This window comes from Equus przewalskii, chromosome 5 (assembly GCF_037783145.1).
Source record: "Equus przewalskii isolate Varuska chromosome 5, EquPr2, whole genome shotgun sequence".
Taxonomy (NCBI): domain Eukaryota; kingdom Metazoa; phylum Chordata; class Mammalia; order Perissodactyla; family Equidae; genus Equus; species Equus przewalskii.
The window spans coordinates 34,949,440-35,004,433 of NC_091835.1; the positions used below are offsets into that span (position 1 = coordinate 34,949,440).

The 54,994-nt window shown below is 52.3% G+C and overlaps 2 protein-coding genes and 1 long non-coding RNA gene across 8 annotated transcripts; 1 reads left to right on the plus strand and 2 right to left on the minus strand.

The window, feature by feature from the left end:
- Window positions 1-9,356: 9,356 nt before the first annotated feature.
- LOC139083319 (uncharacterized) lies at window positions 9,357-10,701 on the minus strand. The gene is made up of 2 exons (XR_011539948.1): window positions 10,575-10,701; window positions 9,357-9,643 (listed from the first exon to the last, which is right to left on the minus strand). It is a non-coding gene; the product is annotated as an uncharacterized lncRNA (long non-coding RNA).
- A 10,832-nt stretch (window positions 10,702-21,533) lies between these two features.
- Window positions 21,534-39,695, plus strand: PLEKHG6 (pleckstrin homology and RhoGEF domain containing G6). Of its 5 annotated transcripts, none has more exons than XM_070618951.1 (16): window positions 21,534-22,572; window positions 24,550-24,779; window positions 26,051-26,206; window positions 26,773-26,937; window positions 27,264-27,359; window positions 27,616-27,666; window positions 27,946-28,095; window positions 29,001-29,111; window positions 29,264-29,413; window positions 29,632-29,769; window positions 30,054-30,173; window positions 30,562-30,694; window positions 30,808-30,923; window positions 37,719-37,864; window positions 38,564-39,262; window positions 39,467-39,695. In XM_070618951.1, exons 2-16 carry the CDS (start codon window positions 24,642-24,644, stop codon window positions 39,474-39,476), a joined length of 2,379 nt encoding a protein of 792 aa, XP_070475052.1. In that variant the 5' UTR covers window positions 21,534-22,572; window positions 24,550-24,641; the 3' UTR covers window positions 39,477-39,695. The 5 variants fall into 5 exon arrangements, with proteins under 5 accessions (XP_070475052.1, XP_070475054.1, XP_070475051.1 ...); XM_070618953.1 differs by having other exon boundaries at window positions 21,893-22,572; window positions 24,574-24,779; XM_070618950.1 differs by lacking the exon at window positions 21,534-22,572 and adding an exon at window positions 22,960-23,097.
- A 205-nt stretch (window positions 39,696-39,900) lies between these two features.
- On the minus strand, window positions 39,901-52,288 carry TNFRSF1A (TNF receptor superfamily member 1A). 2 transcript variants are annotated; one of them, XM_070618969.1, is made up of 10 exons: window positions 51,829-52,288; window positions 44,675-44,828; window positions 44,296-44,424; window positions 43,930-44,088; window positions 43,618-43,696; window positions 41,985-42,058; window positions 41,752-41,865; window positions 41,435-41,463; window positions 40,966-41,242; window positions 39,901-40,831 (listed from the first exon to the last, which is right to left on the minus strand). In XM_070618969.1, the coding sequence occupies exons 1-10, from the start codon at window positions 51,865-51,867 to the stop codon at window positions 40,524-40,526; spliced, it is 1,362 nt and encodes a 453-aa protein (XP_070475070.1). In that variant the 5' UTR covers window positions 51,868-52,288; the 3' UTR covers window positions 39,901-40,523. The 2 variants fall into 2 exon arrangements, with proteins under 2 accessions (XP_070475070.1, XP_070475071.1); XM_070618970.1 differs by having other exon boundaries at window positions 44,656-44,828; window positions 51,829-52,152.
- Window positions 52,289-54,994: the final 2,706 nt, after the last annotated feature.

Below are 54,994 nucleotides of genomic sequence, written 5' to 3' on the forward strand. Positions count from 1 at the left end.
CAGCCTCCCGCCGCAGTGACTCACGGGGCCGCGGCCCCACGGAGCGGCCTCTGTCCGCCCGCCGCCCGCCGCCCCCTCGCGGCCAGCCCGGGCGCAGCCTGGGTGCCCGCGCGCCCGGCCCGCCCCTGCGCCCAGCCTCGGACCGCCGTCTCTCACCCGCTCCCGGCGTCCCAGCTCGGGCGAGATGCTGACAGGGAGTCTACGTGAAGACTCTACGGGGTTCGTTGTAGGATTTTTCCATTTCCTTGTAGATATGAGCATTTTCAAAATAAAATGTTGGAGGGAAAGATTTCTGTCTCTCTGTCTCTGTCTCTGTCTCTCTCTCGTCTCTCTCTCTCGCCCCACAATACACTTGTGCTTTTAAAAGATCAGTTTCTGGGCAGTCTCCTGGGACCCCCAAGCTGAGGCCAAATTGGAGCTGGAAGCTGGGACGGCCTACCCACCCACCCCAGGCCCCAAGGGGAAAGACCAGAAATACCCCTTAGCTTCCAGAGGGTGATCAACAAACTAACCCACCACCTACCGCTCCTATCCACCTCTGTCCCCACCTGGGATGCGGGCCCTGAGAACAGTGACCGCCTCTGTCCGGTTCTCCACCCTGTATTTTCACATAACAAGCCCTCAGTAAAAATGTACTAAAAAGGGTCCACCCCGTGGCCGAGGGGTTGGGTTCCTGCGCTCCACTTCGATGGCCCAGGGCTTCGCTGGTTCGAATCCTGGGCGCAGACATGGCACGGCTCATCAAGCCATGCTGAGGCAGCATCCTACATAGCAGACCTAGAAGGAGCTACAACTAGAATTTTCAACTATGAACTGGGGGGCTTTGGGAGAAGAAGGAAAAAAAAGATTGGCAGCAGATGTTAGCTCAGGGCCAATCTAAAAAAAAAAGTACTAAAAGAATGAATGGATGAGGGACTTTGGGGCGCAACCGGGAGGGAAGCAGGCAAAAAGAATGCAGGGTCCTCATCCACTCCGCCTCCAGCTACACTTACCCAGAAGCCTCACCAGGCTTCCTCAGCAGTGGGCTTCTTGCTCCTTCTTCACCCCATGGAACTAGGACACCAAAAGCGAGTGCCCCGCCTGCGTACCTGCTCACCATGTGAGGCCCAGGCCCCTGGCTCCCAGCCCTCAGTCTGCCACAATTACTCCTTTCCCCTTCCTGGTGGAGCTGGGTCTTGAGACAGCAAAGAATTCACTGGAGATAAACAGGAGACTAATGATGGCGACCGACATGTACCCTGTGCCAGACACTCTGCTAAGCCTTTTATGCATGTTATTTTAATACTCACAACCACTCGGGGGAGGTGGTGCTATTATGTGTCTATACTCAGAAAAGGAAATGAAGGCTTAAGTAACAGCATAATGACAAACTGTAGAATACTTAATTATTTAGGCAACACTTTCATTTAATTCCACAACAATTCCGGGAATGAGGGATTACTCCCCCACTTTACGGATCAGCTAACAGGCAAGTTTCAAGAAAAGTAAATGATTTATTCAAGGTCACACAGCTCCAGGCCTTAGACACCAAGTCCTGGTCCTCTTTCCATTTCCCTCCAGTGTCACACCCCCAGGCACCAAAAGTGACACACTCTTGTAATTCACTCCACATCTGGATCCCAGCACCCGTGAGTAACTTAACCTGCTGGTGGCTTTCACATCAAGAACAAACCTAAGGTGGTTCAGTCGTGTCCAGCAGTTGGTTCAGGCTTGTCCGGCAGGTGGTTCAGTCTAAACACATCTCCTGCTAGGAAGCCAGCTCCACGGGGCAAGGATTTCTTTGTGTCTGTTTTGTTCGCTACTGTCTCTCCACTGCCTGGAAGAGAGAATGTCGACATGTCTTGAGACTCAATCAATTTGTGTTGACTGAATGAAACCTCTACACCAAATGAAGCCAGACAGCCCCTAACAGACCTCAGAAAGATTGGGAGATAGAGAAGTGAAGGATTGGGGGTGGGGCAGGCTCAGCTCCTAAACTTCTCTGGGAAGAAAAGACTCCTCCTACCCCGTCAAGGTCAGAAATTCTTTCTCACATCTAGCCTTGAACTTATTCTCACATTCCCCACATCCTTCAGGGGCAGGAAGTGAGGTTGGTGTCCTCCTGGCTCTTCATGGATGCTTCCAGAAGTTACCTCTCACCACTACCGTCCCTGCCCACCTAGAAACATTCTTTAAGAATTCAGGCATCTTTAACACCTGTCTCCTCCTTGCTGTCATCTGCTGGTCTCCTGGCCACTCCCCATCCTTGCCTGAAGACTCAGCTCCTGGCTCACCATCTTGCTCTCCATCGCATGCCTCTCATTCTTCCAGGCAGCCTCAACATCCCGATGGGTGACTCACCCATCACCATGGCCTCTCCGTTCCTGGTCCTCTTCCCGATGAGCACTTCTTCCACTGTAGCCGCCCACTCCTGGGCCACACCTGGATCTGACCGTTTACCTGACACTGCCCTTGCTCCCCAGGCACATGTTCCATCTTCCCACACTCAGGCCCCCTGCCCAGGGACTGCCTTTGAACCAGTTCCTTTGTGTCCCTCCCATCATACTCTCCTAACAAAACCTCGGCCCTCAATGAGCTGCTCCAGGCTGTACCAACAGAGCCAAGCATCACTGGAGAAAACACCAATCAGGCGGAGGGGGCGCTGCGATTTCTTGCTCACCACCCTCCAGGGCTCTATAGCATCCAGCCATCCTAAGATGTTTTTGAAGTAAGCTCCCTCTCCGCTCTCCTTGTCCTCAAAAAAAACTGCTCCTGGCCCGCTGGCCCCTCCCAAATTTCACCTGACTGCTTTCTTCTCACTTCACCAGAATGTAGAGCCAGCAGACAAGAGCTTTCTCAACTTCTTGTGACCAAATTCACCCACCTACACCAGACCCCATCACCCTTCTCTCTCCTGATACCACAGAGGAAGGGTCCCTCCTCCCAAAGACCAGCAGCCCACGGGAGCCCTGGACCGCGTGCTCTCACCTTCTCAGTTACCCCCACTCTGCCAGCTGCGTTGTCACTCTCTCCCCACCAGATCATTCCCTTCAGCATCAAAACATGGTCTTGTGCCAAATGCATTTTTAAAAGCTAAATAACCACCAAAACTCCCCTGTCTTTCCCTCTCGCTCAGGGCTGCCCCACATTTCCACCATCCTTTAGAGCTGCCTGCTTTTCTTGTCTGCACTCCCTCACCTCTGTTCTCCTTTCTGTCGGCCTCTGCCCCTACCTCTCGGCTGGAACTGCTTTTGTCCAAGTCACCAACAGCTCCACGCTGCCCAGCCCCGTGGGCACTGGTCCTCTTCCCGTCGGTGGGCACAGCGAGGCGCTTCACAGTGCACCACTCCCTCCTCCCTCGGCTCCTGGGCACATGCTTCCTGCTGCTCCTCCCCCTCCTCTGTCTCCTCTTCTGCTTCCACCTCCTCCTCCCAACTCCCAACAGCAGGGTCTGGTTCTCGGCCTCCCCGTCTTCTCCATTACACTCGGTCTCGGCCATCTTAGTCATCCCTGCGACCATAGATAGTTAAACCCTACCATGACTTCCTATATCTCTGAGAATAAAATCTGAATTCCTTACCTAACACGGAAAGCGCTGATGACTTCTGTTTCACTGTCACTCTTGCCTTTGCTCCTGGTTCCCTGCTCAGCCACCGGCTGCCTCTCAGATGCATCCCCAGGCAGCTCGCCCTTTCCTGGAAGGCTCTGTCTCCACCTCTGCCCACGGCAGGCTCCTTCATCCTTTAGTCTGAGCTCACATGCCATTTCCTCAGACAGGCCTTCCCTGGCCAACCTGTCTGTAGATTTCCCCACTTTTCTATGTCGCTGTCCTCTGTTTATTTCCTTCAGAGTACTTTTCTCAATTTGCAATTACATGTTTATTTGTTTACTGTCTGTTTCCCACTAACATGACCCCCTCCGCCGCCCCCACCTCCAGGCGCTAAGCCCTGAAGGCAGGAAGCAAGGCTGCTTCGCTCCCCGCTTGGTCCCTGGCACCCAGCACGTGGGCGGCTGGACCACACTCAGTACGTCCTACATCTTTGCTAGTCAACAAATGAGTCTCTCACTTTTTTTTCATTGTGGCAACAGCGCAGTGAGAGTCAGCCCTTCCTAGAATGACATCACAGCCTTGTCACTTGGTAGCTGTGTGACCCGGGCAAAGTCCTTTCGCCTTCTTGAACTTCTGTTCTTTGTGGGGATATGTTGCAAGGTAGTTTCGAGGATTATGTTAAATAACATATATGAAGTGCTTGAAGACGTAGACAACAATGACATAAGTACTTCATATCACTGTCTTCTACACCTTCAAAGAAATGCTACTGCTTTTGGGGCTGGGGAGGTCACAAGTCCCTTTGAGAGTTTGATCAAAACTATGAAAGCTCCCTCTAGATAGAAAAATGCAGCTAATCACAGGCATGCATATTTTACATGTAAATTCTAGATGTTCACTGAGCATCAGAAGCCTGACCAAAGTCACCAGGTTAGGAACTCTGAACATAAGAGAGAAAAACAAAATTAATATGATGAAAGAACAGAGTGTTGGGTAGCTGCTGGAAATCGCCTGGAGGAGAATACTACTAATAGATCCGCCGGGTCGGAGGCTGGCATCCCTGGTTCTACAGTGCCCTCTTGTGGTGGGCTGTAGCCATCGCATAGGACTCCGCGGCCAGAGGAGGAAATGGACTCCGTGGGAACGTGCTCCTGAGTCCCCTCTCCGAGTCTCCCCTCCACACTTCAGATAGCCTCTGTCCACCTAGCTGTCCTTGGTCATCTTCCCCACGGCCCGTCTCTGAGGAATTTAAAATCTCTTGAAGCAGTGAACTGTTTCCAAGGGCAGTTGCATCAATGGGTCCTCAGGAGACCAGTAGTTTCAGGGGGGAAAGTGATGAACGATTTTGTTCCCTAAGTTTTGCAAATTTGAAATACGGCATTGATGACGATATCACGGAAGTCTCACTGTGTTAATAGTTATTACGTCCTTAATCATGATTGCACTCAAAGTTTTCAGGACTGCTTTAATTAATAGGGGCAGTTTACCTTGGCTAATCTTGTTTTCCTGTCATATGCATGTTTTTGTTTATGCTTTAAAATGTGCTTTATGTATTCACACCGTTGAGCTATGTTACATCCCCAAATTACAAAAAGTCATTAATGGTTCAAAAGTGCTTCGTTGACTCATAAAAGTAGCCATGAAAATAGTAAGAGAGACGACAACTTAGAACAGTGATCCATAAACAGGGAACCAGATTTCAGGGTGGATAGAATATGTCCACAGGGGCTGGGAGGGAGGAAAAGGGAAGCGTGATTATTTTGCACAATAAGCAAAAGAAACTGCGGATAGAAACCACCGCAAGGATTATCTGGAAATTGAGCTTTATTGCGTAGCCACCTCTTGGCCCCAAGGCAGCATCGGCTGTGAAATGTCAAATCCTGGCTCAAAGTCATCAAAGCTTTTGTGTGGGTCACAGTCAGAGCCTACTGATTTTTTCCAGAAGAAGCACGAAATAGCATTTCCCAGAAGAAAAGTTTAATTTTGTGCCAAAGAGAGAGAAAGCCACCAAGAATATAACACATGACTCACATTTGCCCTCACGCCTCAGAGCAAATACAGGTGCGAGTCACGCCACGACAAACAAGACGGACAAACCAGTTGTGAAGTTAGTGACATAAAGACTAGGAGAGAAAGAGTTTTATCAAATGCCATTGTTGGATGTCACATAACAATGGCAAGCAGTCGCCATCACGTATGTATGTTGGCATTCAGTTCTCTACGGTTGGCTAAAATCCTCTTATACAGACTGTGAAGTAGCTTTTAAAAGGAGGAAAACATGAGGGCAAAGTAGTCAGTGAATTTTTTTCTGTTTATCTCTAAAACTCCCTACTACTAGAGAAAAGTATCTTGTGCTGTTAGAGTTTATTTTGTGAGTGAAAAATACATGTTGGAATCAACACAAATGAGAACACTGGCTTTGGGAGCAAGAAGGCAGAGAGGTGAAATTCTAATAAAAGAGCTTGTCCCTCTCTCTGCTTCGGTTTTTTCCCCTGAAAATTAGGAATGATGATAATAATAGTAATAATAATTACTGGTAAAGATTAGTGAAGAAATCCATATAAAGGACTTAGGGCATTGTCTGGCATGTAGGAAATACTCAGTAAAGTTTAATTATTATTATCATCACATGAATGCCGGTTTGAACACTGTTTAATTCACAGAGAACCACTGAGAGTGCTCAGTAAACCTCCTGAACCCAATTTGGTGTGGAAGGAAATAAAAAATGTTTTCACCATGATTCAAACTGCAGTCACCAGACATACATTCTTTTCAACGTGTTCACGTACATTTAGGCAGCAATTACAAGAAACTGCTTCCTCCCTCAGCCCCTGCAAAGTACTGTCTTCAGAGGGCAAAGGTGCTCACATAAATTTCATTGTTTTGTTTTACCATTTTGACTAAGGTATAATTCACATAACATAAAATTCACGATTTTAAGATGTACACTTCTGTGGTTTTTAGTATATTCACTATGGTGTGTAACCATCACCAGTATCTAATTCTAGAACATTTCTATCACCCCAAAAAGAAACCCCAACCCTATTAGCTGTTAGTCCAAATTCCCTTCCTCCTTCATGCCCCCTGGCAACGTGCCAATCCACTTTCTGGATCCTCCACTCTATGGACTTGCCTGTTCTGGACATTTTATATCAATGAAATCATATAACACCTTTTGTGACTGGCGTCTTTCGCTTAGCATAATATTGTCAAGGTTCATCCATGTTGTAGTACCTATCAGCAGGTCACTTTGGCTCTTTATGGCTAAATAATATTCAATTGTATGGACATACATTTTGTTAGTCTGTTCATCAGCTGGCGGACATTGGTTGGTGCTACGTTTTGGCAATTATGAATAATGCCACTATTAACATTCATGTACGAGTCTTTGTGTGAGCACATGTTTCAATTCTCTCAGGTATATACCTAGGAATGAAATTGCTAGGTCATGTGGTAATTCTATATTTAATCTTTCTAGGAACTGCCAAACTGATTTTCACAGCAGTTGAACCACTTTACATTCCCAGCAGCAATGTATGAGGGTTCCAATTTCTCTACATTCTCATCAACACTTGTTGTTTTCTCTTTTTTTTTATTATAACTATGCTAGTGGGCGTGAAGTGATATCCCATTCTGGTTTTGATTTGCATTTCCTTAGTTACTAATGACGCGAAGCATCTTTTCATGTGTTTTTTGGCTGTTTGTATGTCTTCTTTGGAGAAATATCTATTGAAATCCTTTGCCCATTTTTCAATTGGGTTATCTTTTTATTGTTGAGTTGTAAGAGTTCTTTATATAATCTGAACACCAGACCCCTGTCAGATATATGATTTGCAAATATTTTCTCCCATTCTGTGGGTTGTCTTTCCACTTTCTTGTAAGTGTCCTTTGACCCATGAAAGTTCTTAATTCTGGTGAAGTTCAGTGTATCTATTTTTTTCTTTGATTGCTTGTGCTTTTGGTGTCGTGTCTAATCCAAGGTCATGCAGACTTTCACGTATGTTTCCTTCTAGAAGTTTTATAGTTTTAGCTTTTACATTTAGGTCTTTGGTGTATTTTGAGTTTAGATTTGTATATGGCATGAAGTAAGGGTCCAAATTCATTATTTCGCATGTGGATATCCAGTTGTCCCAGCATCATTTGCTGAAAAAGCTGTTCTTTCTCTATTGAATGTTTTTAGCTGCCTTGTCAAAAATCAATTGGCCATAAACGTATGGGTCTATTTCTGGACTCTCAGTTCTCTTCCGCTGACCTATGTCTGTCCTTGTGCCGGTACCACGCTGCCTTGATCATTGTAGCTTTGAAGTAAGTTCTGAAATTGGGAAGTATGAGTCCTCCGACCTTGTTCTTTTTTTTTTTCTAGATTGTTTTGGTTATTCTTGATCCCTTGTAATTCTACACAAAATTTAGGATTGGCTTGTCCATTTCTGAAAAAGGATAAACAAAGAAAGCAGATTTGATAGGAATTTCATTGAATCTGCAGATCAGTTTGGTGAGTTGCCGTCTTAACAATATTGTTTTCCAAGCAATGAGCAGGGGAGGCCCACGGATTTATTTAGACTTTCTTGAATTTCTCTCAACAGTGGTTCATAGTGTACAAGTCTTGCTCTTCTTTGGTTAAATTTATTCCTAAGCATTTTATTCTTTTTGATGCCGTTATAAATGGAACTGTTTTCTTAATTTTACTTTCAGGTTGTTCGTTGGTAATGTACAGAAATGCAACTGAATTTTGTATATTGATCTGATATCTTTCAACTTTGGTGAACTTATTTATTAGCCTTAATCTTTTTTTTTTTTTTTGGTAAATTCTTTAGGATTTTCTATATGTAAGATCATGTCATCTGCAAATAAAGATAGTTTTACTTTTTCCTTCCCATTACATGAGTTTTTGAAATATGAGGTGATACTTCATGACGTTGATAATGCTAGTAGAGAGCATTTCTCCAATTGCAAATGGTTTGTTCAAGTACTGTACCTTGGTGATATATCAGAACCTATCACTCAGGACCAAAATGTCACAATTTTAATGTTGAGAATAAAATATCAGAATCTCTTAAAGCTAGAACTCTGGCACAATCAAAGTTTTACTACTTCCCAACATTTAATTTTTTTTTTTTTTTTTGAGGAAGTTTAGCCCTGAGCTAACATCCACCTCCAATCCTCTTTTTGCTGAGGAAGACTGGCCCTGAGCTCACATCCGTGCCCATCTTATACGTGGGACGCCTACCACAGCATAGCTTGCCAAGCAGTGCCACGTCTGCACCAGGGACCGAACCAGCGAACCCCGGGCCACAGAAGCGGAACATGTGCACTTAACCACTGGGCCACCGGCCAGCCCCTAAATATTTTTTGAAAGAATTAAAATCATATTATTGGATATATTTTAAAACTACTTTGATAAAATGGTAAACTTTTTGTTCTGCATATTTTACCCAATTAAAAAAAAAAAACCACTAGAAATTCTACATTAGAACAAGAAGTACTTTCCAAAACCGAATGAAGCAAAGGATTGTCTAAAGAATCCATTCGCCCCCGCCTGCAGGTGGGGACAGTCACTCTGGCAACTGCCGAGCCTGGTCGTTGGGCAAACCACCTTCACTGAGAATGCTCCCCGTGGTTCTGAGCCCACATTCCGTCTGCTTATCCAAGACTGTCTGATGAAGCACTCGATGCTATTCCTTAGTTTTCCTAACTTAGTAGAAATAGAAAAAAACTGAGTGGATATGGGACTTGAGCTATGGCTCAAATTATCTGACATCAAGCTGAATGTAAATACTTTAGTGAAGATTACAAATAGTATCTTTCTCATTGATTTAAAACAAAGCCATTGTTGTTACTTTTTCAATGTTTTATTACATTATTTTAAAATTTGTAACAATTTAAAATTCATTAAGACTTCTGGCACTTTGTGTGTACCAGACATCCATTAAAACGGTCCATGGATGCCAAAGTTTGAGAAACATCGATTTAGCAGAAAAAGTACTGGACTATGAGCCTCAAGGTCTAGACTTTGCCCCAGTTTTGACCTGGGTTATGTTAGTCAACTTCCATAAGCCTTAGTCTCCCCGTGTTCGAATAGATTGGCATTTCCTGCTCTGGCTTCCTCACAGGCTTCTGTGAAAAACAAAGAGGAAAATGGATGCCCGAGTCCTTCGTAACCTGTAAGACTTTGTGCAAATGATAAGATGAGATAGCCAGCCCTGGTGGTCTAGTGGTTAAGACTTGGCGCTCTCACTACTGGGGCCCGGGTTCATTTTCAGGTCAGGGAACCACATCACCCATCTGTCAGTTGTCATCTGTGGTGGCTGCGTGTTGCTGTGATGCTGAAAGCTATGCCACTGCTATTTCAAATACGAGCAGGGTCACCCATGGTGGACAGCTGTCAGCAGAGCTTCCAGGGTAAAACAAGGGAGGAAGAAGGACCTGGCCACGCTATGAAACAGCTGGCCGTGAAAACCCGGTGACTAGCAGCAGAGCGTTGCCTGTTACAGCACCGGAAGGTGAAAGGATGGTCAAAAAGACCAGGCAGAGTTCTGGGTCACTAGGTGCTGGAATTAACTCAACAGCAACAAAAATAAGATGAGATAATCTTTTAAAAGGCCACCTGTCCCTCTGGCTTCCCTTTCTTTTGGTTCTTTTGTGTACCTCCCCGCCAGTTGTCAGACAGCCCGGTCCCTCTAGCTCTGCATTTGTAAATCTGGCTTATCCGTCTCCCCACACGCCATATTAGGGAACAAACTCTGCTCGTCCCTGGTGAAGACAGTGGCCAGGTCCCCCGAATCTTGCTGTAACTCTTCCGTGCCCCAGGGTTTTCTGTCTCTCTCTCCATTTCCTGGAGTCCTTCCATAATTATTTGGAGAGAGCAGTTCTGATCAGTTTGGAGCCTCATGGTTCTCTCTTGCACACTGCACATAACCCCAGGCCTGTCTGCAGAGACCTGTCCCTCAACCCCACTCGGCCCCTTGCCCCAGCCTCTCTCTCGCCCCCTCCCAGGGAAAAGCACACCTGAGATTCTGTAGACAAAGACACTCTCTCCCCCACTCACCTCTGCTATAGGCCAGGAAGCTCTGCTGGGTTCTGAGCCAGAAAAGGAGAGGACAGCCCCACCCACCTGGGAATGGATTTATGCTTCGTTGTTGGTGGCAACCATAGAAACCACTGACGATTGTGAGTCAGATGGTAGTAAAAAGGATTCTTTACTAACAGAAGTTGCCCGGGGCAGCCCTGGGAGGGCGGGGCCCTGGATTTCTTGGTTTGGCCTCTGAGAACCTGCTAGAGCTCCCATACTATGATATTAGTTTATGCTAACAAGCACAGATAAATCCTCTGCCCTTCTTCTGGAGTTCCTTCTCCAGACCCCCAAGATTCCTTTGAGTGCTGAGTTCCCCCATCCTGAGGTCTTTCCTTTCTTCAAACTCACCATGCTGTCTTTTGGCTTTTGACTTTCCTTCCTGAGCTTTCCACTCCCTGAAATTGTCTTCCCTCTTCTTTTTTACTCAGAAAACACATTCATCCTTTAGACCTCAGGCTCTTTAAATGTCAGAGCCTTCTCTGACCCATGGAAGCGTCAAGAACCCCCTAAAAGATGGAATCTTCTTCCTCTCTCACATCAATAAAGTCTGGAGATACAGAGCACTCTCCATGGACTCCTCAGGGTCCCAGGCTCCTTCCTGGTCGGCCAGTCATAGGGTGAGTCCCTCAGCTTCATGGTCCAGGATGGCAGCATCTGCATTCCGGACAGAAGGATGGAGACAGGAACAAGTGAAGAGGGGCCAAAGGTTGTGCTGGCTGCTATGTAAAACAGACGTCCTTCAGTCAGCCCAGGAGGACTCAGCACAATTGGAAGGCAATCAATTTCCGCTAACTCATATTCCCTATGGCCTCCTTCCTAAGATATCCCTGCCTGTGGTCAAAGCATCTGCCAGTCCTCTTGTCCCACCTATCTGTTGACATGAGCCATCATTGTACCACTTTATAAAAGAAAGTTAGAGGGCCTGTCCAGTGGCGCAGCGTTAAGTTCGCATGTTCCACTTCTCGGCAGCCCAGGGTTCGCCGGTTCGGATTCTGGGCGCGGACACGGCACCGCTTAGCAAACCATGCTGTGGTAGGCGTCCCAAGTAGAAAGTAGAGGAAGACGGGCACGGATGTTAGCTCAGGGCCAGTCTTCCTCAGCAAAAAGAGGAGGATTGGCAGTAGTTAGCACAGGGCTAATCTTCCTCAAAAAAAAAAAATAATAATAATAATAAAAGAAAGTTAGACCTCTTATCAACAATGTGCAAGAACAGGAGGGTGGGGACTGTGTTCCCCTGTGGTCAAGGACAGGCAATAGGGTGCATTGTCTGTAGAAAATTTTAAAACAGTAATCAACCAGAAGCCGGCTGCCCTTTATTATCACCGTGGCCAACAACTGTAAACAATATCAGCTATAAAACATTCCTCCTTGAAAAAATATTTTATTGGTCTAAGTTCTACAGCTGAACAAATGCTGTGGTTACCATTGGCTTTCAATAAAAGATACGTAAACTTCAAATCGATATATTTTTATAACTCATTCTTTAAAAAACATTACATTCCATGCAGAATTTCATCCAGGAAACTCCAGTTTTACAGTGGGCCCCTCACACCTGCCCACTGGGCCACATGTGCCCGTTTCCAGAATGAGGTTGTGAGGTCTCCCTCCTTCAGAAGCATCCAAGTTCCTTTCATTCTAGGTGGGCACCTCCATCGCCGTGGAATTAGGCGTCTCTGCATTGAAACAGTGGATTCAAAGGAAACAGCGTCAACACTACGATCATAAAAACAAAAGAAGTAAATTGAGTGATTGGTACTTCTGTGTACTTGGACTTTTTATTTGCGTTTAAAATTTGAAACAGTGAAGTGGAGGGCAAATTACAAGTTGTACTATTTTTGTTTAGTAAGGGCACACGTTAAATGTAACCATTTCATTTCATGATTATTGCTGAAAATAATTTTGTCAAATACAAGAGGGAGGTGTTCAGAAATAACCCAGGCCATTGTCAGACACTTAAGTCACACCTCAGCCTCTCGTCCTTCCCGAGTGTTATTAAGATATAATGTTTGGAGTTTAAAAGCTTTGTGGCCCCAACAGAAAGACACCACAATGTCGGTTTTGATTAATCCTCTTTGAATCAAATCACCACAAACCTGTGGAAGGTCTTCATGTCTTCTCTGTCATGTATGTATTTTTGTTATGAGCACAATGTGAAATTAAGAAGAAGATATTTGGGCCTGTGTTGGGATGTTCTGGGTTCAGACATATCACAGAATGGGGCAGCAGGGGTGATGACAACAGTATTAATGCCCCAAATTGTCCAAGAAAGCCTGATTCCTGAGGAAGAATGCCTCGAGCTCAAAGCAATGCAACACTGAAGGTGATGATGCCCCATGTGATACAGATGATAAGCTCATGGCAGGGCTCCACGCCTTATCTATTTATCTTAAAAAATTCATGATTCTTAAAAAGCACCCGGGCATTGCCAATCTGCTGTGGGGCACACTCCGCACCCTCACTCGGTTCTCAGCGGGAAGACAGAGCCTGGCCCGCGCTCCCGCCGCCTGCCTGGGTCTGTTCTCCTTTGCACATTTGCATGACTTCAAAGAGGAGGAAGTGAAAAGTTTCACATTTACTTTCAACAGATGAACATGACATCTTTAAAGAAGAGGAACATGTATCAGAGGTACTCTAGTGTTTTATATTTTTGTAAACATTTATTGACGTGTAGAAAAAAGTTTCAGTAACCTTTGCCTCCAAATTATTGGATAACGGAAAGTCACGTTCTTTTTTTAAACTTTGGGTCCATGTCTCCTGCTTGCCGTCAGTCACCCATCACTTTTCGCCTCATTTGCTTATTTTTACCATTCCAAGAACATTCCTACTCTGTTCTTATTAGATTAATTTAACAACAATGCGGTGTGATTCTCCTGCAAGTGATGCATTTAACAACAATCATTAATACGTTTGTGAGTCTCCAACTTACTAGCAATACAACCTCTTCTTGTTAATTTGCTCTGAACCCTAATTATTCTAACAGTAAATAATTATTTGTCCATTGATGCATTCTACTTATATCATAAACATAAATAGTGCCTATAATATATCAGGTAAAATTCTAAGCAGTTTATAATCTTAACTTATTTGGTCCTCACCACAATCCTATGAGATAGGTGCTATTATCATGAAGATTTTGAGGCACAGAAAGATTGAATAACTTGCCCAAGGCCACACAGCTAATAAGTGGCAGAACCAGGATTCAAATCCAGGCTGCCTGACCCAACACTTGAGCTGAACAACTGCCCTCTGCTTCCTCTCTGAAAAGATTTAGGGAAGTCAGAGGCAAGCTGTCCTTCTCATCAGGGAAGTACAATCCCACTAAAATGTTTCTTTTTAAGTTTAATATTAATTTAAAATATATTTGTTTTTATCAATTTTACACTAATAATAATTCTAATGATATGTAGAGAGAGTGTGGGAGAGAGAAAATGGGCCAAAGTGTTAATAATTGATGACAGGAAAAGGGTATACAAACATCACTATATTATTTTGAAAAATTTTTATAAATTTTAGTTTTTAAATAAAAGTTTAAATAAAAGTGAATCGTTTTATTTTTAAATGTTAATATTGATAAGATGTTAAAAGTTACATTTAAAAGTATAAAGAAAATTTTAGATCTAAAAAAATATGCAAGGATGGGGCTGGCCCCGTGGCCGAGTGGTTAAGTTCGCGCGCTCCGCTGCAGGCGGCCCAGTGTTTCGTTGGTTCGAATCCTGGGCGCGGACATGGCACTGCTCATCAAACCACGCTGAGGCAGCGTCCCATATGCCACAACTAGAAGGACCCACAACGAAGAATATACAACTATGTACTGGGGGGCTTTGGGGAGAAAAAGCAAAAAATAAAATCTTTAAAAATATATATATATGCAAGGACATCTCTAGGTTTCCAAGGTTCTTTTCGTAATGGCAACAGGTACAAAGTTTGAAGACGATGCTCTTAAGGAATATTTCAGGAACCTGCCATGTGACTCTTTTGCTTTCACCCCATTGGCCAGAGCTTGCCATGTGGTCACCTGCATCCCCACTCACAGGTGAGCTCCACGAAGTCAGACTTTAATCTGGAGATATGAATGGAAGAGGTTTATTGGAAACATTCTTGGATTCAATCCCTATGAGGGAGAAACGAAGCAGGACTGGGCAGAGGGAAAAGGGGGAGGAAGATGTCATCACGACAAAGGCCTTAGCCAATCCCACAGGAAGCTCTGGAGGCAGGATGGCCCAGCAGAGTTATCCCAAACTGGAACAAGGGGGCCAGACCTTTATCCTTCCACATCAGCAGCTCGCTGGATGCAGGCCGGCCCTGGGAAGGGGCCAGAACCTTGGAGAAGCAGCTGTGCAGCTGACGCAATCGCTGGAAGGGGAGACTCAGCTACAAGCTGTCAGCAATGTCCTCCACATCCCCCTTTCACAAAGAATTGGAGGTATAGAGAGATGAAATAGCTTGCCCAATGTCACAGAGCTGGTAAATGGTTGTATCAGTTGTCTGTTGCCACATTAATGCTGCCTAACAAACATCCACAAAACCTTTAATAACAGGCTGATACTAATCATTTACTTTTGTGCCTCAGTCTGTAGGTCAGCTGGAAGGTTCTGACGATTCCAGCCAGGCTAGGCTGACTTCACCTGGGCTCATTCACGCATTGGTGGCCAGGAGGCAGCTTTCCTCTGCCTGGCCTAGGAAGGCATCAGCTGGGATGACGTGGCCCTCCTCCACATGGCCTCCTGTCTTCCAGAAGGCTATCTGGGCCTGTTCTCATGATGGTGGGAAGGTTCCAAGAGAGAATGAAAGGGCACAAAGTCTTTTGAGGCCTAAGATTGGAGCTAGTATGTCATCACTTCTTCCACTATATTGGCCGAAATAAATCATCAGGCCAAGCCCAGAGTCAGTGTGCTGGTCCCAGATGGTCAGAGGATGGTCTCGGGTGGCACAGATCCACAGAGGCACGAGAACCCGGGGGCGATCTACCACAGTGATGGAGCCAGGATGTGCATTCCAGAGACCTCGCTCTTAACCATCATTCCACCGCCACCTCCCTGCCAAATCTTCTATTAGTAGCTATTCAAGTTCCATCAATTTGCGTGCCCAGAGCCTTGATGGCACAGTGGAGGGACAAGTCCTACTTTTAAGGTGCTTACAGACTGGTTAAGGAGATGAGACATCCACCACAGAAAGTTTGGTAACAATAAAAGCAAGACAAATGGGAGGCGAGGGTGCTGTGGACTGGAGAGGTCGGGAGTGGGCGGGAGTGATCTGTGTCTTGCAGAATGTGCAGAATTGAGTCAGATGGCGAGTACGGAGGGACAGATAACTCTACTTTTTCTCCCTCCCCCAGGTACTGATGCAGGGGAAGGAGAAGAGAGAGAGAAAGGGGACCCATGAGGAAAGTGGCTCTGTAAATCCCCTCTCGGTTGTGTCTTCAGCCTCTAAGGGTTTCCTTCTGTCTGCCCTGGATGTGTACTGAGTGCCCAGCATGCAAGGAACAGCATATTCAGTTCTTATGGGAGTTTACTACCCCCTGTTGAGCATGGTGGGTTCCCAGAAAAACTTTCAGTTTTACTGGGCAGAAGGGTAGACAGAGCTGCCAAAGGGACGACGAGCACAGATGGCTTTATAAAGGAAGAGAACGGAGCCACGGGAGGGAGAGGTCAGGAAGAGGGGCTGGAAGGAGACGGAAGGGGAGAGGTTTGAACAGATGCTCTGAAGAGTGATATTTTGGGGACCGAGAGTGATGTGTGAAGAGGCATTTTTAAGGAAATGTTGCTGTGTGGTGGGCCACAGGACCCTGTGCTCCAGGACAACAGCGCCTAGCACAGACCGATATGGCTTCTCAAGGCTGCAGGAGTTAGAGTTCTGTTTCTTTAATGCTGAGATGACCTTTAGGATCAAAACAAGGCAGTCAGTTTTCTTTGGCTTTCTTGCCATATGGCAGGCTGATACACAGCAACCCATTCATTTTCCTATAGGACTGTGGTAAAGGGGTAGGCTTTGGAGTAAGACAAATCTGAGTGCACATCCGGGCTTTTCTTCTTGCTAACTTCCCCATCCTGCACGTGTTATGTAACCTCTCTGAGCCTGTTTCCTCATCTGCTGTAGGAGGATAATATCTAACTCCTAGTGGGGTTTTTGTGAGGATTAAATGAAATAAATTGTCAGGTGCTTAATTGTGCCTTGCACGTAGACATTGCTTTATTAAAAAGTTAGTGTTATTATTATAACGATTCTAAAATGTGACGTTATTATCCTCATTTTACATACGAGGATGGAGACTTAGAGAAGTCAAGTCTGCCTGTTCCAAAGGCCTCTGTGAAGGGCTTGCCTTTGAACAGAGACATCGACATGGAACAGAGAGTAGTAAAGAATGCATAAGGCCATGACTGAAGGTCATTTAGGCAGGCGGAAAGGATTAATGCAAAATGAGGGTGGAGACCAGCATAAATGGGAGCGAGCTCAGAGGAAGACTTCCCCTAAATGCTCATGGGGTCTCCCATTTGGAGGCTGGCGGTTGGACCAAACGCCTGCTCTAAAGCCTTGGTAGAGGTGGGGATTGGATCCCAGCTGTTCCATGTGCTGGCTTTGTGACCTTTGCCAAATTACTTTTCCTCTGGGACTCAGTCTTGCCTCTATCAAATGGGATAATACCAGTAGGACCTGCTCCATCGGGTTGTAGTAAGGAGAATGTTGATTAGTCTACACTGAGCATCCAGCACAGTGCCTGGCACACAGGCTGGTTCCTGAGATCTAGGTGCCTGCCCACATGAACCCAAACTGAGAACTTGAGTCTCTGAAGGATGGGGAAAGGATCCAGGGCTTCTAGATCCCGCTAGAATGACCCAAATTGTGGTTCAATTATCCAAAGGGGGGTTCATGATACAGATAGGGGTATTCCCCAGAGCATGAGGAAATTACTTTAAGCTTGAGCTGGAGGTATTTGGGTCAGAGATGAGAAAGAACTTCCTGAAAGTCAGGGTTGTCAAACTAAATTAGAAATAATGATTTAGGACTGTTGCACTAGCGTCTACTCTCAGAGTAAAACGTCTGCCCATCTTCCTGGGCTGGGTGCCATGTGTCATAATGAGGGGGCCCAGACAGTCAGTCACCCTGGGCAAATGAGCCTCAAAATACATGTGCCACCTGCAAGGGCTGGCTGTGACCCTGGACTAAGTGACAAAGGCCACAGAGGGAGTAGAAGTTGACCACAGTGGGTGGGCATGGCTGTTCTAGTTTTGAAAACATTTACAAGGACTAACCTGGAGCCTTAAATTTCTTAACTACGTGTGCTCAGGCTGAGACCCAGGCTGAGGTGGAGGCCCAGTGTCAACACAGGTCTGAGGAAGGACGTCAAATGACTACTTGGAGCAAGAGGGCTTGAAGGGAGTGACCATTATCTCACTGATCAGAGCCACTTGAACGAAGGCACAGACTCTGGGAACAGCATTGCTGGAGGTTATCAGGCAATAGAAGGGACATCTGCCAAGGACATTAGCAGCATTCCTGGGTGGGGAGGAGTGTTCGGTTGCAAGACCACATGGCTCCCGTTGAACTGGGACAAGCCAGGGCCTGGGGGTCTGTCCACACCCGGCCCCCACAACTGAGTCAAATCCAATTGCATTTCCAAGGGATGTCACTAAGGGAGACCATGGTCCCCAGGGGCCATGGGGCAAAGTTAGAGAGACATGAAATAAAACACCTCCAGAGATTATTCACGTTTGATTCGGTCTTGCCATTCTTGAAGGCCTGAGCTGCCTAGGAGGAGAGAGAAGTCACCTTAGCTTCCCGTGCTAAGGAAGCTGCCAGGGATCCTGAGCCGTGAAGCCCCATGGTCTGGCTAAGATTCCACAGTCCCTCTGGTGACTGATCATGTCAGGAGCAGGAGGGGGCATGGTCAGAGCACAGACCTGGACATTCAAACATCCAAGGTCCGCCCTAGGAAATCCCAAGAAGGGCGACCTACCTTTGGAGCCCTCGGCTACTCTTCTCCTCACCTTCCCTGAGCGTCCGCCAGAGGCAAAAGCCCACACTCTCAGTCTTGGCTTAATGTAGGAAAAGCATTCAACAAACTACCTCTTCACATTAAGGCAGAGGAGCCCTTCCTCCCGCAAGGCAGACATTGCTAAGCCATCTTAATGCTCTTTCTTCTGAGCAGCCCCCTGTCGTCTACAGAATCCTTCTCATCATGATATTCTAGGAGAACCACTACCAATCCATCAGAAGTGGCGCAAACTGAAGTGGCGTGTTTGTCCCGAGGGGTCAGGAGCCTTTAGAAGGAGCACCAAGGAAATGCCAAAACGACAGTGATGAACCAGGAAGGCCAAACTGACGTTCCGGAAGAATTTCGGGTATCTAAAACCAAAGGCTGCTCCTTTGGGCAGGGGTGGAGAGATGACCGAGGAGGCGAGTCTGCCTACAGGTCGATTCTATCTGGGTCCACGAGCAAGTCGATGCGGTTCACTTCCACAATCACTGGATGCCGGTCTTGTTACAGCCCCTACGCTAGGGGCTGGTCCCTGCCCTCAAGGATCCTGAGTCTGGTGAGGGACAGGGGCATCTACGCAGACAGCAGCAGTAGTGGGAAGAATAAGAGTGGCGGCTTTTAGGGGCCGGCCCGGTGGCGCAGTGGTTAAGTTCGCACGTTCCTCTTCTTGACGGCCCAGGGTTCGCCGGTTTAGATCCCGGGTGTGGACATGGCACCGCTTGGCAAGCCATACTGTGGTAGGCGTCCCACATATAAAGTAGAGGAAGATGGGCACGATGTTAGCTCAGGGCCAGACTTCCTCAGCAAAAAACAGGAGGACTGGCAGTAGTTAGCTCAGGGCTAATCTTCCTCAAAAAGAAAAAAACGAGTGGCGCCTTTTGAAGAAACACAGTGACCCAGGCAGTGGAAAGCAGAAAGTGACCACTCTGGTTGGGGATCATCAGAAGTCTCCTGAAGGCGGCAGTCCTCATGAAGGACCGTGAGGGAGGTGGAAGTGGCGATGGGAGGACAAGGGTCAGACACGCTCTGCCAGCTGAGGGGAGGGGCCTAAGCAAAGGCATGGAATCAGGGCAGCCGAGGCAGGTTCAGAGAGTGGCCGTGGCCAGGGGTGGAGGAGGAGAGAAGCAGCTGAAGGTAGGAAGTACATTTGGGGTCATACTGGGAAGCCCTTAAATGCCAGGAAGACAGTTTGTCATCCTAGGCCCCTACCCGGGGACTGGCTGCTGGGAGGGTGGGATGTCCTCAGGAAGCCCTCGGGGCAGACTCTCAGGAGGTCTTTGGGAAAGGCTGCCTTTTCCTCCTTTCTTTTTAAATACATCTTTTTGTCTTTGCTCATGCTGTTCCCTCCTCCAGAAATTCCCTTCCCTCCTTCTCTGCCCAACAAACCCCTACCCATCCTTAAAGTCCCAACACAGAGTTCACCTCCTCTATGAAGCCGTCCCTGGTTTCCTTATATTGTTATTAGTCCCCCCAAAGTGTTCCCACAGCTCCTGGTTCATCCCTTCCATGTACAACATATATCAGTGTTCTGCTCACCTTTAGTCTGTCTGTCTCCCCGTTCGTCTGTAATCTCCCAGAAGTCACACACAATCCGTTACAGTAGGATTAGGACTATTCCTCATACTAGGAATACATATTCTGTATACTCCTAGTACGTTGCACAGATGAACACTGCCAATAAGCAGGGAAGGAAGGGAGGGAGGGAGGAGGAAAGAAGAAAAGGGAGGAAGGGCACCAGTTCTGGTCTAAGGCACTGGCAGCTGTGCCCAGTGGCCTGGCCTCCTGGTTTTCTCTGCCTCACATGACCTGGTGCCTCCCAGATCCAGCCCGCAACTTTCCCACATCTCCGACTCCGGGGGCAAGGAGGACACACCCCCATCAGCTGCCTCCTGTTGCTAGAACCTGCTAGCACCTCATTAACCCAGATGGCCTCCTGCCCTGAGAGGTGTGGGCTGGGCAGAGCTCAGGGCTTGAGTTAGGCTCCCTGACCTTCTTGCCTGTGAGGGAGGGGAGAAGGGACTTGGGGCTCCCTGTGTCAGCCCCAGAAGGTTACTCTCATGCTGTATCGGACAGAGGCTTTTGATCCACAGAGCTCCTACCTTGGACAGACAAGCTGGGGGCCTGATGAGGGGTGCCTGCACCAGGGGAGAAACTGAGGCATGGGGGAGGGAGAGGACTCAAGCTAGAGATGTGAGGAAAGTCCAGGGCCAGCCAGGAAGAAAGACAAGTATCCAGGTGTCCCTCTCTGGGCCACAGGCCAGGTGCTCCGAGGTGCCTCTCAGCAGAGGCCAGCCCCCTGGCCTCCCAACTCGTCAGGCTTCATTCAGCTCCTGGAGCTGTGTCCCCTCTCAGCCTGGGGAAAGTGTCTCCTCTCCACAGCATGGAAGGGGCTAGGGAAAACGGAGGCTATGAGAGTAACACTCTGACAACGAGACCAGAACAGAACAAGGAGAGCACAGAAGCAATGCCCTCCCTGGTCCCCGCACACCAGGCCACACCTCCAGCTTATAGACTCCAGCTTTCAGACTCCAGCTTTCCCTGGGAACCTCTCCTCCCAGGGAGGCTGAAGACAGGTCCTCGGGCACTGGCGGCTGGAGATTGTATCTCAGCCTTGAGGGGAATGAAAGGGTTAACTCTCCTCGTGGCCACTGGGCCAGTCTAGTCAGTTCACCCCAGAGGCTCTAAGTCCAGGCTTGTCGCTGGTATTCTCTCAATTTCAATTTCCTTCTTACTCCTCCTTTCACCTCTTTCTGGGAGACACTGGGAGGAGAAGCTAGGGGCCCTTGGCACCAGCTCTCTCTGGGGTGTCATTTAACACAGGCAGTAATCACAATGTCCTGGTTTATTAGCCCACTCTCCCTCATGCCTGCTGTTGTCATCCCTGGAGCTCTGCTCTCTCTCATACACTCACCCACACAGACACACACCCTGTCAGTGGGAGGAGGAAAGTGCCTCTCACCACAACAGTTCCTGCCTCCCTCAACTTCTCTCCCTAACACTGATCCCAGTCAACGGGGAGGCAGGAAGCAGGAGGTAGGATGCAGGGAGCTAGAGGTACAAAGAACTCTTCTGAAGCAACAGAGCAATCACATAATGCCAGCTCAGAAAAAGAGAACACTGGAGGGCAGACACAAGGAGGGCAGACAAAATCAGAAACCATCAAATGATAACCATTCCTCTCCCAACGAAACAGAGTCCCTGGAGCCGGAGCAAGGACTACAATACTTCAGATCATTTATGAGGTTAATACGCCAGACAGGAGAGAATGGAGATCCTCTCCCGCGGAGAGCAATGAGATTATGCTTTGCAAGTGTTTGTAAATTTCAGAAGCTCTACCAATGTCAGGAGTTGTATCAAGCTCGGCGTAGTTGATATGCCCTGGGCAGACCACAGGAGGGGAGGGCGCTCAGACCTGCCCCACCCCCACTACAGGGTCTTTGGCTTCTTCACGATAAGATTTTAAGGACCGCACACCCACGGACACTTCTTATTCCCAATGTCTAGCGTTTCTGTTGGATGACGTGTCATGATTTGGGGATGTGAAAATGCGGTCCCTTCATGGAACGCCCAGCAAGTGCCTTCCTTGAACAGTGTCTATTTTAGCAGCCCCCGTCGGTGCTGGGAGTGCCCTTGTGAAGCCCGGAGTATGCCCGTTTGCCAGTGAAGGGTGAGGGTGCCCCCATCTGATACCCCTGTCCTCCCACCGCCCGTCCTAGGTAATGGGAGAAGTGTTGGATCAGGCCTCAGCCTGGCACCGGGAGCCATCCATGGAGCAAAGGCAAAGTCCAGCCTTCCACTAGATGGCCAGGGCAAGCAAGGGAGAGATAAGGGTCACACTTTGGACTCCGCGGCCAGAGAGTAGTGTGAGCGCCTCGAGGGGTCCCTGGGCCCCCGTGCCCCTTCTGCTGGCAGTCCCGCTCCCCTGCCTGGTCGAAGGAGGAAGATAGGCAAGGGGAGGAGGGAATAGCCGGCCACTCACTGCACACAGAAAGCGAGGTGAGCATCTGCCCCAATCTCTCGGTCCTTACCGCCGCCGCTTCTTGCGGCGGCGCCCAGCCCCGCATTTGCGCCTTATTGCTCTGGTGCCTCGCGGGGGTCTGGCCAGGAGGGGAGGGCGCCAGGCGGTCCCAGCCCTTCCGCCCGGACCGGCTGGGTGGTGAGTTCGGGGTCGAAAGAAATACGGGGAGGGGGTCCCGAGAAGTGCGCTCTCCTTGCTCGGGGAGGATGGTGGCCGCGTCCCCGGCAGGGGCCCCTGGGTCCCCAGGGCCGCAAAGACGTCCGCGCGGAGCGGCCGGTCGGGTGCCGGCGGTGAGAGGGCGGCGCCAGCCCGCGTCCCCGCCCCTCTCCCGCCACCTTCCCTCCCCGCCCGGTCCTGCGCTGCCTGGGTCGTGCGGGCCGCTCGATCCCAGACCCAGGCCGGCAGCCGGGCTGGCATCGCTGCGGGAGCCGGCGGCCGCCGGGAGCCCCGCGGGCCGGGGCGGGCAGCGCGGGCCGCGGGCGCCGGGACACCTGCGCGCCCAGGTGAGCGGCAGGAGGGCCGGGCGGACGGGACGGGACGGGGCGGGGCGGGTAGGGGGCGGGGGGCGCGGGGCGAGAGAGGAAGGGAGTCAAAGCTCAAAAAGGACCGTGGGTAGGAAGAGGGAAAGGAAGACAGAGCCCTTGGAGAGAAGATTTTGGGGAGGGGGCCTGGGAGGCCGTGAACGTCTTCCTCTGCTGCTCACAAATCAGAGAAACCCTAAGAGGAGGGCTGGGCAGGGGCCTCGGGCCCACCGGGAGGGGCCCAGCGTCTGTTTAGGAGGCCTCTCCTCTCCAGGCCCTGCCCACTCAGGGGGTGGTTCCTCTATCCAGGGTTAGGGGAAGGATGGAGCCCCACACCTGGCTGCCCGCTCCGTGGAGGTTTTCCAGAGGCAGGGGAAGACGACACAGCCCGCTTCCCCTTGGTGTCTCTAAGGAAGCGGGCTGACAACTGGCCCTCCTTCGCCTCCTTGTCTGTGGCCATGAGGGTCCAGGGAAGGGGCTGGCAAACTTATCAGGAAAGGGGCCAATGGTAACTACTTTAGACTTTGAAGCCTGTGCTGTCTCCGTCACAACTAGCAGGAAAGCAGTCATAAACAATTGTAAATAAGTAAATGTGGCTGCATTCCAATAAAACTGTATTTATGGACACTGAAATGTGAATTTCATATAATTTTCGTGTGTTGTAAAATGTTATTCTTCCTTTGATCTTTTTCAACTAAACATGTAAAAAGCATTCTTAGCTTGCAGCCTGTACAAAAACAGGTGGCAGTCTCCAGCCACCCCACGCCCCCACCCCAGGCCTCCCTGTGGCTTGCCCCCCCCCCCCGCGCCCCCATATAGGGAAGGAGAGGGTGTAACTAGGTGCAAGGGGAACCCTCCCACCTGGGAGCATCCAGGAAGCTGGAGACCTGTCCGTGACCCTTGCTCTCGGCGACTCTTTGGACTACAGCATCCTACGAGGCCAGCCTGGGAGCTCGCACCCCAAATAGGCGCACATGTGTGGGAGGAGGTGTAGCTCCAAGGGCCTTTCTACTCAGCATGTGGGGGCATACCCCACCCCACCAAGTCATAGCTGACGCAGCCACGCTCTTCCAACAAGAGACCAAGCCCTTGGCCCTCTCTTCTCCCACTCCATCCTCTTTCCCTTCCCATCCCCACTGCTTTGGTCTCCAAGCCTAGTGCCACTCCCTGATCAAGACTGGCCCTTCCATCTCTTTATTTTCTCTTTTTTTTTTTTTTTTTTGAAAGATTTTATTTTTTCCTTTTTCTCCCCAAAGCCCCCCGGTACATAGTTGTGTATTCTTCGTTGTGGGTTCTTCTAGTTGTGGCATGTGGGACGCTGCCTCAGCGTGGTCTGATGAGCAGTGCCATGTCCGCGCCCAGGATTCGAACCAACGAAACACTGGGCCGCCTGCAGCGGAGCGCGCGAACTTAACCACTCGGCCATGGGGCCAGCCCCTCTTTATTTTCTCTTTGCAGCCTCAAGGGACCCCTCTCTTCTGGACATCAGAGTTATGACGCTTTGGAGGTGACCCAGGCGAAAAGGGATGCAGACCTTTCATCCTCCAGATGAAGGTCCCCTCCAAGGACTCGTGGCCTCCCGCATTGAGGCTTATGGGGGCCGGCATCGGGCCTCTGCCCAGAATGCTGCTGGCGGTCTCTATCCCCGAGGAGGCCTCGTGCTGGTGAGTCCAGGCTACGCCTAAAAGTGACCTGGGGGGGCAAGAACGATGACACTCAGCTTTCAAGTCTTTGTCCCCTTGCAGGTTCGTGGGCTGCTCTATTCCTGTCCCTCACCCCTGGCTTCTTTCCTGGGTTGTGAGGGAGAGGAGGCCAGGGCTAGGCCAGGCTCCCAAGAGTCTGCACCCATCCCAGACAGCTGGGGCAGGCAAGGCAGAGAGCCAGGAGAAGCCAGGTCCTCAGAGAGGTGCTGTGAGACAAGTCCGAGGCATGGAGCTCGGAGAGGTCACCAAGCCCTGGGTTAGCACCTCCCAGACTCCCGCCTCTACTTGGGAGGAGCCTGTGGGGTCTGAGAATTGCCTCCCTCTGAGTCAGGGCTGGAGGAAGAGCAAAGGTTCAGGGTGTCCCTACTCTACAAGGTAGGGGAGGGGTGTGGGGCTGCACCCCAACTCCACCCTCCTGGCCCACCTCCAGTGCTGACCAACGAAAAGAGTGTGGAGGCCCCGCGGTCTTTCTCTCAGACTTCAGGCTTCCCTCCACCTTGAGAACAGTTCTGCTTCCGGCTGGGGGTATCCCCTGCCTTACTGGAGGAGGATTTGGCACTGGGGAGACAGGGAGGACAGCTGGGGACTCTCCCAGGCTGAGGGCGGGAAGGGAGACTGGGAAGTATGTGGGTAAGTCAGGCCACAGGCAGGTCAAGGAATGTGACCAGGCCTGCCCGGGAAGAGACTTGTGGCCGTGGCCTCAACTTCTCACACAGAAGGGCAGCCACTCCCACTGGATAGGACACAGGCTGAATCCCCCTGGGGAGGAGGCTGCACATGTGTGTGTCATCATCCCCACATGCAAGGGAGGCTGTTCACAGACACGGGAAGATGTGAGGGACCCAGAGGGCAGTGTGCACCGTGCGTTGCATGTGCAAGCCCGTGGTACAGGGAGCACACGTGCGAGCGGACAGACACTAGGGGTACACGCCACAGCCCAGGCGTGTGTGTGCCTGTGCTGCTGCTCCGGAGGAGGGCCCTACTTCTGCCCCCGGGCCCACTTGGGGAGCCAGGTTGGCCCGTCTCTGCCCAACTCCCTAGGCCTCTCTGGCAGCAGCCGCTGTGACTCAGGGCAGGAGTGGCTCACACCAAACTGGTTTGAGGGGAGAGGTGAGCCAGCCCAGCTTGCAGCGGTGGGGGACACCATCTGGAGCCAAGCCAGGCCCCCTCTACCTCTCTGGAACTTCTGGGGGAAAGAAGGCACCCCCAGAACTTTCCCTACTCCTCCCCAGGATCTCGGTCGCCGGCGCCTCCAAGACTATGTCCCCTTTGCCAAGGGTTCCGGCCAAGCCCGAGGCTTGTCTCCCATGCGGTTGCGAGAACAGGAGTCCGAGAAGAGGCATGGAGTCCACTTTGCAGTTGGCCCACCTCACTCCCCCAAGCTCAAGGTAATGGTCCCTATCCTCTCCTCCCCACACTCACAGCCTGCGCTGTGACATCCTCCACAGAGGATCCGAGCCGAGATCATGGGCAGCCCCTCCAAGAAACCACAGTCAGCTCTGTCTAGAGACCCCCTCAGGGATGCATCTCTAAGCTGTGTGGCCTCATAAAGATGTCCGTTTTATGGGCAAATGTGAAAATGTTGCCTGAGACCACTGGTTCCCTGAGACTGTTCTGGTCTCCACCTGGAAGTCCCTCTGAAGGGTTCTATCTCGGGAAACCTCTGGAAGGCACCTTTCTGGTCAGGGAGCCCAGGTCAGGCCCCTCTGTCCACGGAACTTTCTGCAGACCAAGGTGCCTTTCCATCCATTTTCCAGCAACGCCCTTTCCCCAGTAATCCCAGCCGAGGTTGATCCCTGTGCCCCAGGCCTCCATGTCCCCACTCACACTCAATGCTGCTTGCCACCTCCCAGATAGACAGGCACACACACACACACACATACACAGCCCTCTTGGGCCAGGTGGGCTGGGTGCCCAGGATGTGACAGGACTGATCCCCTTCTTGGCTCCCCAGGAAGTCACCAGGGCCCACGAGCTGGAGGTGAGGCTGCACACATTCAGCATGTTTGGGATGCCCCGCCTGCCCCCTGAGGACCGGCGGCGCTGGGAGATAGGAGAGGGTGGCGACACAGGCCTGACCATCGAGAAGTCCTGGAAGGAGCTGGTGCCTGGGCACAAGGTGGGCCTGTAACTCGGTCTCTGTCCCGTCCCGGTGGTGTTACAGACACAGGGAAAGCCCTCAGGAAGTGGGGTCATGTGAGGAAAGCGTTTGGAGACATCTTGCTCTGAGTTCAAATCCTGGTAGTGAGATCTTAGTCAAGACAGCATAGCTCTCGGAGCCCCGGTCGCTTCATCTGTAAAGTGGGAATGAGACCCCTACACACTGGAGGACCTGTTTGAGGATTAAAAAGGTCGTCTATGAAGGAGAGCCAGTAGTATTTAAGGAACGCTAGCTGCTGTTCTTGTCATCGTATCCCAACTGAACCAGCCCTCTCCCGGCCCCAGGAGATGAGCCGGGAGCTGTGCCACCAGCAGGAAGCACTGTGGGAGCTCCTGACCACCGAGCTGGTCTACGTGCGAAAGCTCAAGATCATGACGGATGTGAGCCCCTCAGCCCCAGCACTGGCCCCACCCCAGCCGTTTGCCCGTCTACCCCCCCGGCATTATCCCCATTCTCCCAGACCAGAAGGGCAGGGTTGTTGGGGGATGGAGCCACAGGATACCGAGAGATGCCCCTGATTAGAGCCCTGGGGATCTTGGGAGAGAGGTTAGCGGCACTGAAGCTGGGGGTGGGGATGCCTTGAAGGGCTGGGCTGGGGTCCCAAGAGCTGAGCCCATTATCTCCCCCTACATCCAGCTCCTGGCCGCCGGTTTGCTGAACTTGCAGCGAGTGGGACTGCTGAACGAAGTGAGTGGGCGCTCAGGAGGGGAGCCTGGTACATCCCAGCTCGGAGCCCGGGGAGTTGGGGTGGGGTCACAGAGAGCTCTCCAGGCCACCCAGTCCGCATTTCCACTGCCCCGTTTTCTAGGACACCCCTGCCTTCCCTACTCCCCTTCCTGCTCCAAGCAGACAGCAGGTCCTACCCGACCACCACTCTCCAAGCTTAGCTGTCTTGCTTGTCCATGACCAGTACTGCCTGATGGTGACCTGCCGAGGCATGTGGCCAAGTTCTGCTCCCTCCTCCAGGTGTCAGCTGAGACCCTGTTTGGAAACGTCCCCAGCCTGATTCGAGCCCACCACAGCTTTTGGGAAGAGGTGCTGGGGCCTACCCTGGGGGAGACTCGAGCCTCAGGCCGGCCTCTGGACCCTATCAGCCTGCAAAATGGCTTTCTGATGGTGAGCCATGGTGGAGGGCTGTGTCTAGATGGGGCGAGACTGGGAAAGCCCGAAGGAGTTCCTGTGTGCAGGGCATGCCCATTCGCCTGGAATCCTTCCGTGACTCGAGGGGGTCCAAGGGCACAGCCCCTCCCCCACAAGATCACCGTACCTCCTGCCCTTCATTCCACAAGTATGGCCTCTGTCCCAAAGGCTCTTCAGGCTTCTGAGCACCTTGTGAAATGAAAGTGCAGCTATTTCAGGAAAGGGCTATACCTAAGCTCTTAGCCGCTATAAAATCTTACTTCTTGAACAGAGATCCTTTGACAAACAGCAGAAAGCAAGAATGGGGCCTGAGCGAGGCATGCCTTAGCGGGCTGGGAGGAGGGTGTACAGGCCACAGGGGCACCCAGAGCGTGGAGAAGTGTGATAAGAGAAAGCAAGAAGCCTAGCACCAGACTTTCTTCCAGCTTTACCCACCCAGGAAAACGTGGGCCTTGCTGAGTTGGAATGGGGTAGAAAGGTAGGGGGACAATCTCCTGGGAGCCTTAAGTGGCCCCTTCCACAGGAACAGAGCTTCTAGGCAAGCCTCAGGTCACCACCCCACCATTGGGGTGAAATGGGATCTGCAGTGTCCTGAAAACGTTCCAGCTGAATTATTGACGGTGGGAGTGAGTCCAGAGCAGCAGGGCACAGCAGGGGCTGTGGGTGGGCCTCTCAGAGCCTCCAGTGCTCCTTGGAATCCGGAGAGAGGGGGCTGGAAGTCATGGGGAAGAGCCGTCACGGGAGGTCGGGATTGGCAAGAGCTGGACTAAGGGTCTGAGAGGCTCTCGGCCCGCCCTGCTCTCCACATTCTGCAGCTGGAGCCTGTATCTCATGACATTCTCCCCCTGCCTGCTCCCCTCCCCCCATATCTGTTCCTCCAGTTCAGCCAGCGGTTTCAGCCCTACATCCAGTACTGCCTGCGAGTGAAGCAGACCATGGCTTACGCCCGGGAGCAGCAAGACAATAACCCGCTCTTCAATGCCTTCGTGCAGGTAGGAGCGAGCGGGGTGCCTAGGGAAGCGGGGGGTCCTTACACAACCAGGTCATCCCTGGTCTCCAGCTGGGTCCAAGGCTGAGTTCATCACTAGGGTGGGTCAGGAGGGATCCTGCAGACCCCTGACCCCCTGCCCACATTCCCTGGCAGTGGTGTGAGAAGCACAAGCGCTCGGGGAGGCAGACCCTGGGTGACTTGCTCATCAAGCCCCACCAGCGCATCACCAAGTACCCGCTGCTGCTCCAGGCTGTGCTCAAGAGGAGCCCCGAGGCACGAGCCCAAGAGGCCCTGCACGCCATGGTAGGGGGCCTGGTGGACCAGTACCCTTGGGAGTTGGGGGCTGGTGCGTGGGAACTGATATCCATGAACCCTTGAGGGTCTCGTTCTTCATATGCATGTGACCATGTGGCACTGACTGGCCAGTCTGTGTTGGAATGCTGTGGCTGCCAGTGATGGGGTGGGATGGACAGGGTGAGGAACTAAGCTGTCCCTCCTTCCACCCACCTGCCTTCACCTAGATTGCAGCTGTGGAGTCATTCCTGCGACACATCAATAAGCAGGTCCGCCAGGGCGAAGAGCAGGAGAGTTTGGTGGCTGCAGCCCAACGCATTGGGCCATACGAGGTGCTGGAGCCGTCCAGTGAGGAGGTGGAGAAGGTGAGAGAGGGCACAGGGAAGGGGCCCCGGAAGCAAGGTCCCCAAGCAAACGGGTGAAGCAGAGGCCTGCGGGGGAGGGGGCAGAGGCACCACAGAGGGTGTGTGAGCGTTCAAGGGGCGGAGTTCAAAAGGGTGAGGAGGAGGCACTGGGATGCTTCCTCTCCGTCCAAGACAGGAAGGACCAGGAAGAGAAGGGGCTGGTGACAGAACCAAGAACCACCTTAGCTGAGAGGTAGAGACAAGCCCCACCCAGCCCCTGATCCTCTCCTCTCTATATCGCTCAGAACCTGCGTCCATTCTCCACCCTGGACCTGACGTCACCCATGCTGGGGGTTGCTCCCGAGCACACCAGGCAGCTGTTGCTGGAAGGACCCGTGCGGGTGAAGGAGGGGCGAGAAGGGAAGGTGAGAGAGCTGTGGGGAGGAGCGGAGAAGATGGGAGATGGACTGCAGAGAAAGAACAGGGAGATGATGGAGACAGGATAAGAGTCAGAAAAGCGGGAAATGGGAGAAGAGGGGTGTGTGTGTCTGTGTGTCTACTGGGAAGAGGACATGGTTCCAGCTAAGCTCTGGTTGTATGCATGTCCCTGAGTCAGCCACTTTCTCTGCCTTTAAAGCGAGAGATGGGGCCAAATCGACACCCCTTCCAGCTCTAGCCTCCCACAGTTCTGTGCTTGTCCCTGTGCACGTGTGCACCCATGCAATTCACACCCGCGCATGAGCCCCCATCCCTGTCCAGCCCTTCCCCCTGCTCCAGCTGACCCTTGTCTCTTTCTCCTACGCACGACCCCAGCTGGACGTGTACCTGTTCCTCTTCTCCGACATGCTCCTGGTGACCAAGCCCCACCGCAAAGCAGACAAAGCCAAGGTCATCCGCCCCCCACTCATGCTGGAGAAGCTTGTGTGCCAACCCCTCCGAGACCCTAGTATGTCTCCTGCGGGGCCCCTTCCCTTCTCCTTTCCTCTTGGCAAAGGGAGGGGGAAGTCGGGATGGCGACCAAATAAGGTCCGGCCCTTGAAGCAGGCCTTCTCCACCCAGACAGCTTCCTGGTGATCCACCTCACTGAATTCCAGTGTGTCTCCACTGCCCTCACTATGCATTGTCCCAGTCCTGCAGACCGTGCCCGGTGGCTGGAGAAGACGCAGCAGGCCCAGGTATGTGAAAACCAGGCATAGGGAGGAACGGTCGGGGCCCTCGGAGCTCAGAAACGGGAGCACAAGAGGGGAAGAGGAGGAGAGGCTGAGGTGGATGCAGGTTCAGACCTCCAGCCCCTAGGCGTGCCCTCAAGAGAGAGACGCAGCCTTGACCATCTGCAGAAGAAAGCCTGGCCAGCTACTGTGCTAGTCCCTGGGACAGCCCCAGACAGCATCCCCTAAACAATTATACCCTGAAACAATTAACTTCTACACTTGAAGTTCCATTCAACAGACATTAACAGAGCCCTTGCTGGGTGCAGGCACTGGCTAGGTGCTAGGGAATCAGAAAAGAATAGAACACCATTCCCGCCCTCAAGGAATGTGCGCTGCAGCCTAGCTGGACAAACGAGTATACAAATAATAGAAATAATAGAATAATAATAATAAGAGAAATCATAGAAACATGTACACAGAAAGGAACTAGGACCAAGAAGAGAGTAATTCACTCTGTCTGGTGGCTTGGTTGGAAGGGCACAGTGCAGAGGGAGGGTACGCGGCGAAGCCTTCACAGAAGAGCTATTGTCTGAGCACCTTCTGCGGGATATCTACGAGTACATCAACAAGAGTGGGCGGGAAAGGTATTCCAAATGGAGAAGCAGACTGTGCAAAGGTCAGAAATATGAACCAGTTGCGTCCGTTGAGAGAATCCCCGGCCTAGTAGCTTGTATCTCTAGGGCATAAAGCAGAAGGGCGGGCATAAAGCAGAAGGGCACGCGTAGCAGCAGAGAGGCTGGGAGGTAGGCGCCACCAGATCGTGCCCATCTCAAGGAACTTGAACTTTGTCCTACAGATGACACAGAGCCAGTGAAGGTGTTTAACCAGGGAGTGACGTGGGCAGATGTACGTGATAAAAGCTAGAGGACTTCAGAAGAAGAGAGATGCGAGTGGAGCTGTAGTGGTTCCCTCTAAGTGGGGCTTAAATCAACAGAAACTTATTCTCTCCCAGTCTGGAGGCCAGAAGCTGGAAATCAAGGTGTCGGCAGGGCCGCACTTCCTCTCCAAGGCTCTAAAGCCTTGGAGGAGAATCTGTCATTGCCTCTTGCAGCTTCTGGTAGCTCCAGGTGTCCCTTAGCGGTGGCAACATCACTCCCCTCTGCCTCTGTCCCCACGTCGCCTTCCTCTCTGTGTGTCTCTGTGTCCAAATCGCTCTGTCCTGACTCTTATGAAGACCTCAGTCATTAGATTTAGAGCCCGCCCAAATCCAGCAGGAGCTCATCTTGAGATCCTTAACTTAGGATCCTTAACTTAGGGTCTCTGGAAAGACCCTTTATCCAAATAAGGTCACGCTCACAGGTTCTCAGGGTTAGGACCTGGACACGTCTTTCTGGGGCCACTGTTCGAACCACTACAGAAGCCGAATGGCCAGAGGAGAGCGGAGGTTTGAGTTGGACTTTTAAGGATGGGGAAGACCATGAGCAGAAGACTCAAGGTGGCAACTGGGTTGGATTTATTTGGGGACAGTGACCATGTCTGTCTGAGTCTGGAGCAAAGGGTTTGTGTGAGCGAGTGATGAGAGGCCAGGTTCTACAGGACCCCAAGAGCTACCGAAGAGTGTGGACTGGACGAGACTGAACTGAACTGGGTTGACAAGAGAGAGCCACCAGAGATCCTTGAGCAAGGGTATGCCAGGGTGAAATCACTGTGTTCTGTCTTGAAGTGTCAGGTGGCAGAGTGACAGGTGGGCTGAGAAGGGAGAGGTTGGTGGCAGGAGATTTACTGTACGAGAGTGTGGCTGTGAAACACTGAGGTTCAGTGCCATGGCCTTAGGGACACATTGCAGAAAAGAAAAAAAAGAAGGGAGAAGAAAGGGGCGAAAGAAGAAGGAAGGGGAAGAAGAGCCTTAGGGAGACTGTGGTTGACAGCCTAGACTGACAGAGTGCACGAAAATCTCGGGTCAGACGTCACTTCTACCTCTTCCTACCCTGCTGAGCGACGGTGAGCCATGTGGCCTCCCTGAGCTTCCATTTCTCCACCTGAAAATGGCTGCACATAATAGCAGTCCTTGCCTCGTACGGAAGGTTCAAAGGAATCATTCAGATTAAACAGGGAGCATGGCGCCAGCTCTGGGTGAATGCTCGGTAACTCAGGTCTGTGGGGACAGACATGATGTGCCTCCCAGGGTTCTTGCTGGAGAGACGGCCTTGGCAAAGGCACCCCTGACAGCAACGAAATTATTGGAAAGAGAAACCGTTTGTTTAGTTGTTGCTTCCTGGGAGAGGGGAGGCTAGGGTGGTAATACTTAGTTTTCAACAGAAGCACTTGGGGATGAGGTGGTGGGAGACAGCCCAGTGCAGACACCCTAGGGGCTTTTGGAAATATGGAAACGCAGACCTGGAGCTCAGCTGAGAAATAGTTGCTAATAATATGAAAGTCGCTAAGGGAGTAGATCTTAAAAGTTCTCATCACAAGAGAAAAAAAATTGTAACAATGTATGGTGACAGATGTTAACTAGACTTATTGTGGTGGTCGTTTCATAATACATACCAATATTAAATCATTACGTTGTACACCTGAAACTAATATAGTATTATATGTCAACTACACCTCAATTTAAAAAAAAAGAAAAGGCATTTGAACAAGGAAAGAAATGTTAGTGTAGACTATTTCTAAAGAATGCAACTTCATTATTTTTAAAGAGTTTAAATCAAATTAGTGGTTCTCATAGGGCTCACTTTAATGAATAGATAATAATGATTTGTCATTAGCATATTAGGGCCTCTGAAACTTTTGAGAAAGGGTGAAAATAGTCTTGTAGTTTAAATAATTTTAAGCATTCTTCCCACAGTCTTTTCTATGATACTGTGTCATAATGTGGAAAGCTTATCTGAGAAAAGGAAAACCAGAGCGTGGTCTCAGTTTAAGTACTGTATTAAAAATTCTGGGAGGCCGGCCTGGTGGCATAGTGGTTTAGTTCGCACGCTCCACTTCAGTGGCCCAGGGTTCGAGGTTTCAGATCACAAAGCCATGCTGGCCAAGCCATGCTAGCCAAGCCGTGCTGTGGTAGCATCCTACATATAAAGTGGAGGAAGATGGGCACAGATGTTAGCTCAGGGGCAATCTTCCTCAAGCCAAAAGAGGAAGATTGGCAACAGATGTTAACTCAGGGCCAATCTTCCTCACCAAATTTTTTTTTAAAATTCTGAATTAGGAGAGTAAAAGATAAATGAGGTTTTTGCCATAAAAAAAGATATAAGGATGAAAGATGGAACCTGAAAATCTTGTATCCTCCAGCCCTGCAGGGCTGCCACTTGGGGGTGTGATGAGAGCGGTCTCCCATCTGCTGACCCATGCTTCAGGCCCGCTCAGAGTCCCCTCTCTCTGCGTGGCAGGGGCCTGCCCTCCACACCACTCTCCCCAGCCCAAACACAGTGTCCGCAAGGCCAGACTGGCTGGCAACTGACATCACTCTTAGTGATTAATCGAGTTGCACTGAAGGCTGGGAAAGTGAGGAGCAGAGGACAAAACTGGAAACGAGCCTCGGGGTTCCTGGAGCCCCCCCTCCCCAGGACAGCAGGTGGGGGCCCTTACTGGCAGGCAGCCTCCTTTCTTTACCACCCCCACCGTCAGAACCTTCTCTTCTTCCTTTGGTTCCCAGTGGCCTGATGACACCCCGGTCCCACCTTCTCCCTTTAGAACCCCCAGGAGACCACTAAAAATTGTTGGTATTTTATTACGCAAACTAATGTAGCCCCCGGTAGTCCTCCTCCTGGCTAGTAGAGGTAAGGAAGTCATTTCTGATATGCTGCCAAGCAGGGCACAAGCTCTGGCCCCCCTTCACAAGGCAAAGAACACTGAAACCTCGAAATTAGTGTGTCCTGCTATTGTCTCAGACCACATTCTTGGGGACTGCTTCTCTCAATTGCCAACAGTGTTTATAAACTGAAGAGGGCTGTAGAATGTCCAGTGGTCTCCTGAGAGAGCCGCCCCCAGGGGTCACACTGTTTTTCTCCCCCTTACAGAAGCGTAGATGTAGATTTATTCCTCGTGGGTCTGACCACGAGGGCTTGAGCTTCTCAAGGGGTGAGAGACTGAATCTTGGGAAATGCCCATATTTAGGGGCGGCTAGAGGAAAAGGAACCAGTGACGGGAACAGAAAGCTGTCAGAGACAGAGGCCAAGAAACGAAAGGAGGGAAAGAGCCAGGCTCCCAGGGCGCCCCAGCCCATCTCTCAGTTGCTATCTGTGTTCTTGCGGAGTTCCTGCACTTCTCCAAGCCCGTCCCCATCTGGGGAATTGCAGCGATGATGGGAACTACCATGCAGGACAGACGGGAGAATTATATTTGTCAGCTGCTTGGCACCAGGCCCAGCACTTAATGGGCGCTCCATAAATGTTTGTTATTGTCCTCATTAGCAGAAAGGCTGGAGGGTGGGGCCTGGTGGCCCATGCTGGCTGGGGGAATGCCTGCACATCTGCTGCTTAGAGTCTGTGGGCACCTTCCAGAGATGGGCTTTCGTCCATAGTGGGGACGTCGGGAGGAAAGTGGGTAAATCTGGGAGCCACTCCAGAGGCAGCGGGAGGGGAGGCATTTCCTCCCAAGGCTTCAGTTCTCCACCAGGGCAGAGGAAGAAGAATCGTGTAGGGGAGCCCTCCCTTCCTTTTCCCGGCTTTGTGGGGGTGTCACATTCTGGCTCAGGCACCAATTTCCTCTTCCTTTCCCACCCTGCCCCCAACACGTCTCTCCTCTTACCCAAGCTGAGAAAACCCTCCCAGGGTTGTTGGGGAGGCTTTGGGGTGGCTGGGGGCACTTCAGACAGCCCCGGCCCCTGGTACCTGAGGTCTCCCACCTCTCTGCTGCTTCCCTGGGTGGGGCCAGAGGCAAGTTTAGCAGAGATGCTGGTATTGGATATTCTTTACAGACAACCCCCACTTCCTTCCAGTTCTTTTCTTCCACACACCGTCTGTATCCTGGATATCCCAAACACAAACTTGAACTTGGGTCATGTGGGGAAAAGGGCACTACATCTCAGCAGGACAGGCAGGCTGCCCCAGTCCCGCCCTGGCCTCTCCCGCCCTCCTGTCTCCTCTTCCTCCCCCACACTCCTCCTGCGCAGCTGGTAGATGAGGCCTGGGGACAGGACGAGGGGGCAGATCACAGGACCTGGCCCATGCTGGTTTCCTGCCCCTAGGCCCCATCGCCCCTTGCTCTGGCCCAGGGAACCCAGTCTGATGAGACTGCTAAGCATCTTTGCACTGCTTTGTCACTCACCAGGCTGACTGCAGAGCCAGGGGAAGGAGAATGGGAAATACAAGCTTGATGTCACTTTCCTATCCCTGTTCATCCATTTCTCCACGTCTCTTGTCCTGACCCAGCTACCCTCCTGTATTTCTGGACAGGCTTTGGGAAGGTCCAGGTGCCCAAGAGTTGCTGGTTCATTAGACCTCAAGCTGGGGAGATATTCAAAATATTTAATAACCAGTATGACATGGACATCAAATCAATCCGAGCGGAGCTTTGCGGGGAGCTGGGGGGAGGGTCCTAGGTCCCCTGCTGAGCCAGCTGCTCTCCCTCTAGCTGCTGGATCTTGGGGGCGGGGTCGTCCGGGGCAAAGGGAGGCGGAGGCTCCCACAGCAGCCCTCTGCTTACCAGCACGGAAGGACTTCAATATTTTAACAATGATACGGCCACTCCAGTGCGTTCTGTTATCAGCCTGCCCACAGCAGCCGCCACCTCCCTTTTGCCGAGCCCCACCTTGGACCTGAGTCTTCTCAGGTTCTGCTGCCTTCCCCACCCCCGCGAACGCTGTCCTTTAGTAACACTTTGCCCTTTGAAGCTGCCCTTGAAAAATAGTGCTGAACTAGGACTCACAGCAAAAAGCCCAGTCCCAGGTGTGCTTCTCTCACCCTGTGCCACCTTGAGCAAGTCCCTTCATCTCTTGTTTTCCATCTGTAAAATGGGCTAACAGCCATGCTTCCCACGGTGTGTATCAAATGACCCTGTGCGTGTGGGGGTGCTTTGTAAACCACTTCTCAGATGTCACCATTTTATTCTGATGGCGCTAATATGAAAATGTTGAGGGAGAAAGATAGAAAATAGTCATGTGCCGCATAACGATGTTTCAGTCAACGATGGGCCGCACATATGACTGCAGTCCCGTAAGATTAGTACCATATAGCCCAGGTGTATAGTAGGCGATACCATCTAGGTTTGTGGAAGCACACTCTATTATGTTCGCACAACTACGAAATCACCTAACGACACGTTTCTCAGAACGTGCCCCTGTTGTTAAGCGACACATGACTGTATAATGTATCCTCTTCATTCTTGAGATGATCCTGCTTTCATCTCTGAAGGACAGCAGAGTCCTCAGCCCAGAACAGGGCCTGCCTCTGCCCACCCTGGTGGTAGGAAAAAGAGTAACCTGAGGGCCCGGCACTTATACCACCATCACCACCAATCAGGGAGGGCTTCCTGAAAGAGGAGACAGACAGGATAGAGAGCTTACCAAAGGGGCATAAGAAGCAGGAAGAACTGTACGGGTAGGAAAAGGGGCCCTCTATTCACCCACCCACCCCCAGGACCGGCTCAGAGTGCAAATCCTGCCTCACCCCACTTTCTTACTGCATGACCTCAGCAGTTACCTAACCTCAGCCTCCATTTCTCAGTAGTAAAGGAGTGAAAAATAATATCTGCCTCACAGGGTGGTTGTGAAGATTAAACAAGATAATGTATGTAAAGCACCTAGCGTGGTGCCTGGCATACAGCAAGTGCTCAATAAATGAGAGCTCTTAATGAAACGTATCGCCACCCCAGGTCACCCTGCAAAAGCTGAAGGCAGAGGAGTACGTCCAACAGAAGAGGGAGCTCCTGGCCCTCTATCGGGACCAGGACCGGGAGTCCCTGGGCACCAGGCCCTCCACACCCTCGCTGGAGGGCTCTCAGAGCAGCGCAGAGGGGAGGTAAGACCCACAGCGACTACAGGGCTCCCAAGGTGGGGGGTGCAGTCAGGGAGGGAAAGAAGTGGAACCCACAAGGCTGAGAAATGGCAGTCCACCTTGTAAGGGGATTGGGAATAGAGTGAGGGACCCGGCTACAGCTCAGAGTAGAACAGGTTGGCACCAGCCGTGCGAAGGGCCGCATGGGACAGCCTAGGGGGTCAGCCAGCCTAGGGATGGCACAGGGCGAGGCAAACAGGCACAAGTGGCATGAACTCCCTGAGAGGAGCAGGCTTCCCAGGCCAGGGATGGAGAGTGAAGGCCAGTATGGATTTGCACAACGTCGCAGCTGCAGGGTTCAGCTAGTCCAAATCTGCAGAGAGCGTGAGGGGGTCACCCAGAATAACTCAGCTGTTTGGCAGCATGGTGAAGGAGACGACAGATCCACTGAAGGTAACCTCAGGGGAGCTCAGGAGCCCCTCAGGAAACACCTGAGCGCCTCCTTGATACAAGGTCCTGGACCAGGGGCTATGGCTTAAATGCCTTAGCGGAGCTTCCAGTCTAGCCAGCGAGATGAGAAAAACAACCTCAGGGCAAGAGAAAGGTGAGACCAAAATAAATTTGGAGGAGGGGCCATTTCTGGATGGAGCGATCAAGGGAGACTTCCTGGACTTGAACTTGACCCCTCAGAATCTGACTCCTACCATTCACTATTGATTGTAGGACTCCTGGGATCTCGACCATCATCCCCCACCTGGTGGTGACAGAAGACACGGATGAAGACACTCCCTCGGGACCAGATGATACCTCAGACTCTGGCTATGGCACTCTGATCCCAGGCTCCCCCGAGGGGTCCCGCTCCCCACTGAGCCGACTACGCTCGCGGGCCTTCCGGCGGGACCCTCGCCTCACTTTCTCCACCATGGACCTCCGAGATGTTCCTCTGCGCCCCCGGCCTTCTAACCCCCAAGCTCCTCAACGCCGAAGTGCCCCTGAACTGCCGGAGGAAGGTATCCAAAGAAGAGGCAGTCTTCCCAGGGGAGACCCACCGACCTGGTCTGAGGAAGAAGATGGGACCTCAGTGGGAGGGAACGTGGTAGTGGAAACCTTGCATAGGGCCCGACTTCGGGGGCAGCTCCCCACCTCCCCGACCCACGCTGACTCTGCTGGGGAAAGCCCCTGGGAGTCCTCAGGAGATGAGGAAGAAGAGGGGTCCCTCTTCCTAGGACCTGGCCGCACCCCCTCCCACCGCCCTCTCCGGGCTGAAGACATGCTCAGAGAGATTCGGGAGGAACTGGCCAGCCAAAGGATTGAGGGCGTCCCTGAGCCTGGGGACAGCAGGCCTCGGAAGCTGACGCGGATCCAACTGCAGAGGATGCGTGGCTCCCACATCATACAGCTGGACACCCCGCTGTCCACATCGTAAGTGTGAAGGGGAGGTGGCATGGGAGGGAGCCGAGGGGAAGGCTAGCATGGAGGGGAGGGGTCCTAGAGTAGGAGGTCAGTGGGGAGGAGCTCATAGAGAAGGAGGGTGGTACCGGAGCAGGGCCTTGGCAGGGAAGGGCCCTGAGCCTCACCTGCACCCCACTTCTGACTTTATCTAACACCCACCTCCTTTCTTCTCAGAGAAGTGTGAGGACCACTCAGGACCTTTGGCATTTCTCCTGGAGGAAATCTCTCCCCAAGAGTGCTGGTCACCACCCCACCCCTGGACTCTACCTCAAGGACCACACTTCCCACGGAGAAGCCTGGCCCAGGCACCCTGCCCTTCCTGCTCAGAGGACTTGGGGATCAGGAGCAGTACATTTATGTACCATAAACACACGGGAGCCCCACATAAAGTTGTACATAAAAACGACTGCCCAGTCATCACTACATGAGAGTGGGAAGAAAGAGAATGGGGGTGGGGGGTCACAGAGTGAGCACAGGCTACTCCTCTGTCCACTGGCATCCTGGCGGTGGGGTACCTCGCCCAAGCTCCGGGCTTTTCCCATCCCACCCATCAGGACCGGGGTTTCTACCCCAGCCTCCCACTCCCACCACTCAGGAAGGCCACTCCCTCGGCAGCACAGCTTTAATTCCAGAGTTTTAGTGTATTTACAAAAGTCCACAGCTCCAGCCTGAGGCCCCATTGTTCTGTGCTTGCCCCCGCCTTGTGACAGTTCTCTTACTCTGTGCTTGTCCAGGCAGGGGGCAAAGGCGTGCCAAGTTTCTATAGTGTAACATAATTGGTACAAAGATTGCTTATCTACTGTGAAAAATGCTCAGGGACCAACCACAGGCCCCTAAGCATCCTTGCTAGGTTTTCCAAACCCAAAACAGGCAGCGACGGATGGCACCTTTTATCCCCACAGTCACCGGCTTGGGCTCCTGGCACACTCAGCCTCTCTCACAAGAACACACACCCCAAGCCTTTCTCACCACCACACACACACACACACACACACACACACACACACACACACACACACGGCTGACCCTCAGGCGGCTGAGAAAAAGCTATGTACACCGAGGGAGTAGCACCAAGGAGGTGGCTGCTAGATCATGCCTGCCCCTCCAAGACCCTTCTTCTCCAGAAACAAGGAAGTCCAGGGGGCATCCTGCACCGTCCCTCCGGACTGTCCAGGGGGCAGAAAGCAGCTGTCCTCAAGGCAGCCCCCTCTCAGGGGGCGGGGGCTGGGCCTCATCGGGGAAGGCGGGTCGCGGGCGAGTGGGAGGCGGGGGCACACAGCTTCTCCTGGATGTCCTCCAGGCAACCGAGCAGGTCCATGTCGCGGAGCACGCTGCCCAGCAGCTCCAGCGTGGCTTCGCGCCGCGGCGTGCGCCGTCGCCAGGCCGCCAGCATACTGTAGTGCGCCTCGCGCAGGCAGCGCCCGTTCTGCAGCTCCAGCCGCTCGATCTCGTGCTCGCTCAGCCCCAGCCGCCGCATGAACTCCTTCCAGCGCGACGGGGGCACGCCGTCCACCACGGCGTACAGCGTGGCCGGGTCGGCTGCGGGCAAGCGGGCCACTGAGCCTCGAGCGAGCGCTCCCGCCGCGCCCGGATTCCCGCCCCGGCCACCCTCTCCCCGCGGCCCGCCCGGCCCCCTGTGCCCCAGCCCGGATTCCCGGCGGCGAGGAACTCACTATCTGGGCGCTGCGTGTGGGCGCTGTCCTCCCACTTCTGAACAGGGGTGGAGAGGGGGCTGGAGGGTGGAACTGCGGTGAGGATGGGGCCCGCCTCTTGGTAGGGTGGAGCCATCTCTCTGGGGGGCGATGCAGCACTGAAATTGCGCCAGTCACTAGGCGTGAAATTGGGAATGGGGGTGAAGGTGGAGCTGGAGACGGGACTGTAGCCCGGGATGACACTTAAGGCCGCGGTGGGACTGAAGCTTGGGGTTGGGGCCAGGGGCTCAGGCTCCCCCTGAAAGAGAGAAGGCACAGCATTAGTATGGGAGAGGAAAAACAGCCTGGGCCTCTGTATTCTGGATGGGGCTTGGGGCTGGAGGGAGTGAGGGGAGCCCGAGGGAGAAGGGGGATTCCAGATGACTTGGGTATTACAAGATTATAATGGACAGTCAGGGAAGATCGGGGTAGGTCCCTGGTTTCATCTTACCTCTTTTACAGGTGTCGATTTCCCACAAACTGAGAAAAAAGGAACAAAGCGTCACAAATTTCACTTCCTCTCTCAGCCCTGGTGCCCTTAGTGGGGCTGGCCATGGGGACTTGTGGTGACATGCTTCAGGGCCTAAATGGCCCCAGGGACGAGAGAACTACTGATGCAGTATGACCTCTCAGAAGCCATTAGGGCCACCGCCTGCCAACGGAGTCCCGGGCAGTGAACGAAGGGGACGCTCCTCATTTCCCTCCTTGCTTGTCCATCTTTCCTGCCCAACCTCCTCCCACATCCCCACCAGCACCCTTTCGACTCACCAATGGAGCGGAGCTTGGGCTTCCACCGTCGGTAGCGGCACAGGAAACCGATGGATAGGAGGGATAAAAGGCAAAGACCGAGGAAGATCACCAGGGGCAGCAGCACTGTGGCCCCTGTCGGCAAAGCAGACGGCGGTGAGAGGAGGGGGCATCGGGAGGTGGAAGCCGATGGCCGGGGGGAGGGGCCCGGCCTGGAGAGGGCAGGTGAGCAGGCACCGGTTATTTCTTCTCACCTGGGTCCTGTCGGCCCGTCACGCTTTGGGTTGGGGATGGGCACAACTTCGTGCACTCTGCGTCTTTCTTACACCTAAGAGAAGAGAGAGCACAGGTGAGTAGGGGCCCTACCTTGGGAAGAACAGCAGGGAAAGAAAGAAAAAAAAAACATATTGTTGGAAATTCTTTGCTTTACTGCTATTTTCGCTATCTCTTGATATAATGGAAATTACACCTATCTTGGGAATTAATGCAGAGGAATGAAACATGTTAATCACAGAATCATTTAATTTTAGAACTGGAATCAGATCACTTTTAGAAGTGATCTGATTTAATTTTAGAACTGTATAGAAAAGGAGTCCCGGCAGTCAGCGTATAAATTCCAGCCCACTCGCCAGGCACAGTGTGGCTCACACAGGTCATTTGACCTGTACACCTCAGTTTCCCCATCAGGAAAGCAGGGATTCCCGCCCCCCCCCCCCCCCCAGCTGTCAGGATGGAGGAGTAAGTGAGATAGTCGCCCTGGCCTACAGTAAGAGCTCGGGAACGGTCGCTGTCGTTGAATTGGCATTTTATCGTTGTTTTACTGAAGAGAATCCTGTGGCAAAGAGAGGTTAGTTAGGGAGCTCCTTCTTGACATGACACTGCTAGTGACAATCCCTGACTTTGAGAGAGGGATCAAACGTGTGTGAAAATTTGAGAATACATATGCTGGGGGCAGCCAGAGCGCACTCTCAACCAAGCCTGCCCACCTCTGCTGGGAGCCATCGATGGGCAGCCCGGAGTGAAGAGAATGACATCGATATCGGGGCCTAGAAGGAGCTTGAGAAGGTGCGTTCTCAGCAGGAAGCTGAAAGCAGCAGGAAGCTCTTTTGCCCACCTCACCAGCTCATGGTGACAAACACATGGAATGGGGGTAAAAGCTCTTTCAAGGAGAAGAGGAGAAACTGAGTGGAAAAAAGAAAATAGTTTCCTATCAGACACTTCGTCACTATTTTGTGGTTCTTACAGGTTCACCAAGTGGATGTCATTATCCGTACTTTAAGGTAAGAAAACTAAGGTTCAGAGATGTGAAGTAACTTGCCCAAGGTCACAAAGCCAGTACGTGGCTAGGCTGAGATTTAAACCCAGGTCAGTTCGACTTTAGATCCCTCAGAGCTGCTTCTTTGCAAGTGAGTGTGCAAGTATACCCTCTGTGGGGTGAGAAGGAGTGACGAGGCCTGGTCAAAGGGACTCAGGAGGGAAAACCACAGTGCATCAACCCTAAGATGCCATCAACAATAAGAGGCACCATTATACATGCTATACACACAAGGCTGCTGTTTAAACCACAAGACATCACCGGTTATTGTAAGATGCAGTCTGATTGCAGAGATGTGAAAGTGTGTGTCCTAGAATCAACAGCAGACCCTGTCCCCAAGAAGCTGAATGTCTAAGTTAGAACTGCACATCCTTGGGGACTGAGCTTCTGTCCTCAAAGACTTCTTAAGATTTGTCAAACAAGGTTGGGGGAGGGAGAAGGACTGTCTGGGCCAGTAGGAGCCAGAGCACCCTGGGGTGTCCGCCTTGCCCTGCTAGTGGCTCTCATCCACAGCCACTGCATCCCACCCCACATCCCCAATCCGGTGACCAGCAGCTGGCAGAGGTACTCACTTCACACAGGACATGCACTCGTTCTCTTTCAGAAAGAAGCCCGTGTGGCAGGTACACACGGTGTTCTGTCTCTCCTGGCCTGTGGGGAGAGGTGCAGCAAAGCTAAAGGAGGACCACCCTGCCCCCTGAGGACCGGAGGGAGAGCGAGGAGGGGCGGGGGGGCCAGAGTGGAGGCGGTCCACAGACTGCGTGGAGGGAAGGAAAGGAGGAGCAGCCTCATGGGGCAGGGGTGCAGAAAGGTAGTGAGCTTCCTCCCGGGCCAGGGCCTGTCCCTGGGCTGGGCAGGGCTGGGGTGGGGAGAGCCGTGCTCACAGGGGAGATGCACTGTGCCGTTGATGCAGAGGCTGCAGTCCAAGCACTGGAAACGAGTCTCACTCGTCTCACTCCAGTATTTCCGATACTGGTTCTTCCTGCAGCCACATACAGTGTCCCGGTCCACTGTGCAAGAGGAGATCTCCACCTGGTTCATTTCTGGTGGAGAGAGGAGATGGGGTACAAGCCCTGCCGTCACCACAGTGTGTGTCCCGCTCTCTGTAACATGCGCTCGCTCACATATGCACATGCGTTCCTCCAACCCCACCAGCACAGATCTGCACACCCTCCTGTGCAGACAGGCGCGCACCTCTCATCGCACCTGCCTGACACACGGTCCCTTGAGCGCCCTCTCCCGAGACTCACCCTTCCGGCATTTGGAGCAGCTGAGGCACTGTCTGAGGTGGTTCTCTGAAGCAGTGAAGGTACCATTTTCGCACTCCCTGCAGTCTGTGTCCAGCCCTGGGCCGAGACAGTCATTGTGCAGGTAGGTCCCTGTGATGGGGGTGTCAGGGTTAGGTGCAGCCGAGAGCTCCAGGAAGGAGCCCCGTGCTGGGAGAACAGCCATGACCACCTCCCTCCAGTCTCCAGGAGAGGAAAGGAGGGAGAAAACCCCAGCCCAAGAGAGGCAACAAGGTCAGGAGACTTGGGGCCGGGGACCCCAGGTTCTAGGAGGTCTGGAAAAAGCAAAGGAAGATGCAGGGCCCCATAACTGAGCAGACTCACCGTTACCACTTTCTCCTACCTTTGTGGCACTTGGTACAGCAAATGGAATTATTTTGAGGGTGGCTGTATTTTCCCTGGGGACACAGACTGTCTCTTTTCTCCCGGTCCCTGAGGGGAGGGACCAGGCCAGTAACCCCTGAGGGGTATATTTCCACCAACAGAGCCAGGAGCGCCTGGGGACGAATCAGATCACAGACCCTATCAGGAGAGGGGGTGGGAGTCTCCCTCCGAGGGAGCATATCTAAAACCTTCCCAGCTGGAGTCCACTTGTGGGACATTCTCCGGGGCCACTCCCGCTCACACTCATCCTCCTCTAGGCTCAGGCGCTTGACACTGTGTGAGCTGGTGCTTAGTTGTTCTCTAACTGTCCTGTGTGCTAACTTTTGTCCCTCCAACTCAAGGCTAGTGGACCCCAGGCCTGGGCTGTATTTTATCCTATTTCTCCATAGCAGCTAATAGTGCTGAGCACAGGGCAGATGTTCCAGGAGTGTGTTTTTGGTTGGGAAATGGCAGGTTAGGGGCTGGCCCTGTGGCCAAGTGGTTAAGTTCGTGCGCTCCGCTGCAGTGGCCCAGGGTTTCGCTGGTTCAAATCCTGGGCGTGGACGTGGCACGGCTCATCAAGCCATGCTGAGGCAGCGTCCCACATGCCACAACTAGAAGGACCTACAACTAAGAATATACAACTATGTACTGGGGGGCTTTGGGGAGGAAAAGGAAAAAAATAAAATCTTTTAAAAAAAAAAAGAAATGGCAGGTTACCTCAATTACAGCCCTTCCTTCCAAGAAGCAGCCCTAAAGACAGGGGGGAGTTCTCCATTGGGGGCTGCGTTCACCGTGCATTCACTGTGTGAACATTCATGGAGGTGAACGATTAGGATCTGTGCCCTTTCCTGTACTGTGTTATACCAGTAAAAAGGCTTTCTAGAAAACCAGATTGGAGCGGGGCGGGGGGGGGGGGGTGGATGTCCCTGTGGGCACGGGCAGAAGTGAAGGCAGTTTCTTTATACGTTTGTATCAGAACCCTTGCACTCCATGCTGCGTCCCCTTCCACCGCTAAATCTGCACCAATACCCAGGTTGGCCAGGGCAGATGGGGAGGGGAGTAAAAGGGAAAGTGCAGGGTCAAGGACGGGCTGGGTGGGTGACAAAGTTTAGGTGGAGGCAGGGGTGGGCAAAGGCAAGTATGGTACACACACCTAGAGTTGGGCAGAGGCTGATGATCTGGCTCAAATGACCATCAAGTCAGGAGCTGAGGGCGTGCCAGGGAGTCCAGAAGCCCTTTGCACGTCAGGCATTCTGGAAGGCGTGTTTTACAGCCTCCAGCCGAGCCCACAGCAGCTGACTCACTTGCCCAGTCCTGGCCTCAGAGGCAGGGACTGCAGAGCCAGGAGTCGTGCTGAGCTCCAACCCAGACTTTGCTCTTTGACCTCCTACCACCCTCTTTCTGGCTTTCCTTGGGCCTTGATTTTTTGTTTTTTCTCTGCTATAAAAGCCACTTTATGTAAAGATAAGAGGACGTCCTCAAAGTATGTTAAACACAGGGAGCAACAGACTACTGAGATCACAGAATCCCCAGCCCGGGGCAGGAGGGCCCTGGAGCCCACAGCCCCCCTGCAACTGCAGCCGCCACAGGCAGGTCGCACCCCGAGCCCCCCACTGGGAGACGCTGCAGCAGCCCGGAAGCCCCAGCCACAAATAGGGGAGGGCGCACACAGAAGCACAGCAGCAACCCGAGGGCCTCATCCCCAGCTCGCAGGGCAGCAGGCTTCCCTGGCCCGCTCCAGCTCCAGCACTGTGCCTTCCAGGGCAACAGGAAGAGTGTAGGGTGGTTATGGGCAGAACTTCCCAATCCTGAAAGTGTGGTTCCTTTCCCCGAAGAAGAACTCACAGCACCTAAGGTCACTGGCACTCGGAATCTGTCCAGGGGGCTTGGAGCAAAGCCAAGCGGCAGAGACAGAGTCAGGAAGAAGAGCTGGGGGGCTCCAGTCCTGGGACAGCCTTTGGGGGAGTTTTGCAGGGACTGCTGGCCGGGGAGGAAAAAGCTTCCCAGGAGGGAGGAGAGAGGCTTTCTTGGGCCACGTGTCCCCCTCCCTCTCCAGCACTTTGGGGGTTAAGTCGGATCCGGGAAAGGGAAATCTTTTCCCAGCAGCTCCGCCCAGTGACTCAGGCCAGAGGGAGGGAGGGAATCCAGGGTAGGGGAGAGGGGACCGGCCGCTTCCCCAGCTCCTCAAGGGTCATGAGTCAGCAGAAAGACTGGAGGGACCAGCCAGCAAGTGGCCTCCATCTGATCCCTTCCTCCTGCGGGGCCGTCTCCCTCCAATCCCTACTCAGAGTTCCCTTCCCCCCCTCCTTCTCCTAAGAGCTGGGCAATGGACCCCTATCCCACTTGGCCTGCAGATTTCGGGAAATGGCTCCCTCTCCCATTCTATCCCAAAGGGAAGTCTCTGCCGACCCTTGGCTTCCTCCCATCATGTCACTACCCACCCCTCCCTGAGGGCCACTCAGTTCCTTCCCACTCCTCAGCATCCTTCCTTTAGACTAAGCCTTGCCCTGGCTCCTCCTTCCAGTTCAACCAGTCCCCTACTGATGAACCCAGTCCCTGGGTTCTGGCAGGAGCCCCCTGACACTCTCCAGTTCCAGAAGGAAGCAAAGCAAGGCTGCCCTCCCACCCGAGGTTCACTGCATTCCCACAGCCTGGTTCGTTCTGGCCAGTTGGGTTGGGTTTGGGGACCTCCCTGGGGTCCCCAGACAATCCTGAGGAAATAAGGCCCGTTCTGAGCCTCCACAGCCCCTCCCCCAAGCCCACTGGCAGCACAGGAAAAACTCCAGAGCCCTGAACACCCTCTTCCAGGAATGAGGGAGCGAGCAAGAAGGGATCTAAGACCACCAGCACTACTTCCCAGGTCTCTCCTGGCCCCCAGCCAGCCCACTCTGACCCCTAGAAGCCAGGACCCTCAGGCTCCCTCCGGTAGGCACCATTTCTTGGCCCCGGCTGGCTGGCTCCTCCACTGAGCACGTTCCTTAGCAATCACATCTTGCAGCAAAAACAGGTGAGCTCTGACCACCCAGCCCCCAGCCCAGGTGCCTGTCTCCTGGAGCAGGGCAAGGGCAGGAAGCTGGGGGGTGCCTGTGGAGAGACAGTTGAGGGGGTGGCCCAGCACCCCTCCAACTCCTCCACAACTTCCGCCTGGGGACGCTTTAAAGTGTGACTTCCTGTGCTGGGGCTGCAGAGTGGGGCGGGGAAGCTGAGAGGACCCTGTGGTCTGACTCCGACCCAGCCACCTCCCGGGACCACTTAGTTGTTCCCTTCCCCCGCATTAATTTGTTCACTAAATTAAAATGTGTTTGTTCACTTAATGTCATAGTCTTTGAGGAGCTCCTGACAGCTTCTCCTCCAAGGGCCCAGTGAGATCGCAGCTGCCTTCCCTGAAGCCCCCCATTAATGACACTTCCCCTAAACAAGCTCATGGTCTAATGAGCCCCTGGAAGCTTTAATAACATAAATTAACTATATCCACTTTGGGCTCTTATCGTAATATAATTATCTTGGGTAAGGAGATACTATCTCCCCAAAGAGACCATAAACTCTGAGATGAGAGGTCAGAAAGAGCGTGTTGGTCAGAGATAGTGTCTTATCCTTCTGGGTATCTTCTCAGCACCCAGAACTGGAGAAGCGAAACAAACCTGGGTTGATGGGTTAATCTAATGACTGACCTGTCTTCCACTCCCACTGAAGCCAGTGAGTCTCAAAGAGGGAGGCAGGGGTCAGTGCCCCCCTGTAGGAAGACATTTATGTCCAGGGGAGAGTTCTCAAACCCTGCCCCCTCCTACACACATCACACACCTCACTGGAGATTCTGACAAGTGCTCCTCTCCTTTTGAGAAGAACTGATGAGTGAATGCACTACGTACGAATGATACAGAGGCAGAGAGGAATTTGAGAACCTCTACTCTAGCCTGATAGATACACACTCCACTTAGCTATGCCCTGGACCCTTAACGTGCCCCAAACTATACTTATCAATCTCCTGCCCTAGGCAAATCTCACACCACCAACTTCTCAGCACCAATGCAAAGAACTTTGCCACCCTTCTCACCTCAGGGGCCCCATCCCTACCCCTGCTGCCATCTGTCTGTCAGCTCATCTGCCAGTCCTTCCTGTGTGATCCCTCAGGCCTCTCCATGTCCATGGGTTGCCTCACACCTGGATTATTGCAGCTGTCTTCCAGCCCATTGCCCTGCCTCCTTCCTGCTCCAATCCATCCTACGCTCTTTCTTATCTGCGTTCAGGCTTCAACTTGCACCCACTTATGTGGGAATCTTCCTCTCCGGGGCCTGACTTCAAACACTGTCTCCAAGGGTCACTCCTCCCTAACTTGCAGGGCAACCTCACTGCTATTCTGAACACATTCCTGGCGCAGCGGGTCCTCAGAGAATCACTTCTGAGTGAATGAATGACTTCCTCCACCTGGGACCACCTTCAAGAGTCTGTCTTCATCCCCCCACCCCGTGACTCCCTCCAATTTCCTCCTTCTCATTTCTTCTTGTTCCTCAACATGGTCCTTCCACTCCAGCCAAGGCCTTCAGCTTCCTGCCCCCACCACCACCCCCAACACAAAATCTCATCTTTCCATACTCTACTCTCCCTCAAACCAATCCCCCACCTTTCTAACCACCTGCTAATCAGTAACTTCAAATCTCAGCTCCAAATCCACTTTTCTATGAGGCTCTTCCTCCCTCATCCCATCTGACCAAATTCCTTCTTCCTTAATTTATTCAACCAATAGTTAAGGAGCACAGTCTCTGCGCCAGGTCCCATATGCAGAGATGAACGCACTGCTCCTGCTCTCAAGACCCAGTAGGGTCAGAGACAGTCAATAGAGGCTCTCCGATCCCTGCAGGGACTCCTCCCCTGGTGAAGGACATCGGCCTGGGCAAGCACATGGATCTCCTGGAGCTGAGCACCACAGCTGGTATCTGCTAAGCAAGACAAGGCAGCCGGCCTGTGCTTATCTCCCTCCCCAGTTCTCCCTCCCATCGGTGTTCCAGGGCCCCACATCACAATGCTTATGTGGATGTTTTCCTCCGGGTTGTTCTGAAATCATGTTTTGCTGTAAGGTGTCTTGGACCCTAGACTGTAAGCTCTTTGAGAGCAGCACAATCCTAGGTGCTTTGTCACACTCTCTGCTGTGTTCCTTCCTACCTCCCTCCCCCAACACACAAACACTGTGTGCTCTGTATTGCCCGTTGGATGGTGAGAAATTGAAAGGTCATGTACAGCCTTATCCAGACGCTGCCTACCTCCTGTTTCCCCTCCAGCTGCAGGCTGAGCTTCTGGCGCTTAGCAGCCATAACCCCACCTGGGCCGATGAGCACCAGCTCCCAGGCTCTTTCCTTTATCTGTTCAGGCTACCTGCACCCTGTGTTTTCCAAACACAATAGCCACCGAGTAATTACTACTAACACTGCTAAAACTAATAATATAAAAGCCCACATTTGTCGCATGCTTTCTATTAGCTATACCCTGTTCCTCTAGTAGAATGGAAACTCCATGAAGGCAGAGATGTTGTTCACTGCTGTAATCCTAGCACAGGGCAGACACTTAATAAATTGAATACTTAATATATATCAGGCTATCTAATCTTTAAAACAACATTATGAGGAAATGACTATTATGTCCACTTTAGAGATAAAGAAACTAAGGCCTGGAGAGTCTCCATAACCTGCTCAAATTCAGGCAGCTAGTATGTGAAGGAGCCAGGATCTGAATCCAGGTGATCTACCCCCAAAGAGAGAACAAAAGTAAGATGACAGGGCAGCTGGATTGGGGTGAAGGAGGCTGGGAGACAGTCAGCCTTGAGAGGAGGGAGGAGAAGACGGGACTGCGGAGGCAGGCAGTGGGGGAGGGAGAAGAATAGCAAGACCCAGAGAGAAAGGTGCTGCGTGGGGAATTCAGGTCTAGAAACGTGGACTGGAGCAGAGAAGAGAGGTGGAGGGAGGGAACTAGAGAGAAAGAGCTTCAAAAGGAGACTAAGAAGTCTGAGAAGACTATCGGAGAGACTGACAGAAAAGGAAGGAATGATTAGGAGAGAAAGTGTAAGACTGCAAGGAGAGGAGAGGTGGGGGAGTGGCAGGGGGGCCAGGGAGGGGCAGGGACCCAGAAGAAACTGGTCAACACAGGCCAGGGAAGTCTGCCTAACTAGGTGGGGGAGAGGGGACTCCGGGTATCTGCACGGGATGACTCCGGGACACTGGGGAGATCAAGGATACATTGAAACAAGGTTGTGGCAAGAGACAGGGACATTTTCCAGTGACGAAAACAACTTTCTACCAACTTCCCCAAACTGAGCTATGGAAGAAGAAACCAAGGGATTGTTGTTTAGGTCTATGGGGAGGGGGCTGGAGGGCAGGCACAGGGACACTGACAAGGTGGAGGTGGTGCTAGCTACCCAGAGACAGTTAGGCCAACAAAAGCCACCTACCTAGAAGCTGAACCAGAGGCAGAGGGTGAAGAATGCCCCAGGTGGGAGGCCTGGGCCTGGGGAGGGCACTGGGGACGCTCTCCACTGAGTTGCCCTGCCCCCATCCACTTTCCAGCCACTCCCCAATACTCCTGTCATATGGCACCTCAAACCAAGCCCACCAAGCCATCGCCTCTCCCAGACTCAGTTTCCCCACTTTACTAGCATCCAACTCCTTCCCTTTAACAGGGTTTGCTCAGCCAGGGCCCACTGGCAGCCTCACGTCTCCACAGCTCAACACACTGCCCACCCCCCCGCCCCCAACCCGGCCGGCTGACCAGACAGACAGAATTGGGAATCTTCTGGAGGACTAACCTTCCTTGTTCCCCTCCTTTCCTTTTCCTACAAACTGCCCCACCCTGGGCCGCTCACCTGCCCCTACACTCCCAGACGCCCCAGCCCTAGCCCACTTCCTCGGCTGTCAGGGCGCGGCTCCCTTCTCCTCCCTGCCTTTCAAAGTTCTCGGTGCCCCTGACTCAGGGCAAGCAGGTGGATGGGCCAGTCTGAACTTCTGGCAGAGTCTGAGGTTAGGCCGTGCAGGCCCGAGGCCGGGCCGGGGCCAGGCGTAGGCCTCGGCCCTCTCCGGAGAGGGCCCCCTCCTGCCCGCGGCGCCCTTCACCCTCCAGGCCCTCCGCCCTCGTCCCTGGTCTCACCAGCGGCGGCAGCAGGCCAGGCACGGCGGGGAGGCCCATGTCCGGCCAGCTGTGGCCTCTCACTCCCCCATCAGGACCCGGCGGCGACTGAGTCCCAGGTTGCGCGGGGTCGGGAGGTCGCCAGCGGAGCCCCGGCCTTGGGTAGGGACCTCGAAGGTGGAGACGGGGGCGGAGATCACGGCCTGGTGCCTGGGAGCGCAAACCCCGAAGGCCAGAAGCGGAGCCTGAGTCCGGAGAACTCCGAGAACAGTAAAGCAAAGAGGCGGTGGGAGGGGAGGGGAGAGTGCAGAAGGGGTGTTGCGACAGCGGGACAGGAAGAGCTGTGGGAGGAGGCAGGAGGAGGCGGCAGGAGGGGGCGAAGGTTCTTAACCCTTTGTCACTCGCTCGGAGGCGCCGGGCCGCCGCGTGCCGGCCGCCACCTGACCGCGCCGAGCGCCTCCGCGGCCCCCCGCCCCGCCCCGGACCGCACGGCCCAGGAGAGCCGCGCTGTGGGCTCAGATTCCCTGGGCTCCCGTTCCTAGCCCTCCCCTGTTTAGCCAAGTGGTCTTGGACACACAAGCGAAGCTCTGAGCCCGGTTTCCAGTTTTCAAAATGGGGAGACCCTGTGTCCCTGGTTGCCGCGAGGACTTACTGAGACAGGACGATGGGTGCTGAGGCGTGACGAGTCCTCAGAATGCCTCAGTAACTCTGCCGGGTCCCCAGAGCTCGCCACTGACACTCTAATCTCTCACTTTCTTGGGAATTTACCCCTCCAACCCAACCCTCAGAGGAAATCCTAGCCCTGGTTTTCTGCCCTGATGGGGGCCCTGAGGCCAGCCCCGGGTCTGGTCCTCTGCCAGCCTCCCGCAGGGGCTCAGCTGCTGATCCTGGCTCCACCACCAGACAATCGTGGGACTTCAGGCGTGACCTCCGCTGAGCCTTGATTCCTCTTTATTAAATGAGAGTAACAATGCCTAGCCCACCGACATGGGGAAAGGGATGTCATGAGGATCAATGAGATCCTGTCTGTGAAAACGCTTTGGAAATGGCAGACACCTCCATCAGGTATTACTAGTCATCCCCAGTGCCCTTTTCCCAAATACTCAGACACATCAATCGAATTGAGCTTAGAGACAAACTAGTCAGCCCCCTTGCTTTGCAGATGAGAAACTGAGGCCGGAGGACACCCTGAGCATGTTCCCTGCTGAGCCAGCTGAGACCTGGACTCCCGACTTCAGTCCTAGGGCCCATTTTGCTATGATAGACATATTGCCACTTTTCTATCTGTCCCCTTGAGTATTTTATGTCACCCGCATTTGTGTAGGACATCTCCCAATCTCACAACAAGAATACAGCATTCACCAGAACATCCTCTGGGCACAATGACTTTCCCTATACCCAACCCAGGCCAATGTCCTTCAGCTGCTGAGGTTGCTAGAAATGCAGGGAGACCAGAGAGGAGAGAGGTCCTAGCACTTTGTGACTTGGAATCAGAGTTCTTGGCCCCTTCTCCCCTTGATCCACCAGCTGACCCCCACCCCAGAGTCCACCCTCCCTGACTCTTCCTGGCCTCTCCTCTCTGATCCCATGGGTAGAGCATCTGTAGATGAGAATGGAGCTTGGCTGCCCCCACCTCTGGTTGACTTCACTTCACGCCACCTTCCAGCTTCTGAAGAAGCTGGACTCACAGAGGAAGGAGTTGCAACACACGCCAAGTACAGTATGAGTGCACCCAAAGCAGAGCTCTTGAAGAAGCAGTATCCTTAGAATCAAGCGCAAGAGTCAGATTGCCCAGTTTCCAATGTGAAGAAGCAAGGAGAGCCACAGGCTCCTCAACTGAAAAATGGGCAACACACCCCGCGCATCGTGTGCATTCAAGATTAAATGCCTGTAAAGTGTTTAGCAAGTATTTGCCACATATTAAGCATTCAATAAGTGGTCAATATTAATAGTTTGACTTAATAATTAATAACAATTTCAATGTCCTGTTTTTAATGTTATAAGAGATTTTTAATAGTCTCTGCCAACTGTTAAAGCCATTACACACAGCCTGGCACAAAAGGAGAATTTCTTTCATTGTTTAGCATAAATGCCTATTTGCTCAATAAGTTTGAAGTTTTGAGAAAGGTGGTATTAAAGTGTTCAATAAAATTCTGTTTAAAAAGAGAAAAGATGGTAAGAGGTGGGTAGATCTAGGAAAATGAAAAGCTAACTAGTCTCTTGGAGGAGATAAGAACAAGACCAGAATCCCTCCAGGGGAAGAAGCAATATGGTGAGAGAGAGAATGGAGAGATGGAGAACCAGGAGCGGGGCGAGTTAGGGCAAGACGGAATTGGCTGTTAGGGCTGTGGAGAAAAGGATGAAGAGAGCTTCAGACAGCAGAGACATCCCTCTCTCCATCACGTGTCACCACACCCCACAGCAGCACAGAGCGATCCAAAGGGCACTGGAGTCCAAGCCAGGGTGACGTGGGCTCTAGCCCCAGCCCTGCCGTTCCATCTCTGTGTGTCACAGGGAGACAAGGTGGGTCCTGTAGGGACGCTTGAGTTCTCCTGCTAACCCTCATAAGGAAAAGGAGGCAACTTAAATGCTTTCTTATCTAATGAGAATAATATCTAACTCTGATAACCCCATAGAAACTGTGAGACACAGTACCTCTCCTGGATGTGCTTATTTTGCATAACTGCTCATATGATGCATATGTGCTGATTACTGCCTACTTCAATAAACACTGTAGACAAATGCATGCCCCCTATTCCTGGGACCTGCCCTAATCCCCTGCCGACCCCCATAATTGGCACCCATTTGCTTCTAAAACTCACTTTATTTTGAATCACGTAAGACAAATATATTCTAATATAAGTTTTTATTTAATTTGTGATGCCTCGCATAATGGTCAGAAGGTTCATGTGTCTGTAAGGAGGAAATAAACTATTTTTAAAGCTTGAAAAAAACCCCTCTGATCCAGGAGTTAATGCACAGACAAGGGATGGAGAGAAGGTGGGAATGCAGCAGGCCAGGAGAAACTCCAGCCCGGGTTGGGGCAGGCGGAGGCGGGTGGAAGGGTAGTGTAGCTGATTGCTGTCATCCATGATCGATCCAGCTTTGCCCAGCAGGTCCTGCCCACCCCACCGGAGAAGAGGGAGCTGGGGATGAGGTGGGCAAGGCTGCGTCCAGGCTGTGGCAG

Excerpts from the sequence above, each read along its gene's own strand:
- PLEKHG6 (XM_070618951.1), top strand. The coding sequence starts at position 24,642 with ATGCAGACCTTTCATCCTCCAGATGAAGGTCCCCTCCAAGGACTCGTG. Across the intron at positions 29,414-29,631 it reads AAGAGGCCCTGCACGCCATG|ATTGCAGCTGTGGAGTCATT; the intron begins GTAGGGGGCCTG and ends GCCTTCACCTAG. Across the intron at positions 30,174-30,561 it reads AGGAGGGGCGAGAAGGGAAG|CTGGACGTGTACCTGTTCCT; the intron begins GTGAGAGAGCTG and ends GCACGACCCCAG.
- TNFRSF1A (XM_070618969.1), bottom strand. The coding sequence starts at position 51,867 with ATGGGCCTCCCCGCCGTGCCTGGCCTGCTGCCGCCGCTG. Across the intron at positions 44,089-44,295 it reads CTGCTCCAAATGCCGGAAGG|AAATGAACCAGGTGGAGATC; the intron begins GTGAGTCTCGGG and ends TCTCTCCACCAG. Across the intron at positions 43,697-43,929 it reads CGGCACAGTGCATCTCCCCT|GCCAGGAGAGACAGAACACC; the intron begins GTGAGCACGGCT and ends CTCTCCCCACAG.